Source organism: Talpa europaea (genome assembly GCF_964194135.1).
Source record: "Talpa europaea genome assembly, chromosome: 6".
NCBI classification, from domain to species: domain Eukaryota; kingdom Metazoa; phylum Chordata; class Mammalia; order Eulipotyphla; family Talpidae; genus Talpa; species Talpa europaea.
This window is the reverse complement of record NC_140072.1, coordinates 14,049,486-14,120,332: the sequence shown is the minus strand read 5'-3', so window position 1 is coordinate 14,120,332 and position 70,847 is coordinate 14,049,486. Positions and strand designations below refer to the sequence as shown.

Here is a 70,847-nt window from a genome sequence, read left to right as displayed (position 1 = left end):
GTGAAAAATAAAGGGGGTGGGGGACAGGAGTGTCATAGAAAGCTTTCAAATGTGTTATGGGTCTAATACCTACGAAAGGAAAGGGAGGACAGAATGTTGGGCAGAAAAATCCTCATATTGGTGCAGCTTTGAGAAAGTCTTGTTTGTCACAAGGATTGCCCATGGAGGAACCCTTCTGGGTGGGGAATAAGTGGCCATGCACAAGTTCCCTCTCTGAGCTTTGTCACTGGAGCAGATTCTGAAGGTTCTATCTGGGGGAATCCCCATTACATCTGGTACCCTAGCTGCAGGAGAGTCTCTGGAAGATGGAAGACACACCAAAAAAGCATTGATAAGAATTTTGATCTGTCCGACCTATTGTATCTATCTACTACAAACTCCTACCTCACACCATGTGCAAAACAAATTTCAGATGGATTGAAGAGGTGCAGTTAAAAAAAAAAACAACAAACCAAACTATACAATTATTGGGAGAAATCAAAGAACATGTAAGGATCTATTTCTATAACCTCGGAATAGGGAAGACCTTTTTAGCAAAATGTAAAATCTAGAAAATATAAGAACATTTTAAATTATTGTTTTTAAGAATAATTAACGCTAGCATTTTTTAAAATAAATTTTATTTTTATATTCCCCATACAATTGCAACCCCCTTATTTTGACCCCAATCCCTCCCCTCCCCACACCCTACCCCCCATAGAGTGTCTCTGGTTCATAGTTTTTTATTGATTTTGATTTTCACTTTCTTACAGTTATTCATTTTCCTGGTCCCTTATTTAGGTTTTCTAGATTCCTGCTATGAGTGAGACCATCCGGTATTTTTCTTTTTCTTTCTGGCTTATTTCGCTGAGCATGATCCCTTCCAGCGCCATCCATGTTGCTGCAAATGGCATGTGTTTATCTTTTTTGAATGCTGAGCAATATTCCATGGTGTATATGTACCACATCTTCTTGATCCAGTCATCTATTTTTGGGCATTTGGGTTGTTTCCAAAGCTTAACACTAGCATTCTTAATTGTGAGAAACCAGATGCTTTTCCTTTAACATTGGGAACAAGGTAAGAATATCTCCCCTCACCATTCCTATTCAACATTGTGCTGAAAGACCTACTTAATGCAGTAGAACAAGAAAAGGAAGTAAAAGATATACAGAATGGGAAGAAATAACACTGTCTTTGTTTGCGATCACGCAATTGTCTATGTAGATCACAAAGAATCAACAAAAAACTCCTGGAATGAATGTTTATAGCAAGATTTCAGGATGTGAGGTTAATATACAAAAAGCCAATTGCTTTCCTATATATCAACAATGAATACTTAGAATTTGACATTAATAATATGATACATATAAATCTAACAATTATATGTGCAGGATATATATGAAGAAAATTAGAAAACACTGATGAAAATAAAGATCTATATAAATGGAGAAATAAATGCTTGTGAATAGGAAGAGTCAATATCATTAAGATGTCAGTTCTTCCCAACTTGATCTATAAATTCAATACAATCGCAAGCAAAAATCCTATAGAGCTGTTTTTTAGATATTGATAAGCTGATTCTGAAATTTATGTGGAAAGGCAAAAGACCCAGAATAGCCAACATACTATTAAAGAACAAAGTTGGAGGACTGAAACTACTTGAAGATTTATTACTGTAAAATTACAGTAATAAAGACATTGTGGTATTGATGAAAGAATAAATAAACAGAATAAAGAGGCTACAAATGGACCTACAGTCTTAGCAAACATCTTTGAGCAGCTGTCTCTGATAAAGGAATTGATCCAAAATATACAAAGAACTCTTAAAACTAAACAATAGGAAAACAACCAACCAATACCAACAGTGGGCAAAAAATCTGAACAGACAAGTCAACAAAGAGGACAAACATATGGCAAATAAGCATATAAAAAATGTTTGAGATCATGTCATGGAAATGCAAATTAAAACAATAAGATACTAATATATATCTCTTAAAATGATGAAAATCTCAAACACTGACAACACCAAAGATTTAGTTAAAATATGGGGCAACAGAAACTGTCATTCATTCCTGGTGGGACTGCAAATAGTACAACCACTTTGGAAGGCAGTTTGGCAGTTTCTTGCAAAACTAAAATAGGCTTATCATAAAATCCAGCAACCATGGTCCTGGGTATTTACTCAAATGAATTGAAAACTTTATTTACATAAAATCTTGCACACTCGCATTTATAGCAGCCAATAATTGAATGCAACCGTGATATTCTTCAATAGGTGAGTGGATAAACAGAATATGGTACATGCATACAATGGAATATTATTCAGCAGTAAAAATAAAGGAGCAATCACAACCCAAAAAGACAGGAACCATAAGCACATACTTCGAAGTGAAAGAAGCCAGTCTGGAAAGGTGTGATCCCAGCTACATGATATTCTAGAAAAAGCAAAACTAGAGAGACAGTAAAAATATCAGTGGTTGCTAAGGATTCTGAGGAAGAAAAGAAGGGATGAAAAGATGGAACAGAAGGCATTTTTAGGGCAGGGAAACTTCTCTGAATGGTTTGGTAATGGTGGACACATGACATTATACATTTGTTAAATCTTATGAAACTATATCAAAGCCCATCCTAATATAAACTATGGACTTTAGTTAATAATAATTTATCAACATTGGTTCATCAGTTGTAACAAATGCATGACAATTATGCATGATGTATAAGAAAAACACTGTGTGTACATGGCTATTAAAATTTTCATAAGTAATTAATATACCTGGAGAAAAATTTGGCAGCAAACATGACAGCAATGGTTGGATGGCTAATGGTCTAGTTTTCTTGGGATATTTATGGCTTATACCTGTTCTATGCTCTGCCTGGTTTTGTGTTGTCATCAAAAGCATCTTGGTTTAAATGGTAAATTAGATGGCCACCATCGACTGAGCTTGGTTTTTTTTTTATTGATAGTAGGCAAAGAACTTTTTTTTTTTGTGGGACCCTCACCGACAGCCAGGGAACGAACCGGCGCTGCAAAGGCTGCCGGCAGACTCGCAGCCCAGCACTCAACTGCGGCGCCACCAGGGGAGGCCCAACAGTAGGCAAAGAACTCTTATAAAGCCAGAAGGAAAAGATAATCTAGGTGAATAATGGATGGTATATGTGAATGGGCATATTTGTTTGCCAGGGCTTCCATAGCAAAATATCACACGAGTGGCTTAAACAACAGTTTTTTTTTCCTCACAGTTGTCAGGTTTGGTTTCTTCTGAGACTTCTCCCCTGGGCTTACAGATGGCTGCCTTCTCACGGTGTCCTGACATGGTCTTTCTTCTGTGTACACGCAAGTCTGTGTACTAATCTCCTCTTCTTATAAGGACACGAGTCACGCTGGATTAGGGCCCACCACATGATCTCATTTTACCTTAATGATTTCTTTAAAAGCCCTGTCTCCAAATATAGTCACATCTGAGCAGCTTAGGACTTTAACATATGAATTTTGGGGGGACACAGTCCAGCCCATAACCATGGGCAAAGTCACAGAAGTAGTACAAGTGGTCAATAAATACATGTCAATATGTTTAATATCACCGACACCCACAGACATAATGATCTTCCTGACCATCTTCCCCAACAGAATAACAAAAACAATAATAAAAGAAGGTTGATTCTTTCTAGGGTTGGCAAGGTGCAGAGAACTGCTATTTGTTAGTGGAATAAATTGATACAGCTTTTTTGGAGTGCAACTTGACAGCCCCATGAAAAGTGCATAAACTTTGATGTAAAAGTTTCCCTCTGAGCCCTCATCTTACAGAAATACAGAGGTACAAAAACACATACATAAAGATGTTAACTGTATCGTCTTCAAAATAATATTTAAAAACTGAAAAATTATTTAAATTTCTATTGATAGATAAACTATGGTATATCCATACTATGGAATACTATACTGGGGATAATAAGGATGAGGTAGACCTATAGTGAATATTGTATGATATTCTATGAATAAAGTAGACCATTGATAAAATTGAATCATAAAACCTTTTGGGAACTTTTTAAAAAAGGAAAGAGAACAGAAAGAACAGATGGGATATATAAAACACAAATGGAAAGTGATAAATTTGAACTCAGTGATATCAACAACTTTATTAAATGCAAACATTTTGAACATCCCATTTAGAGGCATAGAGACTGGATTTTTTTTTTTTTTTGAGCATGATCCAGCTGATGGGATTCAGGGCAGGCTGCCCCCTAAACATGCCACGTTGATATATTCATCATTTTGAATTATAGTTACTTGAGGAACTGTCTGCAAAAAGGACACTCTAACCCTTTGAAAGGAAGAAATAAACTTCTCATGGGAAAAGTCTCTTCCCTCTACCAGGAGTTAGAGACTCATCCTTATCATTAGAGACAGGGATTCAGGGCTGAGAAAGCTATGTAAACAGACCCTGCTTACTTCTTTACTAATTAGAACCCAACCTAAGTCTCTCTTTGTTGTCAGTCTCACAAAATTATGGTTTCCTAGTCAGAAAGCTACAAAAACTTCCTGCTTTTGTCACTTGTCAGAGCTCCATATTTCTGGAATCCTTGTATTATAAAATTAAAATAGTTTTTTCTCTAATTAATCTATTTTGTGTCTATTTAATGATTAAACCAGCCAACGAACCTAGAAGGGACTGAAGGGAAAAGATTTGTCCCTTATATAACTATATTGCTTACAAGAAACCCACTTTCAATACAGCCAGAAATGGGCTAACACTATTCAAAAGAAAATGACTGTCTTACTAAAATGCAAATCAGATTTCAGAGCAAAGAATATTTCCAAGGGTAAAGAAGGTCATTTCATAGTGGTAAAGGGATCAAATGAACAATGTTTTCCAAAATATATAAAGAACTAATAAGAATGCTTTAAATACACAAAGCAAAACAGAACTGAAAAGAGACAAATCCCAAATTATAGCCACAGTTATAAGTACTCTTGTTCTTATTTCACAACGTTCCGTGGGCCTTTATCTCTTGAAACTCTTAATTAAATTTAAGGTCATTATGCAGTCTCTAGTTCCCCTGGTGTGAATACCCTCATTTGTTGGGTCAGTGAAATAGTTTCCCTTGCCACTGGACAGGGAATTCTAGAATTTTTTTATTGCTTTATTTTTTTTTTTTTATTGTGAGCTCATCAGCAGCAGGTGCTATTTTTCATAAGAGTGTTATGATTCCTTTGAGTTATTTTTTTTAATTTCTTTTTTTTTTTATAGAGGCATGTTTTATTTATTTATTTATTTGTTTGTTTGTTTATACATGCACTGGGTACAGTCAGAAGCGCGGGAGGGTGAGAGAATTCACCAGAGCCAGAGCGGGGAGCAGAGCAGGCAGAAGGACCGAAGTACACTGCTGAGGGGAGCAGCGGTTGGCAGGAGAGGTCTGTGCGCCATGTAGGACCTTCCTCCGGTGGCCAGGGAGCAGCCGGGGATTGAACCGGCGCTGCAGAGGCCGCGGGCAGCTTCTCAACCCAGTGCTCAACCACTGCGCCACCAGGGAGGCCCTCCTTTGAGTTATTAAGGTCTCCTGCAGGTGATTTCACCACGGCCTCCTTTTTGGGGATTTGCCCCTTCTTACTTTCTAGTGGATTGTAGGTTTCTGTTTCATTTCTGGTGCCTAGAAATTTTATTTTTCTTGATTTTTGAGCTTAGTTGTGTTTTAAAATAAAATTTTAAAGAATTATGCAGTATATCACTCTCTGGAGCAGGTCTGGAAAATTCCCATGACTGATTAGTTTTTGGTTTTGATCAGATGTCTCAATGGGTCTCCCATGACAAAACTTTGTAATTTGACTTTACCCAATCTCTCTCCTTGTTGTCCTTTGTCCTGGAACTATAAATTACTTTATAACGAATTTATAAAAAGTTGGCTTTTTTAAACTGGAAAAAAATCATTTTAGGATTAGAAGTTGTTTGCCTTTTAGGATGTAAAGTAAAATTTGCTTTATGGAAGGTGTTCCTTTGTTTTGGAATATACTACTTGAGTTAGCCCTTTCAGCTATGCTAATATAAAGCAAGGAGCTATCTATCATTCTTGGTGAGTGTGGGAGAGCACTGAAAGGGACCTAAAGGAGATTTCTTACTCTGAGAAGTTAATATCTTTTAGTAATATACATTGAATGAATTTGTAGAATTTTACCTCTGAGCATTGTTTTATTTAGAGCACCCTAATTTGGAATCAAACTACCCTATGTCTGAAACTGGCATGTTTTTACACGTGGTGAACCAGTAGCTGTGGCCAAAAGATTAGGTGCCTTCTTTGGGGTCAGTTTTTTGCACAAGATGAGGAGCTAGGATGGAGAAGTAGGTGGGAGAGAAAGAGCTTCCCCACCCTCATTCACAGCCCAACCCAGAGCTGGTCTTTCCCACGTGGAGCTACCTGGTTATAGTTTGAGGCACAGGACCCAGCCAGGTAGAAACAGGCAGTTGGAAGAAAGACAAAGATCCCTGAAGACATTGTTGAGCTACTGGATTCAGCCATTCCTGAAACCTTCAAAGTCCTTACTTTTACATGAGCCAATCATTTTTTTCTTGCTTAATCAAAGTTGTTGCATCGCTCTCACTTATGAGTTTTCACTAACAATTGTGTGTTATCTCTAATTTGTTCTTCCCTAGACTTGATATTCCCAACTCATTTGGCATTTGAGGTGGTTTCTGGATCCTTCCCTGTTCCCACCATGGTCATCTTCCTCTGTGCATGCCAGTGTCCCCAGGGAGCCTTCTCCCCAAGGGTTGTATTACAATAAAATACATGAGGGCTTTCTCTGGGGAAATGATAGTTTTACACCCATGGATCAGGTGCTGGGGGGGGGGGCTTGGGGGGTAATCCTGGTCATGGTAACATGTGATTTGAGTATTCACCCTTCTATAAAGAATAGCAACTTGGGGAGTTCTCAATCAGCACCGAGTTACTTCGTTTCTAAGTGGGAGGGAAAGTAGGAAGGAGTTTGTCCTCGTTTATGGCCAAAAGGACCCCGGGGCTGCCCTGAAATATAGATGAAACTACTTAGTCATCTTAACTGGCCATTAATGAGCTGATCCATAATTTAGAAGAAATGGCACGAGGAGGGGGGCGGGGAGACACTTGGGTCAGACAGGCCCTTATCGGCAATTGTGATGAGGGTGCGTGTGTGGGCGTGTAGACGGGAAGAGTGAGCTCACTTCTGCCCGATTTCACCTTGGTCAAGGTGAGCCAAGGACCTGCCTCAACAGGCCAGGCCTGGATTTAGATTCCCAGGTGACATCTCAGTTGCTCCTAGCGCCCTTTCTGAACCCCAGCAAGCCTTGCTCTGTCTTTCTTCTCCCGATTCCTTAGTAAGTTACATACAAGTTTAAAACACTTACATCTGCAAGTTTGGATGCCCCCAATCTTGTGGTCTCATGGAGTCACCTGGTCTTTAGTACCCCAGAGAAAATGGATCAAAGCTTCAATCCATAATAGAGGGAACCCCAGGGGTTCCTGCAAAACTTCTCGGGATTTGTTCCCAATCCCCTCTTAATCTGTTTTAATGAATTTCCTCCTTCCATTCTCCCCTCCTCTTCCCCTTCTTCGTTTTATTCTCCCTCCCCCTGGCTGTTTTCTTCTCTGTCTTGTGTCAAGACAAATGTAAAACTCAGATCCTTTCCCTTGATTTCCCCAAAGTAGCCCCTCCAGCTGTCCACAAATTTATGAGATATTCTGGGTTATTCTTCTTTCTAGATTAGAAAGTCTACATAAGTCTGATCACAAAGCCATCCTGGTTAATATCCTTCAATGGCTCCCCATGGCCTACAAGATAAATTCTGGTTGCTTTCAATGCCTTGCTGAGCCCCCTTGGCCCCAGCTCCCTGCTCAGGTCCCCCTCCTGTTCTTCTCTGCCCAGCACCCTCCCCTCAGCACCACTGCACCCAGAGCCAGGCCGTCCTCAGTGCCTCTGCCCAAAACCTGGGCCAGGCTCTCTCCTAATAGGGCACAAGGCACATGAGACACATTTTCCTACATATACTTGGGAAAGGTGCATTCATCTTAGCACAGAAAATGCCTTGAAGATGAATATGAGATATTTCCTTGGCCACAGCCTGCCCCCACCCCCCAACCATCACGTCTCCTTGGGCACACACAGGGCATCACTCGCTCCAGCAGCAGCCTGTCGCTCTTCTCCCCGCTGCCTCTGGGCCCATCTCTACCCAGAAAACATTAAACCAGCTTTGAAATGACTTTTTCCTTTGACACAGATTATTTGACTGAACAACTCCCCCTACCCATCTCTTCAGGCATGTAAAGATTCCTCATCCCTTGGAAGGCTGAGTGGCTAGGATCATTTTGTTAGTTGTTTAGCTCACAGATTTTCCTCCCCTGCTGCTCAAAGTTTAGCTCTTACCCAGAGCCCTTTTCATCAGCTCCACCTGCCTGATTTGATATATCCTGCCACTGGCTCCACCTCTCCCTTGCTAGCAGCCGCAGTCCCTCCCTACCTCCCCAACAGTCCAGGCCCTTATTTCCCACATCTTGCTCTGCCCAAGCTAGCATGGCACTCAGGCAGTCTCGGAGGAAGGATGCATTGGGGGTGGGGGGATGCTCACCAAGCTGTGGCCAGTTTAGGTGATTGCGGTAGGAGCCCCATCCTCCCTCCCTGAGACGTCAGGTAAGACCTGGCGTGGGAACAAAAGCGGGAGAGCCACAGCTGGGCAGTGGCACTTGGCTTCCCCCTGGATCATCTCAGGGGCAGGACACCCCAACTGTCAGTGGTCTGACCCCCCGAACCGACTTCATTGGCTGCCCCTTCTCTGCAGCAGTGAACAACAGCTCCCAGCTGGCCCATCAAAGCTCAGGAACCCTTTCTTCTGAGAGGCAGTTCACACTTGGCTTGCTCTGCTCCAGCTCCCAGAGGCCTTTGGGTTGATTTCCTGCCTTGGGGCCCTACTGGCCAGATCTGTCAGGTGAGACTTAATCAGCTGGGTTTAGGACTCGAGTAGCAGCAGGGTCCCGTGGAATGGGGGAGAGAACTGCAAAGAGGGCCTTGGTGTGAGAAGGTGGGCAACTTGCTATATAAAATTTAAATCCTTGCCCTAGTTGCTGCCAAGAAGAGAGAAGTGGCTGATGAAAACCATATGTCTCTGAGTAAGTGGAACGAGAAGCCCTGCTTTGTGTGCGCGTGTGTTAGAGATGTGACTGTCGGTCTCCCATGCAATGGAAAAATCTCTATTTTAAAGAATACAATGTTAAGAGGCACTCTGAGACAAACCACATTTCGCAATTAAGTAGTTTACAAGGTCAGCAAAGGAAGGACAGAATAAGCCAGCTGAAAAAAGGTCTTGCTCAATACCAAAATTTGTTTAAAAGTTCAATGTTACAGTCCAAAACTGTTACATAGGCTGGTCTTGTAGATTTTTTTTTTAAATTAGCCAAAAAGATGAAACTCTTCCAAGATACAGAAACAATGAAACATTCAATACTGGTACGGATGTTGCATTTTCTGTTTGGGGGAAAAGAAAAAAAGGATAATTTAATGCAAACGACACCACTTTTTACTTTTTCTGAATTGACCCCAGCAAAGTGAACAACAGAGACTCAAACATAACTACCGTCCACTTTGCTGAGTAAACCTCTCCATTTCTCCATCGGACACCTCAAATTCTAAGCAAATGTGCTTCCTTCCCCCAGTGCCTTCCCCTGCTGTCAACACACACACACACACACACACACACACACACACACACACACACCACCCCTCCCCCACCCCCAACTCTCCATCCTGATGCCCTTACTGCCCCTGGGGTACCCTTCCTCCTGGCTGTCTGCAAAAACAGTCATTCTTCAAGGGTATGAATTTCTGTATTTTCTCCATTCCACTCTAATTTTCAGTGACCTCTTTTGCATAGATTCTGGTTCTCAGGTGAAAGTCTTCACCTTGTTCTCTATTTCCTTGACCATGGTAATCAGTTATTTGAAAGTCTGCATCAGATGCACCAATATCTGGATCACCTGTGGGTCTGTTTCTATTATGGAGATGCTTTTTTTGGCTCTGGCGGGGTTATTTTTCATCGAGAGGATTTATTGTGGCTTTCCGGAAAGCAGTTCGAGTGTCGGAAGGCCATCCCCTTCCAGCCGGGGCTCGAGCTGGCTTGAAGCTGGTTGCCAGGCTCTGCAAAGGCCACACTGTTCTGTCCCTTCCCCAGCACCTCACCCTGGGGGCCCGGGGTTTTCCAGGAAGCGTCTTCTTTGGTGGGGCTGTGGTTCCAGGTTTGTTCCCCAGCGCCCTCCGACTGCCCAGCTCCGGCCCCTCAGCTGCACTTCCTGCTCCACCCTTCATGGCTTACCTGGATGTTGCCCATGAACTGAGTGATGCCTTCTGGGATAAGGGCTTCGGAATTTTGAACTAACTTAATGTGCTTTCTCTTCACCCAGACTTCTTAGCTCCAGGTCCGGTTCGCCTGGGCATTTTGGTCTCCAAGTTTGTCTCTGCACCACCAACTCCCCCAAACCTCCAAGTTAAGTTCTTTGTTTCTTCTCCACTCTCAACTTGGCCTTTGGTCTCTTGACCCCAGGGATGTCTTAAGAGGAAGAATATCACAGAATTTCACCCCCATCTGCTCCCCTTCTCTCTGGGATCCTGATCTTTCAAGTCCTGGTTGCCTGCAGATAGCTTTTGACTTTGTCCACCTCGTCCTTGGTGAGAGACCTGGTCTCTAATAAGTTACTCTGATAGGAAGCGGCTCCTCTATCAACTCTATAGAATATAAACCCCCTGAGGGCAGGGGCTGGTCTCCATCACTGCTGGGATCCCTGGCTGATCTCGTCCTGTGCTTTAAATTTTACCTACCTCACACTCCAAGACATTGGTCACTGACACTCAGATCCTAAAACTTGGGGTGAAATTCAAGGGGTGTGCAATGCAGTTCTGTTGCCTCCCTGGTGGCTGGAGAGCAGAATTCAGGCACATGAAATTGACCTCAGCCCCTTTCCCCTGAGTACTGGCTAGCATAATTTTAGTCTTAAGAGAAGTACATAACCTTGCCTACCCCCTGACAAAACCACCCAACCCTCGAGACAGCAGCACTGTGTTATTGTTAACCCAGGAGCCAGGCTTCGTGTTGCGTGTTTGCAATGCCCTGCATGTGATGTCTGGGGAGCCACGTCAGTCCTCTGGGGGTGACTTCAGCCATAATGTGTCATAACTGCAGTCTTCCTCAGGAAGAAAGGAACCAGCGAGTCCAAGAGCCCTTCTACTCTCTAAGTGTCTTTGCAGGCGAAGGTGTTTCCGGCTGAAGGCAGGCCTATCTCAGCCAGTACTTGGAAAAATTAATACATAAATTCCACCTCTACCTGGCCATTCCTGATGTCTACCTCAGCCAGAGCTCTGTGCTGAGCTTTTAGTCCCACGTGTAAAATGCCACTGGTTATCTCCATGTGTCTGTGGCACAGAAACACCACACACCCAAACCTTCTCCCCCCTCCTCAAATCTGTCCCTCTCTCAGGCTCCCAGCTCAGGAAAAGGCATCTCCCTTTTCTACCAGCAACAATTTCTGCCAGAAACCCCAGTCACAAGGACAATACCTACCACCTGCCTCCCACACCCAACCTCCCTGAGACATTCCACTTAAAATGTCACATGACCTCATGCAGCTCCATGCTCACCACCCCAGCCCCACCCAGGACTGTTCTCTCCGTGGCTGCTCAGTAGTCTCCTTACATCCCTCCCCAGAGCCGGCTGGCCTCCTTCCCACAGGTGCACCAAGCACCCTAGGACCAGTGAGCCTTTGAAAACAAAAGGCCAATGAAGTCATTTCTCCATAAACACCTTTCAGTGCTATCCCTTTGCTTTGGAGAGAAAGTTTCGAAGGTAAGACCTCAAGGACCCAGGCCCAGGCTGGGCCACCCAGCCTCAACTTGCCTTACTCTTGTCCTTGACACACATCCATCCTCAGGGTCTTCTAAGTCTTGCCGGCACCATGAGCTCCTCTCGCCCCTGGGGTCTTCACACAGGCCTTTCCCAGGCAGCAAACACCTTCTCTCGTGTCTGCCTCTTTTCTGCCTCATTCTTCAGGTCCCAGTTAAAAGTCCCCTCCTTGGGGGAGCTTCCCTGCCCCCCAGGATTTTTCAGTTGCCCCTGAGAATTCTCTGTGGGTGTGTCCTGCCCTCTGTCCCTAGCCCTTGGCCAGCAGGATGGTGTAGTGGGCCAAGTGGTCATTGAATGTCTCTCTCCACTACACTCCAGGCTCCTGAGGGGGACTCTGTGCTTGTCTACACCACTACTGTATGTCTACCACTAGCAAAGTGCCTGGACATCTCAGAAGATTCATAGATTTTTTTTTTTTTGAATAAGTGAATAAAAGAAGGAGGAGGAAAGCAGGCCACACCCACCCAGCCCCAGGCACCCAGCAGAAAACAAGATAGGGAGTGCTTGGTGGAGAGCGGGCAGCTGGGGTGGGATTGCTGGTTAGCAAGTCTCCAAGTGCTTGACTATGAAAATAAGGAATCCCACGTTGCTGCCTAACACGGCCTTCTGCTCGCCGGGTTTAACGCTCTGGGCCGGGAGCCGGGCCGGGTTCCAGCCCCACACCTAGTACCAGTCATGACACACAGCACTTTTATGATGCCCCACAGTTTGCAAGTCATTTCCACAGAAAGGATCTCCTTAAACAGGCTCCGTGGCCTCAGGCAAGCAGCTTTTAGAGGCTCGTTGGAGGAGGAGACCAGGAACCCAGCGGGCATCGCTACCCACGGGCTCTGGGGCCAGTTTCCTCTCTGGCTGAGTCTCCTCATCTGTAAGATGAAGGGGTTCAACAACCAGGGTGCACCTTGTGGGGTGCTGCTGGGTGAATAAGTCAAATTGAGAAATACGATGCCGTGTGATTTCAATCCTACATGGAATATAAAGAAACAAAGCAAGCGAACAAACAAAACAAAACAAAACGAAACCCTTGGATACAGAGGAGAGATTGATGGTTCCCAGAGGGGACGGGGCTGGTGAAAGGGGTCATTTACATGGCGATGGATGGAAAGGAGACTTTTGGGGGCGGGTCATGATGTCCTGTATACAGATGTTGAATTATAATGTGGCACACAGGAAACTTAGATAAGGTTATAAACCAAGATAAGGTTATAAACCAATAAAAATTTATTTTGAAAAAATAAAGGGCCTAATGAGGTGATCTTTAAGGTTCATCTTAGAATTTAGAATTAAAAATTCAGGACTGTTCCAATCAGCAAATAAAGTCTTTGAGGTGCCCTTTCATCTCAAACATCTCCTCCCCACTGTGAGCCCCAGTAGTGGGCAGTGCCCCCAGAAGCCCTGAAAATCCCATGGGTACCGCAGAGAGGTGAACTAAAATCAGGGCTTTGGAATAGGTGGTTCATTCGAGAGCCAGGCCCAGGACAAAGTGAGACAGGGAGAGAGGCCAAGGCCAGGAGGGAGTGTGCCCAGGTCACCTGTCTCCAAGGGCCATGACCTTGCCAGGCCTGCTGAGAAGCCACAGAGCCCCTCCCAGAGCTGGTGCCCAGAGCAGAGCTCCCTTCCCCACAGGGGACAGCCACCCAGCCGTGTCACCCTGAACTTCTGGGTGTGTTTACTGGCAGGCTGAGGAGGCTTCTTGGCAGAGAATGCAAAGAGAATCCTGGAGGTCACACCTGGAGATGGACCAAGCTCACTTAGGCCTCCCCCAGGAGCAGCGACTGAAGTCAGGCTGGATGGGGTGTCTGAGTCAAGTCATAAAGGGCCTGAGGCACCCCTGTTCAACCCCAAGCAAGAAGGGGTGCTGGGACTTTCCTCCCACCCCCTCCAGTCCTCCACTCTGATTCCTCCCTCCTCTCACTGCAGAGCTTTTTGGTGGCCTGGACAATTGAAAATGGGGAGAGGGGCATAGTCTCTCAGCTTGGGGGATTCAGATGGGGCTCAGCAGAATCTGGGGAACAGTAGTTGTGGCTCTGCTGGGCCACCCTTGAGTGATGTCGGGCTAGACTGGGGCCCCACAATGAGGAAGCGGGTGGTTCGTGAGACTCAGTCCCTGGGAAGTGAGAGGTGCTCCCGCAAAGGCACTGGTGTGCTCCCCACCCAGCCCCCGGTGGCATAGCGCTTCCTCTCTGTTGTTTCATAAAACTTAGACCTGCTTCACTTTTGAGTCCAAAGTGTGTTAATTAAAAAAGGAACACTGGCCGCTTCTAGTTTTCCTCCTCAAATCTACTTCTCTCCAGGCGATAAGGAATGGAAATTAAAGAGAAGAAAGCCTCTCTTGAGAAGGTGGAGAAGCACAGAGATTTTAATTTCAAGATATTGTCTGTCCACACTCATCCTCTGGGGGAAATTTTTAATGCCCAAATAAAGTTCACTCTCGTCGGGAGAGAACGGGGGACTCTTAATTTTCAAAGGGTTGGGTGGAGATCTCAATTTCTCTAGCTGCACCTCCCTCACCCCAGATTTCTTAGTGTTTATAATGAAGAATTTTGGGTGGCTTCTGTCCCTGGTTCCTGGGAGGTAACCTCTAAATCCTTGGGATTTCCCAAATCATAGAAGTCTTTGTTATTCATGGTGGTCTGCTAGGACCTCCGCTGAGTCCCCACTGATGAGGTGACTCAGAATGGGGGCTGCCTCGCCAGGAAGACCAGCCTGTGATCAGAGGGGCTGAGTCAGATGGTGATGTCAGCCTGGCCTCTGGGGAGGGGAGGGAGGCCAGGGATGAAGCTCTATCACATGACTGATGATTCCATCATCATTTTTTTCATCATAAAACCCTAATAAAAGCTCTGGACATGGGGGCCCGGGTGAGTTCTTCCTAGTTTGATGTGCCAGGACCCTAGGACACCTCTGAGACCCTCTGAGGTCGCCTGCTCCGTGCCTCTTCCTTCGGGGGCCCTGATTTGTGACCGTTATAATAAAACTGCAGTCACAAGCACAGCGCTGCCCTGACTTCAGTGAGTCACTCTAGCAAACGAGCCCAAACCTGTGGGGATAGCGGCCACTTGGTCAGAGTTATGGGTGACCTGGGAACCCCAGGCCTTGCAACTGGAGTCTCAGGTGAGGGGAGTCTTATGGAGGACAGTGATGCTATCCCCTGTGAGGTCCCCGCCAACGCAGGAAGTTGGTGACAGCTTGCATTACACCTCACTATATCTCCCTGCTTCTTGATGCTGCCTGGGGAGCCCTCATCTGCCTGGAAGCTCTTTCTCCTCCAAACACAGGCACATTCCTCAGCCTCCCCCAGGAAGCCAGACCCAGACAAGAACACTGTCCTTGACGCGGACCTGGTGGGGCTGCCTCAACTGGGGAAATCCAGCGAAAACCTCACAGCCCTTTGGAGCAGGGCAGTGATCGGCCCCAGCACCTACTAACGCAGCAGATGGAGCTTCCAGCTACGAGATTCACAGCTGACAAAGCCCTGAAAGCACTTCAGTACACAATGCTTCATTTCCCTGTTCTTCTAATAATATTTTTGGGGGGATCGACTAAGTCTCAGGCACTAAGTTAGGACATAAACATTCATTGGAATTATTTTTAATAACAGTTTTATTAAGATACACTTGATACACCACACCATTCACTCAAACTGTACGAGTTAATAGTCACAGAGCTGCACGATCGTCGCCATCATCTAATTCTGGAGTATTTTCATCACCCCAAGAATTATCCATTAGTAGTAACCTTTAGCCTCCCCTCCCCCAGGCTCCTGACAACCATTAATCTATTTTTGTCTCTATGGGTTTGTCTATTCTGGACATTTCATATAAATGGAATCTTAAAATATGTTGCCTTTTGTGACTGGCTTCTTTTATTTAGTGTCGTGTTTCCAAGCTTCATCCGTGTTGTGTTACGTATCAACACTGCATTCATGTTTATTGCCAAATAATTCTTCACTGTCCCCCTCCACTCCCTAGAGGGCTCTTGCAGGGGCAGATCCTGCAGTGGAAGGAAACCTGGGCCTGTTCACGGCTCAGTTACACGCCTTTCAAACCCCTGGGAAGAGGAGCCTGGGGGGATTTACTGGGCTGCAGCAGGGTAGAGATGCTGGTGGGTGGCAGGATTACAAGGGGGTTTGTCTTTCTTTTTAAAGGAGCTTTGGCTTTTGTTTCTTGAGCAAATAGGAAGGTACAGAGAAAAGCATTTGTAATTACAAAAGGATATGCAAATATAAGGTGATATTATTACCATTGTTATTTGTAGGAACCAATGAAAACCCTTTCCAGAATGAAATCATAGAGTTCATGCATTGTGATTGTGTGTGTGTGTGTGTGTTGGGGTTGCTGGGGGGTAGAATGTGAAAGGATGAAAACTAGAGGAGAAAGGAGGAGAGCAGATTTTGCAAACCTTGCTTATGAGAGAGTTGTGGGCAGAGTGATTTCTAGCATATTCCTTTACCACCTGGATAATTATTATTTTCCTTTATGTGAGTTCCTATTGCTTTTCATTAAACAGATACATTTATAAAGGAAGGTTTATGTCACATATGTTAAACGGCAAACCTGTATCATTTACCAACTGTAAGATACCCTATGAACAAATATAATGAAAACCAAACAGTTATTAAGTTCCAGCTGATACTGTTGCTTTGTGGGCCTGGAAGATTCTCCCAACTTCTCAGCCCAGCTCACCTGTCCTTGTCATTCATGCGTCTGCTTACATGGCACCTCCTCAGGAAGGCTCTCTGCCCACCCCTTTCAGGATCCTCTTCCTTGATTAATGTCTTTGAGGGTACCATGGCCAACTAAGGTATTTTCTCTGCATATGTCCAGTTCCAGTTCTAGGGCAGGGCCTGGTCTATCTTATTTACTCTCCACAGCCTACTTCAACAAATAGCAGCTAAAGAAGCGGCAGAAGCACTGGGCTTCAGGCATTAGCTCTGGTGTGTTTTGGTTATCCTTTGAGTGAGCATCTGTTCGTGGTTCAAGAATACTGTGGGCAGTGCCAAGCTGCCACTTCACTTCCGTATGGCAGGAGGACTGAGCAAGACTTAAGGAAGCAGCCTTGGGGGTGTGATCCATGGTTCCGCCTGCACTATGGGGACCCCCAGGCGGCAAGTGCCATCCAGGCTTCTGGTTCTCCCTTGCCCACTTCCCAACCAACGGTGAACCTCACCAGCTTCTAAGCCTTCCCCAGAATAAAGGGGCAAGTCCTGCTGACCTCACAGAGGTCACACTGTGAGTCTGGCAGGTGACAGTTGTGTGGGCACACCTGGCAGAGACTGTCTACTCAATAAGCAAGAGGAAAAGCTCAAAGGCCTTAGCAGAAGATGGGATTGAATTACTGACTTGCCTTCAAAGTTCCACCCTTTCTTTCAGACCCAACTTTAAAAGTAATATTATTCACCCACTATTGAGAACTCATTGTGTACCGGGTAACTTGCTAAAGAATAGCTTTATATTTTATCTTTGCAGTAATCCTATAAAGATTGATTGTCCCCATTTTACAGATGAGAAAACTGAGGCTTAGAAGTTTTATGACTCATGCAAGATGAAGCAGCCAGACTGCAACAGGAAAAACCGGGGGGACCAGGTGTGACCTAGTAGGTGGGTTCTCACTTATGGGCTTACAACTGTAGGACGGGACCCAAAAGCAGACACATAGAGAGAAACAACAATAACTGATTTACATAGGGGTAAGAAGAGAGAGAGAGAAATTGACTGCCATGTGGCCATATGACTGTCACTTGGCCAGGTATCATTTGCTGAGCAGAAACCAAAGTCCAAGCCAAAACCTCATGCCACAGGCTGGCTTCTCCATGGCCACCCCGCCTCACCAGTGGTTTAACTGCCCAGGTGCCAATCATTTACTGCCCAACCCCTATGGGCCTTACCTGACAAAGTGCCAGCCCCACCACTATTTCCCATCAGTCTCACTCAGGGGTGCAAGTCTAGAAAGCTCCACCTTCTACACTGGAGTCAGCAGTGAGCACTACCCATTGGCGTGGAGGTTACTCCTCACTGTTCCTCTTAGAAGACAAATTCTTCCATTATATGTGTTTATATATATCTCAGCCACTTCAATGACACCACCTACAAGAAGACTTCCTGCTGGGCAATCTAAAATTTTCTATATACTCATAACTGCATTGTTACTCCCTGATGACATCTGCTCCCATCTCCCGGTATGTGTGCAAGTGCTCGTGCATGTGTGTGACATTTGTGCACAGGCTCACTGCAGACACTCCACCTGTCTCAGTGTCTGAGGGCTCCTGGGTTTCTTCTCCATCTTCCGTGCAGGACTGACGAAGGAAAACTAGCAGTTGCACCTCCAGAGATACAAACGAGCTCCTTCAGGAAGGCCTGGATGTTTACTGGGAGAGTAAGTGGAAGGAGCAGTTCAGAGGGTGACTCGCAGGCCTCCAGGGAGGCAGGGGCTGGAGAGGGTTTCCAGAGGCCTCGCCTGGCCTGCAGCACTAATAGCTGGGAAGGGCCACTTCTCTGTCTTTCTAGATTGACTTCCTCCCTGCTCTTTGTTACAGCAGGAGATCTGCAGGGGTGAGAGGAGAGAGACACTGGGCATTTACTTCCAGGGTTAGTGGGGACCCTCCCCTTTGCTCTGTGATTCTGTCAGACTCTGCACTCTCCTCTACACCCAAACTTCACTCTGGGGCGTTCCCCCAGGTCAAGTTTGTAGCCCCTCTTCTAATGCTCCTAATTTGGTTGTGCCTCTGCCCCTGCTCTATACTGTTGGGGTGCAACATCCTTGTCTGTGCTCTTTGGGTCACCTTGAGGTCAGGGTCTGTGCTTGTCTGCATCCCCACTCCTGGCACAGCGCTTGGAATGTGGTGCTACCAGCCAACACTGACTGAGCATTTGATGTACCAAGCATTGCGCCCGTGTTGACTCAAATCACCCTCAAAATTTTACAATCATCATTTCCATTTTACAGTTGAGGAAACTAAGATGCAGAGGTTCAGTGACTCGCCCACAGTCACGCGTCTGGTCAGCATCTGGTAGATGGGGTGGGAACGCAGCATGACTCCTAAGCCAAGAGTCTGCTCTCAACCCCCTGCTGGGCTGCCTTTCTGCTGGTTGTTTGGGGGATGAGGGGTGATGTCTTCTGTGTTGGGAACCAAAAGGCCCTGTTTCTTTGCCTACTCTGGAGCTCAGGTAGAATGTGCAGAAGGTGGAATGTAGGTCACCATGGCAACCAGATCACCTGGTCGCACATACCAGGCACCAGTTGGTGAGCCCTTGGGCTGAGATTCTGCTGCTGGCAAGAGGAGTGGGGTCGGCATGGGGCAGTGTCTACGGCACCAGATGCACTGGGAGGACCTGGAGGAATACCAGGTGGGCAGGCCAGGGGGTGGCTCTGGGCAGAGATGGGAGTTTCCTGAGGTGGTGGGATTGTTATAGGGCAGGGAGAGGGGCAGCCCAAACCCCGCAAACCTGCCTATTCTAAATGGGTTCTGCCATCCACCGCATCACCATGCGCCTCCTCCAGGTCTCCTGGCTCCATCCTGCTTCCTTCCTCAGTCTCTTCTGTAGCTTCTCTCTCCCTGCTCAGCTCCACCCTCCCTTGGGTGGGGCAGGGAAACTCCCCCTTTCCTGGGGACCACCCTGTTACAGGATGAGTGGAACAACTCTTGCTTGAAGGTAGTGTAGGCCCCTGTCTCTGCTAAACCTGCAGCCCTGGGGAGCAGGCCAGTTCTGAGACTCCCTTCCCTCTGCTTCCTTCTCCTGAGTCCAGGATTTTGGTCTCGTCTTTGATCCCCTCTCCAGGTCTGCGCCAGCATGTTCCTTCCCCAGGCCATCAGGCACCAAATAGGTGCCTCCATTTCCCTGGCTGTGGGATGACAACATGGGCTTTTCCTGCCCAGTCCCAAGCTCTCCACTCTCCGGGGGTCGGGAGAGGGCTGCATGGAGTGGGCAGGTCACTCTGTGTGGTTTCTTGTAGGCTCTGACCTTCTTGACCAGAAACGAGATCCTGTGGTGAGTAGAGGGGCCCTTCCCCTTCCCCTGAGCTGGGGTCCTGCCCTGGTGCAGTCCCTGCTCAGAGTCACAGAGCCCTGGGCATGAGCTGGCATAGGTCAGGAAGAGATGGACCCAGCCCCAGGGTTCAAGGTCATGATTCCCAGCCTGACTGGAGTTGGGTGAAACCTCAGGCTTTGGGCTGCTGTGGGATCCAAGTCAGGGCCTCCTTGTAGAACAACAGGGGTGAACAGGGGGGCCTCGCTAGGATGAGAGCAAGATCAGGAGTGAACTTGAAAACAGGTCTGAAGCCCATCCTGGCTGTTTCGTGGCTGACTCAGCACCTCCCCTCCTCAAACCTCTCTTTGGGGCCTGGCATATGGCAGACACTGTGAAGCCGCCGGGAGGACCACAGTAGACAGGCACAGGCCCTGTCCTCAAGAGGGCTCTGTCTAGTGGGGAAGCTCCAGACCCAAGTACTGTCCCAGCAACCCCTCCCAAGGGCGGAGAAAGTGAATGGTGGGAGGTGTGTGAGGGCCCAGCCTGGCCCAAGAATTTGGCACGAATCTAGGAGCTCACCAGGACATGTTGGGTGGGGCTGGGGTGAGAACATTCTAGACCCTCAGGACTGGGACCGCTCCCCTCATCATCTCTGCTGGGGCTCACCCTCCCTAGCCTGGAAGTCCCACTTTCCACCCTATTCTTGGGCAGGGTAATGCCTTTGCTACAAGCTCCACCTGCCGAGGGATGGCGGGGGCCCAGGGGGCTCTGTTGACCAGAGCCACATTGTTTTAAAAATACTATTCACTCATTTTTTTTTAAATATAGAAAATGATGACAACACTCAAAATGACTCATATCCTAATATCCATATAACCCTCATTGATATTTTCTAAAAAGTAGCACTTGAATAAAGATGAAAATTTGAAAGTAATAGGTAAGATGGCTAGAACATAGTCTAGAATGTCCCCCTGGAGCACTGGAAGATCAACCGGGGAGAGGTTATAGTTTGGCTTCCTGGAAGTCAAAGGTCTGTGTTCGAGGCCCAGGTTTGCCACCTATTAGCTCCGTGACCAGTTCTGCACCCCCATGAGTCCCCATGTCCACACCTATGAAACAGTGTGATGTGAGGGTGATGGCACTCACCCCCCCCCCCCGAGTTGTTCTGAGATCAGATGATCACATGCATGGCGGGAGCACGTGGGTCATTTTCATGCTATTATTTCCTTCTTGCCAATGAGACCAGCTCAGAGAAGTGAAGTGGTTCTCCCAAGGTCACACAGCTTGGAAATAACAGATCATGGGACTGAAAGCCACATTTTCAGACTAAAGATAGAGCCATTCATAAAACACCTGCAGGTTATGCTACCCGGCAAAAGACTATAGACCCCGGGAGTGGGGGTGAAGCAAGGTCCCTGCGCCCTGGCTGCGATGAGAGGCGTGGAACTCCAGGCTTGTACGGGAGCTGTGTTCTCAATCCTGCCCGCTCCATACAAACCCGGACTTACAGAGCCGATGGTGGCCTGGACCCCACCCAGCCCAGAATCTGCAGGGTGGGGGTGGCATAGATCCTTTTCAATACGCTGCCCCCCCCACCCCCATTCTCAGATGGGACCCAGGAGACAGCCATTGAATTAGGGAAGAAAAAGGCCCAGGAGGGGCTTGGCAGGTCCAAGGTCCCCCAGGGTTTGAGCCTCAGACCTGGTCTCCTCCCTGCCCCAGGGCCTGCAAGGCCTCAGGCAGCCCCACCCCTCGGCTGGGCTAGGTGTGGAAGGCAGCCGCAGCTCGCACTGCTGGATTTCTGGCAGGCAGAATGTGTGAGTTTTTCAAATGGCTTTGACTTTTGAGTCCATTAGTGATTAATTCAGAGTTCCATTTAGAGCCTGCTGATCCATATTTAGAGGAGAACATTTCGTGGCAGCCGGAGATGCAGCCACGATTCATCTGTGTGCAGCCCACCCACTCGGCAGCCTGGAAGGCCTGCAGCCTGGGCAGCCCCCCTCCCCGAGGGCCCTCTGGCGTGGGGCCAAGACTCTCATCCGGGTGGTGGTCCTTGGGATCACCGCATACCAGCAATTGACAGTATTCCCCAGACCCCTCCCCTGAAGGCAGCTGGACAGCCCCTCTGATAACATGATGGCTCTGGGCCTCCCTGCTGTCCTTCAGTGTCAATTCCCCCGTGCCCCAGCCAATACTCTTGTGGAGAATGTTACTCCTGTTCTACACCCCGCTCTTCAACTCCTTCCCAAGCTTGTCACAGTAGCTCTGGTCGGGACCCCTCAAACTTCCGCCACTACAGGTCCCATTTGTCAGGCCCTTCTCACAAGGCAGCGTGGCGCCCCGGATGGGGGTTACTTCCCTTGGACCAAGTCAGATCTTAAACCCAGATCTGTCTACTTAGAGCAGCCAGACAACTCGCCTTGGGTCTCACAGCCAGCAGGACAGGGGTCTGGCCCACTGATGTGGCAGCGTCCAGGCAGGAAGTAGGCAGCATTCAGCAGAGGCAAGGCAAGCGTCCAGGCACTAGCCAGTACCATCTCTAAGATCCGAGGCACGCTGTGGAGAAAGAGGTGGTGCTGTGGAAGACGGCCACGCTGTCTGCAACAGGAGGGATACGATGGGAAGGACACCCCAGCACCTGCTGAGATGGGGAGGGGGAGGGAAGAGGGGGAACCCTGACCTCTCTCACCGCCTGCAGCCTCCGCTGTGCCTCACTTGGGCCAGTTATCTGGAAGCCAGAGGCGGCGGGTGCCGGGATGCGGCCAGGAGACATGAGTGGAGAGGCTCAGCGCGGGGGTCTGGGAGGCTGGGGAGTTAGTCTGGTGAGCACACATGCCGACTTCCTGTCCATTCTCCCCGGGCTGGGCCCTGAGGGGCATCTTTCCATTCAGCCATGAAAAGATGAGTGGCCAGATGGGGAGCAGGTGGGGGCTCTGGGTTCTCCTGGAGCCGGGTCCTGGAAGGGTCCCCTCCTCACCTGCACATCTCTACTTGTAAAATCACCCTCCAAATTCTGTACTTAGTCTCATGTCCCTGAACCCCACCAGAGATTCATCTGAGGCAACTAACCTGGCAGCGACAACGAGGGGCCTTTGGTCTCTCCCTCCTGAGTCTCGTTTGATCCGACAATTTGTCTGGTTGGACGGAGGAAGGGGAGAGGGGACAGAGGAAAGGAGAGAGAGCTCGTTGCGGGGCATAAGGGCCATCGGGGAGAGAGGAGCAGGCCCAGGCCAGGTGGGACAGCTCCTGCCATCATGGTTCAGGTGTGGACAGAGGGTGCAGACACCTGGCGCGGGACAGGAACCCAGGCAGGGGGCAGACAGGCTCGCCTGAGGGCCTGTGAGCTACAAGCACTCATGTGCCAGGCAGGTGCTGGCGTTTGGTTCCCCTCCTCTTATTTATGCCTCATATCTTCTGTGTGTGTGTGTGTGTGGGGGGGGGTTATTAGTCCCCTTGTAGGGAAGAGGAGACTGAGGCTCGGGGGGAGTCAGACCTGCACAGGGTGTCAGCTCTCCCAAGGGGCAGGGTTGGGCTTTGAACTTTGGCTCTAGATGCCGTTTTTTACCTCTCTCCTCCCACCACACACGCGCGCGCCCTCAAGTCTCGTTCCCATTGAGCTCCCGCCACAACCCAGCTCCATGGGAGCTGTCACTGGTGCCCGTTTCTGAGATGGTGAAACGGAGGCTCAGGAGTGAAGTGAGGTCACCCAGCCCTGCAGGATCTGGAGTCCTGGCCTCCCGGGTCTCACGTCACCACGTCTCCTCTCCGGCTGTCACTGGTCCCTCAGACCCCAGAGGCTGAGAGTGATTCGGGAGCTGGGTCCAGGATGGGGCCGGAGGGACAGAGGTGAGGGCTCGTGCGCGCTGATCCGAGGCAGGCTGGAGACGGCCCTTTCCCTCTCAGCGGTCACACGGCCTTCCTGCTCTCCGCCTGTCACGCAGACAAAATGCCCCAGACCGTGTGAGACCCCTTCCTCCGCAGAGGGCCAGCGGGAGAGGGCTTCCTGCCCACTCCGCCTCACCTCTCTCCTCAGCATCCACGACACCTTCCTGAAGCTCTGTCCCCCTGGGAAATACTACAAGGAGGCCACACTGACCATGGACCAGGTCAGCTCCCTGCCGGCCCTGAGGGTGAGTCCCAGACGCCGTGTGTGTGTGTGTGTGTGTGTGTGTGTGTGTGTGTGTGTGTGTGTGGAGGGGGTTGGGGGGGAGGTGCCCAGTCGCTGGAGTCTGCTGAGCTGCTGAAGATGGGGAGGGGCGCCTGGTGCTGACCAAGGGGCTCCTAAGCCTCCAGGTGCAAGGGCGCTGGCTTCCAGACACTCCTCACACGCCAGAGGCAGGACAGGTGTGATAGTGTCACCACTTTTCAGGTGAGGTGCTGAGCTGCACAGAGGTGATGGTACTTGCTCAGTTCTCGCAGTTGAAGGTAGTGGCCTCAGCTGGAGCTTCTCACCAGCTCTGCCTTCATCCCCATTTGCCTGCAACCCCCTTTGAGCTCAGCATGCAGCGCCCGCCCCCCAAGTCTCCTTGCTACCCATTTAATAGATCCATCTCCCAGCAACCCTACATGGGCCAGTTCCCTTTGCTGTCTTTTGCACCCCAAACTAGGCTAGTAGGAAGGTAGGGGCTCCCTATAAACCATTCAGGCCTTGGGGAAGCCTAGCTGCCAGGCCAGGCCATCTGCCTGGCCCCTCCTCAGTCTTTTCTTCTGCTCAGGGTATCTCTGCGGGATAGGGCTTTTCTAGAGGGGTGGAGAATTTTCTCAGGTTCTGCCCTGAGAAACCGGGAGTAAGACTTGGAGCGCGGGGACAGTCCTGCTAACCTGTCGCCACATGTGAGGACAAGAAAGGACACCCAGAAGAGGAAGCTCTTTTCTCTCCCCCTTCAATCCTCCCTGACTTAGCCTGTTAGATAAGAGGACTGAGTTGAATGCTCATATTCCCCTTCTGAATTTCCCCACTTGTTTGCTGAATCCTATAACCACATACCCAGGACACACACGCCCTGCCCTTGCTGTGAGGCTACCCTTGTGCAAATCACCCTGGGCCTCCATTTCCTGACCTGTGCAATGAGCGAGGTTGTGGGGATGACAAGGAGTTTGCACTCGCTCCTGAGGCCTTCTTGCACCCTAAGGGGGCTGTGCTTGGGGGGAACACCTGCACCCCATGCTTTTGGGACATTCTCTGAGCTTGTGTCCTTATTGTCAACAGGCCTTGCCCTTCCCCCAACAAGCTTGGAAGTGCCCAGAGGCGCACAATAAAAGAGCTCCCAAATCACTCCTGAGATTTTTAATTAAAATGTGGGCTGCGCATAGAAAGGCGATGTCAGGTAGCAAATCACAGCCGTGTCAGGCTTCCTGGTTTATCAGGATCTCAGTGAAATAATGGTTTGAATTTGTCGTTGTGCAGTGAAAGCCATCCTCACCCCTGTCTGGAACAAGATGGGCTCAGAGAACTGTGGGCACCTCTTGGAGGGGGGCCAGGACCAGGGTGGGGTGTCCTGCGGGAGGTGGGAAGGTTCAGGGGTCTAAGATAGAGGCAGGGCAGAGATAACAGAGGGCTGAGAAGGGGTGTGGAGGGAGGAGGGGCAGTGGGACTGTGTGGGATTATCTCAGGACATCATTTCCTAACAGGATGGGAAGGAGTAAATTCCTCAGAAAGGTGAAATAACTGGAGAATGTGCCCAAGTATAATGTGGGGCGTGGATCTCTGCTACCTGCCCGCCCAGCACACACACATGCCCCCACCTCATGCACACGTGCATACATACATGTGCTGAAGCATGCCTCTGCCAGTGGGGGGACTTCTCTCCAGGCCAGCCTATGGTCTCAGAGACCCTGGGCTGGAGGCAGCCCAGAGGCGACACGGTGTGTCAGGTGTGGAGGCCCACACCGAATGGGGGTCTGTGCCACTGGTCAGACTTAGAATATCTGCATGTCCAGCCTGGGAGGAGACTCAGGGCATGCAGCCTAGTCACTGCAAATGCTCCTCGCTGGGGTTTTACCCACCAAAGACTGAGGCCCTGGAAGGGATCAACTTCATCTCCCCGGGGTCCAGGTGGTGGCAGGAGGACCCTGACCCCCCAGGTCCTGCCTTCCACTTCTCATGGGCTTCTCTGGGCTTGGCTGGATGCTGCTGCCTGGAACTTCAGGGTCCCTGAGGCCACCAGGAGAGGGCACTACCCTGGAGCGTGGCAGGTGGCCCCAGCACTTGGCATGCCCTACCTGGGAGGGTGTGAGGGTGGGTGGGCTGGCACTGGACTAGGATCAGGAAAACCGGGTCTGGGCCCAGCTCCCTCACACTCCATGATGACACATCGCCCCTCTCAGCGTCGTTTCCTCTCTATGAAACAGTCTGTACCGCTGTGCTGTGCAACAGACGGCGCAGGGGTGAGGCATCGTCCTCCTGACCGCCCACTCCTCTCTTCATCTGGGGGAGGGAGTCGTGTGGGGTGGGGGCTGGGGGCAGACCTACCGGAGAGGCCTGGGGTCTGCAGCGGGCGATCAGCAGGGGGTCAGGCTGCTCTAGAGAGAGGGTGAAGAACCATTCTGGGGGCTAGAGCAGGCCATGACCACAGGGCGGGGCTGGGATCTGGAGGGCTGGAGCCCCAGACCCACAAATGCTTGTTCTCTGAGGTGAGGCTGGAAATTGAAAAGGGGTCTGGGGTGAGATTAACTGTCTTGTCTTACTGCATATCTGATGGTCACGGTTTTCACCTAGCAAGCCAGCAGCTGCCATTGTAGAAAAACTGGAAAACACAGAAAAGCAGCAATACAATAAAGATGATAAAAATCCTCCGGTGGTCAGGACCATTCTGCCTTATTTCTTTCTAGATCCTTTTTTTCCTATGCAGAAACATGTTTGCTGGGATCACATTGACTTTTTGTTTGTGGCTCTCTTTAAAAAATGTGGTTTCTTTTTACGTTTCTAACTGGTTCTGAGCAGCAGGACCCCGCTCATGAAATTGAGGGTGTGAAGGTTGCCCACTAGGGAACACAGCAGGACAGCATCTCTGGGGTGGCGCTGACTTGCTGAGAAGAGATCCCAGGTGGGTCACTTCACAGAGAAGTGATTGGGGTGGAGAGAGGGAAGGGGAGGCAGCAACTAAATCCAGCCAAAGAAATTGGGGGGAGATGTTGGGGGTGGAGCCTGTTTTTCTGTGCAGGGAAGAACAGAGCTACCTTCAGGTGCTCCAGGCAGACGCCCTGTCCCTGTCCTGGAACGCAGCTTTCTTGAGCTTCCGGTCATTGAAAGGCATCGAGGGAGGGGAGTAGACGTCTGGCCCCGCGTGCAGCACACGCTCACACCTCAGGGGACGACTTGCTGCGCTTCTGGGCCCAGACTTGATCTTGTTCTGTGTCAACTTATATCCCAGACTTTGGACTTTCCATAGTCCAATAAAATTGCCCCCACCCCCACCCCAGCCACCACCACCCAATTTCTTTTGGAGGAAGGACTAGAGATGCCAACTTTCCAATTTTGCCAATTAAGGGCACTTAAAAAAAAAAAATGTCATCCACAATCACCATCATTTTACTTTTTTCCAAAGGTTCATTTTAGAACAAAAACGTAAGGCAGCTCTACTCCCAGAAGGAAGAGAGTTCTTTCCACACATGTCCCTTTTTGTCGCTATTTTTCTCCCCTTGTTCCTGGTTATCAGGAACTTTGTCACTGGTGGTCCCTGATCCTCAGACTGGCTCTTGGGAATTTATTTTTTATTTATTTATTTATTTTTTTAAAGATTATTTATTTTTTTTATAGAAGAATTGGGGTACAGGCCAGAGATGCATGGGGGGGGTGAGAGGATTCACCAGAGACAGAGTGAGGAATAGAACAGGCAGACGGACTGAAGTACACTGCTGAGGGGAGCAGCGGGCGAGACAGAGACATCTGTCCCACCATGTGGGTTTCTCCATGGCCGGCCGGGAATCGAACTTGTGCTGCGGAGGCTGCAGATTTCTTCATAAGTTGCGTCTTAACCCCTGCGCCACCAGGGAGGCCCTGGCTCTTGGGAATTTATAAGCAGCTCTGACGCTCCTTCTGGTGTGTTTCTAGGCCTGCGCGAAGCACAGAGCTTGCGTCCCAAGAAGAGCACGGACAGGCTGGGAGGCGGGAGCCCGAATGTCCCTGTGTCCTCTGCAGCTCCGCGCCTGTCGCTGCATGAGTCACACTGCCCAGAACACATCTCTGGAAAAGACTTTGCGAACTGGGCCCCAGGGAGCAGTGGGTGCTGCTGTAACTTGGCTCAGGGGCTTGAGTGGTCTGGGAAGAAAGTTCTGTTTTCTTTACTTGGGTTCACTCATGTGAAAAGTGGGTTGGTTGATGTTGGGAAGGGTCTGCCTATCGGGGGCGGGGGGCTGACCCCCAGAGCGTTCCAGGGAAAGTCTGATGACAAGAATGCCTTGCTGGGCCTGTCTATGGTCCCCTTTTCTGATCAGAAATTTGTTTTCTTTTTACTGCTCTATTCGGTGTTTTTAAAAGTGAACTAGCTTAGTGTTTCTGTTCTTGTAAATAACGATCTTGCTTTCTGTAAACATGGTTGAGTAGTGGCGTGTGTGATCTGTTTCTAGTTTCCAGTCCAGGATGGTGGACGGCAGGACCTGAGGGAAGGCCTCAGGGGCTCAGGACCAGCCTGGTGGAGGCTTACATAGTGGGCCTTTCCCAGACCCTCTCGCCCCCTTTGGGGCTCCCGCAGACAGACGGTCAGTGCGCATGGTCAGTGCGAGGTCCACCTTCTACCACGTTTACCTGAGCATCAATGCTGTAGATGTCCTGAGAAGTTTGCAAGCCTGAGCTCCCAAGTTCATCCTGCTCGCTGTCTGTCCCCAGTTTTTCTGAGCCATTCTGAGGCCTACTTATTGGCTGGGTCCCTCTGCTTAGAATAGCTTACAAAGGACTCACTCCCAAAGCTTTCACAACAAAAAGTCCTGACAGTTATTCAGCCTCTTGGGAAATCACCAGGGTGGAACAGAGTAGAAGGGGTAAGGGTAGAAGTGTACTTTTAAAAAATTTTTAATTTTGGGGGGTAGTTTTTAGATCAAAATGGTTCATACATGCCAAGAATCAGGTTATCCTAGCAGGGCTCCTCCTACCCCTGCGCCCCCTTTCTGGGGGCAGCCACTTCAGCTCTTACCTGAGGCTTGGTATTTGCCTCCCATACATCTGAAGAGCTCACTCGGATCCCCCTTCTGGATGTCTCAGCTTTTTTGATTCAGCTCTTTCCCCTTCCCCACGTCCATCACCTCCAGCCCCTCGCCATCCTCCTGTCCTCTGAAGCTCGTTGTATAACCACCTCGGATAGATCACTCTTCGGTGCTTACATCCTGATGACTGCAGATGCTTGCAGAACTGAACCATGAAATAAACTGTGGTTACTTTTCTCTTTCAGTACATTTTGGGGGTGGTGTTTTCTTTCCTGGATGTAATCATTGTTTTTGCTTAGTGTTCTATGAGCTTATCACTAAGTCAACACCAAACCTCTGCCAATCATCTAAGTCTTCTCTAGCGCACTCGGTAGTGAGGTGGTTTGTACACACGACATTTTCTTGGCAGGATTTTTCTTGGAGCCTTCTAGCAGCTGGGCTGCCTCTGGGCCTGGCCCTGGCACACATTGTCACCCTGAAACCTTCCACTGCCATCCAGACTCTCTGTCCTTGGATCTTCCATTTCCTGTGTTCTTTTCTTTTTTTTTTTTTTGTGGAAACCTCGCCGGTGGCGGGGGAACGAACTGGCGCTGCAGAGACTGCAGGCAGCCTCGCAGCCCAGCACTCAACTGCTGTGCCACCAGGGGAGGCCCTCCTGTGTTTTTTTCTTTTCATTTACACCCTTGTTTTGATGGAGCAGATCCTCTAGTAGCTTCCTGATAAAGGATGTATGTTTTGATATCTTAGATATCTGAAAGTGTCTTTAAGATTCTCTGCTCACACTTGCGCGTTTAGATGGAGTTGAGTGATAGGTTGGATATCATTTTTCTTCTGAATTTGGAAAGCACTAGTATTGTATGTTAGCTTTCACCGTGGGAATGGAGAAGTCCAAAGCTACTCTATTCCCTGGGTTTTTGCTTGTGTGTGTGTGTTTTTTTTTCTTTTTCCTTTCTTTCTGGAAATTTGCAGACTCTTCTCTCTGATTCCAGCATTCTGAAATTTCCATCGATGTGAGTTGATGCGGGTCCTTTTCCTTGTATGCCAGGCACACAGAGGACCCCTTTGGTAGAGAAATTGGGGAATATATCAAACTATTTTCTTGGATAATCTCCCTTCTGTTTTCTTTGTTCTCTTTCTGGAATCTAGGATGCTGATGTTGCACATCTTGGTTGCTTCACTTTTCTAGTTTGGGCTTCACTTTTTGCTCTTCTGTGAGTTTTCTTCAACTTCATTTTCAACTCTAATTCAGTTTTTCACTACCGCCGTCATAATGTTTAACTTCAAAGAGTTCATTTTTGTTTACTCTTTATTCCCTTTTTAAAAACAGCATCCTCTCCTTCTTCTTGGACACAGTGTGTTCCCTGATCTCCTCTCAAAAATCCTTTTTTTCAAACTTGCTTGTTTGGGTCTCTGTCGTGTGGTGCATTCCCTGGATGGTTCGTAACCACCTGCTCATAGTCAATAGGCAGGGCTGGTTGCTAAAAACCCTCTGTTTTAGCTGGAGTCTCTGGGGGGGGTTTATTGACGGGGAGCTTCCCTGGAGAGTGAGCCAAGGAGCCAATTCTTGGAGGAATCCCTAGAGAAGCAGGGAGCAAGCTCTGGCTGCCAGTGCCCTAGAGCTAGGCAGGAATGAGGGCAGGAGGGGCTCTCAGGGTTCAGGCACATGTATTGATTGACTCTACTTCTCCGTGTGACTGACAGCCCCAGCGCAAAAAGCCTGTCTCCTCAGACAACAACCCTCCAACCTTCTGCAGGAGCTGGGGAGAGGCTGGGGCTCAATGAGATATTTCTTAAAACTACAACTGCTTTTCTACACTTTGAATCAAGCCTTTTTCAGTTGACCTACATTTCTAGTGGGACCAGGTAGCTCCAGTTTAGAATCGTCTGGAGGACTCTGGGCTGTAGAACAGTTGCCACCAGAGTTCCTCGGCTTCCCCTGTGTGTGTCAGGGCTGCTGGCTTTGTCGTTCATGCTTCCAAAATCCCTCTAACTTTAGGGTCAGTGTCAGAGGAAGCGAAAAAGATGCAATGTTCAACCTGTGCCCTGACCCAGGAGAACTTAGCCGATGTCAGCGGGACATTTCAAAAACACCCTGTCCGCCAGGGCTGTCTCACAACCCCCACCAGACAGCAGCTGCCCGACACCACCTCCCTCCCAAGTACTGCTGGGACCTGGCTCTCCTTGTCCCATTGATTTCACTGCCTGAGAAAAAGTTCCAGAGATAAGAGACTGGCAAGCTGACCCCAGATCTGAGGCACACAGCAGGGGAGGGGGCGGGAAAGGGGCAGAACAGAAGGAAGGAGCACCAGGGACTGTGGTGATGGACCACGGGTGTGTGGTGGTGGGACAACCACAGGGACTACACCTGAGGGAGAAACCCAATACTGTCCCCGGATGACCAGTGATGTAAGGAAATAAACAATTTTTTTTTAAAAGGGGATATTTGTGGAAGCAACCTGGTAAATAGGGGTTCTTGTCCACTCCCCCTCTACATGGCCCTTTACTGTGCTTTGTGCACAGTAAAGGCACAGGTCTTGGGAGCCTTTACTCAGAAGACTCTGGGCAAAGGACAAACAGGAGAATCACAAATGCCAGGCCTTTGCAAAGCTCAGGGGTTTGTTTTGGATTTTGTTCTCCTTACATTTATTTTTATTGAGGTAGCAGCTCTGCACATGTTCTAGGAGTCAGGGCCACGCCTCCTCAGATGGAGGTCGCCACACCACACCCGCACCAATACCAGCCCCCTCCACCACAGCCCACCAGGCCGCTCCTCTGCTCCCCCTACCCCTTCCTGTGGCCTCAGTTCTGCAGCCAGATTCCAACGGCTTGTTTTGGTTTGGCTTTCTCTGTTCCCACGCCTCACTTTTGTATTCCACATATGAGTGAAAGCTCATATTCTTGACCCCAGCGCCAAACACCCAGGCTACCCGGCGAACCCCATCCTTGTAGAGAGACCCAGCCTGAGACACCGTGGCCATGCCCGTCAGCATCTGCTCCCCGCTTCTTAGGACACAGAGTGGCAAGTCTGGGGTAGCATATGTCCCTGAGGCCCCAGAAGGAAACCCCAGTATTGTCTGTGGCTGGGCCGGGGCTGGGCAGGCCACAGCACACCTGCTCCCAGCCCTCCACGGCCTCGGCCGGCTGAGTTACCCGCACCTCCAGCTGGGGAAGCAGAGGGTGAGGGGGGTTAAGCGCTTCACCCAGAGGAAACTCTGCTGTTCTGAATGACCATCCTGCTGCTTGCAGAGGCCAGGCTGGAAGGGGCCCAGGAGCTTTTGGGTTTCTGAGCCCCTTTGGCATGGAGATGGCACCGCTGGGGAGACAGTGCTGGGAGGGGAGGCAGTACCTGGCTCTAGGGGTCTTCTTGGGGCATTTTTGGATCAACTCTGTCCGAGCCTTTTCATGGCCACCACTTCACTGCACCTCACAAAGGTTGGGAGGCGTTTATAGACGAGAGGCCTGCAGACAGGCAGGAACCACTAGGTCTCAGAAACTTCAGAGGCTGAGCCGAGGCTTCTTCCATGCACCATGTTCTGGGCTCCACCATGTTCTGAGGGTGCTTTGAGGCAAGGCTCTGGCTGCCTGCTGCTAAATCTGCCTCCTGGCTCCTAGCCTCTGAGCCACGTTCCACCAGAGGGCAGAGCGGATCACCAGGGCAGGGCAGCAGCCCAGGAAATTTGGGAGGGTGGGGAGGTCCTTTAATCACCGCAGCGCAGGCCCTGACAGCTGGACCCGGGATAATCCTCATTGTATTTAGGCCACTGCCTCACACTCAGATATTCTCCTGGGCTTGCTGGAAAAAGTAGCAGACTGGATGGGCAGAACGATTCTCCAAACTTGTAAGATGACCTCAAGGTCACCCAGCAGGCAACATGTGCATACACGTACGTATATGTGTCTGCATGTATATGCACACGTGTGGCAGGGGAGGCAGGAGGGGAGCAGGAGAGGTGGCCTGCACGGCTGGTGACCAAGGGGGACTGGCTCTCCCAGCTCTGGCTGGGACGCCCGGCAGAGCCTGTGCTTGAGCAGCAGATCGCACACGTAGGTCTGTATACTGGGGCATGGGGAGCTGTACCTCACTCCATTTCACTTGGCAGAGACGCCCCATCTCCCCGCAAGCCTAGCCTCTCAGGCTCCTGTGGCAGGCCTGGGAATTGTCTGATTCCCAAGTCCCCAAACCCGGCCCCAACCTTAGTGCCCAGACTCCCGAGTGAACAAACATTCTACTGAGAGAGGAGAGGAGAGAGGACGGGCCTGCCAGCCTCCCAGGCTCCCACCTCGAGGGCCTTCCTCCCAGGGCGGAGATGACCCCAGCCTTTCATCCCCTGGACAGATGCACACTGGCGCTCCCAGCACCCCTCTCCCAGGAGAGATACTGGGGCGAATCAGACACCCAGCACCTCCCTGAGTGGACATGGTGAGCTCAGCTCCCGCTCACACAGGGCTGTGGGCGGGGCCACTGCGGTCCAGCCGGACACCTCGTCCATCCCACCCTCCCAGGCTGCCCTGAGATCTGCTCTGTGCCGGCCACTGCTCTCACTTAACCCTCCAAGTGACCATGGGAGGAGAGGGCTACGAGCCTCATTTGCAGCTGGGAAGCAGAGGATCAAAGGGGTTAAGTAACTCTCCACTGTCACATGGTTGATGAAAGGCAAGAGTCTCAACCTCAGCACCTCCCAACCCCCTGGGGGGGGGGGTCCGGTTCCCTGATGCAGAGTCAGAGCTGGGAGGGCAATCTGGCAGCTGGCTCACTCCCTGCATTTTCAAGCATCATTAGATCTTTTTCTGACAACTTCATCAGTTAGCAGGGCTCGGAATTGGCAAAAATCCTTATTTAGACATTCAGCCAAAGAATTAAGAAGTGGTTAGTTTCAGAAAAAGCTCGGTGATGTAGGACGCAGTCGCTGCTCTAGGCTAAGCAGTCAGCAGCAGAGACAGGCCCTGGCCTCCCACAGCAGACATGCCACGGACACTGGAAGCCGGGCCCGGCCCTGCTCTTGTCAGGCCTCAGTTTCCTCATTTTCCAAGTGATGCCTCCCAAGCGGGTAGCTAGGAAAGCCTGGCCAGCCGAGAAGAGCTCCAGGTCCTTGCTTAAGTGTTTCTTCTGCCTTGGCTAATTCCTTCCTTCTCGTTGGCCTCAGTGTCCTATCTGGACCCTGGGGCAAGGCACAGAAGACCTGTGGCCCTAAGCTGGGGTTGATGAGGGTCCGGGGGCCTGCAGGGATGGTCAAGGGCAGCTGTCTCCCCGAGCATCCTGGAAGGAGAGTTCTGTACCTGCTGCCACCTAGGGGTCGTGCTCCTAGAGGGGGGCTGGGTGTAGGATTCCCACTATTTGCTGGGTTGTAATTTGCTCAGTGGTGTTTAAACGCCTCTGTCAGCAGAACTGGAGAGGGGCTTGTTTGCACTGGCATAAAGCTTGACTGTTCCCTGCCACCTCCCAAGTCCCACGGGACCCTCTCATCGACCCTGGGAAGTAGCTACTTATTGTCTGCTTTTCAAAGAAGGGGAATTTTGGGTGTCTCAGTGACCTGCCACAGTCACCCGGCAAGTAAGCGTGAGGACCAGAATCAAACCAGCACTGCGGTCCTCGTATCCCGCGCTCTGAGCATCTTGCCACACTTTTCGCTTCTTGGGAGGTATTTTTCACTCAGCCAAACCCACTCAGGCCGCTAATTGGTTCTGTCAATGATTCATGATTTCTCTCCAAGCTCCCAAGAGCAGGATGTCTAATTCTTGCTTGGAGCACTTGAGAGGCAGTTTGGCAAGTGGAAGGCGGGTGGGCTCCTCAACCAGATGGGCCTGAGTCTGATGCTTTGCGTGCGGGCAGGCGAGTCCCTCAACTCCTCAGAGCCTTGGCTCCCCCTCACCTTTAAGACAGGGATGACAAGCCCCCTTTTCAGGACCCCGAAAGGATTCAGTACCCACCCACCACCACCACAAAGCTCACATCATTTCGTTGCTTCTCCTTGTGGAGGTTCCTGGGAGGCAAGGCAAGAATGACCGGTCCCCTACAGATGAGGAGCTGGAGGCTCTGGCAGGTGGTAGAACCAGCAGTGCCAGGGCTGGGATGGGGCCCTGGGGAGCTCTGGTTCCGCCAGGAAAACCATACATGTGCTGGAGGTGAGAAGTGAATCTGGGCTTCTTTCCAAAGGTGGAGCCTTCTCCCTACAGACAACACTGAAGGGATCATTTTAAAACTATTGCCCACGCCTGAATTCCCCAGTGGCACTGAGGGAACAGGCTGCAGAGGGCTCAGGGACAGGCATGCCCAGCACCCTGGCCCCAGTCCTGCGTGCTCAGAGTACAAGATAAACAAACCCCATCTCAGATTTTCAAAAGTCCTGGTCCCAAGGGCCCTTCTCAGCCTGCTGGCTTGAGGCTTTATTCCACTCATGTCTTCTCTGATAACTTCATTTGTGCCCCCAGAGACCTCAGACTTGTTAAAAATAGAAAAATAAACAATATTGTTCCTGACATGCCCCTTCCCTGCTTTGGGCCTCCTAACGAGGTGCTGGCTTGGCTGCCTGGGGCTCTGTTCCCAGGATTCGCAAGCCTCTGTAGGCCTTGAGCCTGCTGCTGTCTCCATCCACAGGGACAAGACAGCCGCAGCCCAGGGGCTTGAGCCCTGAGGTGGGGCAGCTCCGGGCCACCTGTCTGGAGGGTAGGCAATGTCAGCTCTGCACGGCTGGGATGTGCTAGAACATTCACCAGGAGCAGGACGGGCCCAGCCCAGCACAGGCCCAACCACGGAGGGACCTGCCAGAGGCCTCCTCCTCTTAGCTCTGGCCTCAGCCCCAATGAGCCAGGTTTCTGTGGCCGGCACTGGATGAGGCCCCCAGGACACAGCCCCTCCAGCCTCCCAGGCTCTTGAGATTTGTTGCTGAAAGTCCTGGACTGTAGTCTGCAGCATGTGCGTGACCTCAGTTTCTCCCAACTGAAAATTGGGCCTGATAATAGCAGCCCTGCCTGCTCCTGGGCTTATGATGAGAATGGATGTGAAGGTGCTAAAGCCTCCTGGGAGGAGAACAAGATTGAAGTGTTGGGGAGCAGCGACTGGAGGCGGGGGCGGGGGGCAACACCCCCAGGAGTGATGGCCGGTCCTTAGATGTATCAACTTTATACTGGGAGGTCAGAGGGAAGGGGCCAGGGTCCCTAAATTGCCACCTGGCTGGTTGGTGGAACCCAAAACCGCACCACTGGGAAAATGACTAAGAGGCAAGGGGTGAAGGCAGGCAGGGGCGTTGAGTCTGAAGACAGACTGAGGAGGACATGGCCCTCTCTATGTCCATGCTGGTGGGTAGAGGAGGAATTAGATTTGACCGAACAGTGGTGCTAATGCGAGTGGGAGAAGGGACACTGGGGTCAGTTTCAGTTGGCCTGCAGGCAAAAAATTCCTGAACAGAAAGCACGCTGGAAGCAAGACTGGGCTGGTTCAGAGAGAGCAAGCTTCTGTCCCCGGAGGCCCCCTGGCAGGAGCTGATGGCACAGTGCAGGGGGTGCAGGCTGCAGGTGGGGGCGGCCCACTAGCCCTGGATGTTGCCTCAGAGCCTAGAAGCAGAAATGAGAGGTGTCCATCCATCTGTTGAAAGTCCCTGCATGCAGAGCCCCCGTCAGGTTCTGGGAGAGGATTCACCCTCCTCCCCCTTTCCAAATGCCAGAGGGAGGTGCTCCCAGTGGCCTTGCGAGCATCAGGGGGAACTGACGCATATGCCGTGACAGCACATCACCGCTCAGGCAGCAGCGAAGGCCAAGATCAGAAGTGACTCCCCTTTGAGGACTAGAGAGACCCATTTCATCCTGCCCAAGCCCTTGCTCACCTAGAGCCCCCCTCTCGCCCCGCTCCCTATCGAGCCCCCAGGACTCACGCAGCAGCCGTTCAGCCCCGCCATCAGGGAGAACAGCCGGCGGGGCAGCTCTGGGCCATGAGCACTGTCCGGCCAGCTGCCCCTGCCCTTTCTGTCCTGGGCAGATGGTCTCCAGGAACAGGGGGGCTCACTGGGGAGAGGGGAGGCTGTCCCACCGGGCCAGGTGGTTGAGGTGGCCCCGCCTCCACCCTCCAGTGCCATCCTCTGAGCCAGCCAGCACCCTCCCCAGGGAGAAAGGGAAGCTGGAACCATGTGTCTCCAAGCCAGGAGGGCAGGATGGAGGCTCCAGAAGTTGGTGGAATTATCAGGAATAGAGAAAGGTGCTCACTGTTTGCTGGTTACCAACCTGTGGCTCTGCCCCATGGAACGTATCTGGGGAGGTACAGAGACCGTCTGGTCTTCCCTTCTCCTGGAGCAGCTTCTGCCCGGCCAGCAGAAGAGCCTCCCCATATCTACACACGGTCTGGAGCCCCCGACCAGGTTTGTTGGGCGCAGACCTCCTCGCCCCACAGAGAGCAGAGCAGAAAAGAACAGCAAGAGCGCCTGCCTCCACCCTGCTAAGAAGGAAAGTCTGATGGCCTAACAATTGTCTTTGGAATGTACTTTCTTTTTGAACTTGTTTTTAATTTATTGTTAAGCCAGTTATGTCAGCATAAAGATACATTTTCTTAAAAGTAATTCCTCAGCAACCAACCAACCTCACATACGTTTTTATTTTTCCTATTTCCTTCTGCCAACTTTCCCAGGTCACACTTTACATCAAGGTAAACACATACATATAATTTTACTTTGCTTTTTTCCCCATTAGGCATCAATTTTTTTGGTATTGTTTCATAGTCTGTGTAATTATCATTTTAATGGCTGTGTAATTGCATTGAGTTCTGATTTACTCAACCATCTCCTCCTCCCAAGACATTAACATTGTTTCCAGTTTTGGGTTGATTTTTTTCTTTTTGCTACTATAAATAATTTTGCAATAAACATCCTCATGTATTTTTTCTTCATTTTAAAAACTTATTTCCTTAGTTTAGATTTCTAGGTTCTCCTTGGAGGCATGAGATAGATAGGGTCGTCCATTCTAGGAATTTGAACTATGCAGCCATTAACATGGCAATTATACTGATTATGTAGCAACATGGAAAAACTTTTATGCCTCATGAGAGAAAGAAGCAGAAAATAAAAAAAAAGCTGGGCTCGCAGATAGAGCTAAACCAGGAGTGGGAAACCATGGAGACCTGTGACATTCCACTGGAGATCCGCTCCAGGCGGACACAGATGCCTCAGCAGGACTCTGCATGTCCTTCTCCAGGAGGCACTTGCACGTGCGCACCTGTGTGTGTGGCCCATTCCATTTCCCCACCCTCCACGTGCAAGGGCTCCCCCCAACTTGCAGAGCTGCAACTGCACAGCACCCCGCCCTGCGGCCCCCGGCTGTGGCAGCTCCTGGATCTACACTGGGTCCCCTCCTGGCTCTGCTGTCCAGCTGGCGCTGTTCTAGAGAAGCTGCTGGGGACCCGGGTGCAGAGTGGCACGTGACTCCTGCCACCCAGCCTCTGGGCAGCCTGCCCCTCCCAAATGTGGGCTGCTCAGGGCACCTCTCACCCCTCCCGCAGTCCTCCTGGCGCCGGTCAGTACTCGTGGCAGCTACCCCTGGGCGCGCAGCCTGGGCCCCTCGCTCACCCTGGAGCTCGACACCCCCATGTGCATTTTTCCTATTTCAATGAAGCATCTTCCTGGAAGCTTGGGGTTGAGGGTCAGGCAGACGGGGATGAAATTCCTGCTCTCATTTGCTTAAGTTATTTCACCTCTCTCTTCTTCGGTTTCCTTCATCTACACAGTGACTTTCCCAACATCTGCCGCCTGGGTTGCTGTAAGGAATAAATTGGGTAATGTGTGTGATTGTCGAACATTGACTGTGTCGGCCACGAACACTGGTTTCCCGCCTGCCTACCTGTGGCCAGGAGCAGGGCCTAGAGGTCTGGCCTAGAATGCCTGGGGCTGTTGGCCGGCTGGCAGGCCCGACAGGCTGCTGCGCCTGGGGCAAGGCTCCCAGGAGGCAGGACAAAGAGAACGCGGAGTTGGGGGTTTCAAAAGCCCAACTGCGCAAAGTGTCTGGGACGGAAGCCATGAAGGAGCTTTGGTTTTGGATTTCATGGTGTTTGAGGAGTCACTGCGGTATGGCTGTGGGTCGACTCCAGATGCACGGTTGTCACTTAGATAGACAAAAGAGACATGTTTGTCCCCACACAGAGAGGCAAATGACGCGCTCACAGGGGAACATGTTCCCAGGGTGTCCTGGGGTGGGGGGGTCTCCCCAGCCAGCTGCAAAGCAGCCCTGACACCAACCAAATGGCCGCTGCTTCCAGACAGGAAGGCTGCTTATAAACAGCGGCCGAGCCGGGAGCGGCGAGGGGCGAAGCAGAGCCCTCTGCCCTGCGCAGTTCCCTGAACTGTGGGTGCCTGGTCTGCTCTGGTGACCTCACTATGTTAGTCACCACTTCCTGCTTTCACAAAGTGCCTTTAAAGTACAGGTACAGATTGTGTTTTAACGGGTTTTTATTTGGCTGCTGGGAACTTGTTTGCATTTTCCACAGAGAAGTGTGTAAACTGTTGTCAGGTTCCCAGCCTGAGCCACAAGTTGATGCTACTTGTGGGGCAACAGTAAGAAAACAGTCCTGCTGCAATACTCAAGCAGCCCCGGTGCACCCAAAACCAGGTCCAGGTGGCTGGGAATCGCCTCCTTTCCACTCTACCCTGTGAGAGGACAGAGCTCTCCTCCATTTTTTTTGGGGGGGGCCTTGCATAGGACAGGAAAGGGGCTCCTGTGACTCCATGGCCCGTCTTCCTCCATATCCTCCACATTTGCTTCACTTCCCATGTCCCCCCACGGCTTCTTGACTGATGCCCACAAACACTCCACCTGTGCCTGGCACTGTATGAATTTGGGGGAGCACCAAAGAGGGAGGCCCATAGAGGAGGCCCCCCTCTGCAGCCCCAGGAGGGGGGCAGAGTCTGATGTCCTGTGACTCTGACCTGGCCACTTAGTCCTGTCTCAGGATTGGCTACATCAAACCCACCGGGGCAGCTTGCTAAGGTAGATTCTTGGGCCCTCCCCAGAGGTGCTGACGCAAAGCCCAAGGTGGGATTCAGGGACGTGAGAGCCTGGGTGGGTGCTCAGCCCATCTGCCCAATCCTACTGCACAGCCGCTCATCACCGGAGTTGCTCTCCTTTGAGTCCTCTGGAGAGCCGCAGGCACTTGAATGTTGGATGTGTTGCAAGGCATCATAGAGTTGATTGCAAGCTGTAGAAAGTGGTAACGTGCAACTGTAAATATTGATAAACAAGGGGGGGCCAATTCATCTTTTTGGTTCCTTTTTTCTTTTGCCTGCGCAAGTTGTACTATTGAAATGATGACATGGGATAAGCCCCAAAAGTTGCAAGTTATCAATATATTGTAGAGGTCAAATCAAGAGTTTATATACTAAGCTTTTAGAGTCAGTCTGGCTCCAGGGCTTCTGCTCCTTCCACTCCCTACCCCAAGTCTCCCCCAGTACATCACTGAGCCCCAGTCCCCAAAACTCAGGCCCTCAGTCCTCTGAGTACCTCTGTCCTGGCAGGTTGCCCTTCTGGAAGGTTCCTCAGAGCATTGGCAGGTACCCGTAGGCCTGGAATCTGGGGAGAGACTGGTCTGGTGGGTGTGAGCCAGGTTCAGGCCACGTGGTCCCATAGATGTTTAATAATATTTAACATTTTTACTGCCTTTCTCCCCTATTTGTTCCATTAGCGATCTGTCTCCAGCTGCCGGCAGGACACATCCTCAGCCTGTCCCTGCCAACCCATCTGTCACCAGGAGACAGCTCCCATACGGGCCTCTCTGTTTTTAGACTTCAGGAAGGTTGATCATCTAAAACGGAGACTGTCCCTTTCTTATAAACAACTGGCAGGAAGGGTGCCTCCGGGCCAGCCAGTGGAGGGTTGCATTCACCTAAATGAACTCTCATTCCCTAGATTCCTGCCTCCAACTCCCCTGAGAGGAGAAGTCAAGGCTTCTCTCCACCTGCTGAAGATCATACCAACCAATCTGGTTCTTGGAGGGGCTCCAGAATCCAAATTAAGCACCGCCATGACCTCTCTCCCCCTCAGTTGACATTTTATCCAAGTAGGAGGCTCTGTGAAGAGGGATAGGAGAGCCCAGGAAAGGGGAGTCCACCTGCCCTGCCTGTGTCCTACTGCCTGGCCCATGGCACCCCCCATCTGGCCTTGGTTCTTGCCTCTGCCTGTCTTCTGGCTGGTTTCTCCTTCCCAGACCTTGTGGGTCTGGCTCCCAGTAATGCTACCTTATCTAGTTATTGTCATGTCAGTTTGCTTGTACTTGACACAAGCACGTCCCCCACTCTGCCTGTTTCTAGAGATTTCTATAAGCAACTAAGCTGAGTCCCATGGACAGAGACAGTGTCTCCACCTTCGCCCCGCACCCAGTTCAGTGCCTGGCTCACAGTAACTCAGCCTCATGCATTTGCTACAAGAACTTAAAGGTCAGGTATGAGCTATGTGTCTGTCGCCCCAGCTGAGGCAGTCAGTCCTGCTGGCTTGTTATCTGAGTAGCTGCCACTGGCAAGGGCATGGCCCTTGGGGTAATGTCTCGACCTTGATATTCTACATGTGTAGTCATGTGATTTTGAGACACTTTCTTGGGAAAAATATCATACACCTTTTGTGCAAGTATGCACAGGGCAAATTCACTATGGATTGGGGCAGACAGATAAAGGAGGGGCCTAGTGGATTTTTCAGGCTACTGCTCTCTTGGGGAACCAGGTACACAGGCACACCAGGCAGGGAGGCTGGCATGCAAGGAGGCAGGCACAAGTCGGGTAGGGGGGCTGGGAGACAGAGGCAGGCCACTGGGCCTCCCAGCCCCCCACAAATCTCCACACTTGTTTTCTGCCATTCTCTTGTGGTCTTTACCCTCTGTAGTCAAACAGCTGCCCTCTCTTAGCCACCCACCTCTGAGTGACGCCGTCCTTATAGCCCTGACCTTTAAGCCGAGGTGTGCACACTTATGCATGCCCACACCCATGCTCCAGGTATCCACATTCACGGACGCGTGCCCCGTGCCCACGCTCCCAAGCGCCTCCTGCAGCAACACGATCAAGGCTGCAGGTAATAGCCACGGAGGGGTGAAAAGCCTGATGAATTCCATTTACCCTACAATACCCCATGGAGTCCAGAGTAGCTCTGTAGACAAAGCACTGAGTTAGGAGTTTGAGTCCCCCTTCCCAGGCTTTAGCTTCCTCTCTAATGGTAATGGTTATCCACCTGCCTGGGAGACAGTCACCTGCCTGGGAGACAGTCACAGCCTAGCCCAATGCTTTTGCACACAGTAGGCGCTCACTCAATGTTGGTAAACGGACTGTCCCACCCCAACTCAACATTGCCACCTTCTGGTAGAGTTACTATAGTGCAGAAGGTGATGGCTCAGGCCCAGGCCTTGGGATTCTTCCTGGCAACAGGATTGCAGGGAGAGCAGCCTCCGTGCAGGGGTAGCCTGTTCATCTGCTCTCAGTTATGCCGGAAGCGCCAGTCATCTGACTTCCAAGCAACTGCCCCTTTATCAAGCTCCTGCATGTCCTCAGGGGTAGTTACTTGCCAGATGCAGGCTGTTGAGGGGCAATTAGAATGGGCTCTTCCTGAGTTGACATGCAATTCCTGACTTCTCATTCCTTCCGGGGACCAACTCACACAAATGAATGAGGACCTTTTATTCACTGGCATAAATACTTAACTCCTTTCTTTTCTAATATAAACACTTAATGCTGTTCGTTCCCCGTATACGCTGCTTTCACCGAACACGACCAGTTTTAATATGTTGTGTGTTCACTTTCACATACTTCAAATTATGTTCTAATTTCCCTTGTGCTTTCTTGGAGGATTTAAGATATCTTTCCGTCATTGACTTAATTTTTTTGTGATCAGATAACATTTTTGTATTAATTTTACGTTTGTTGAAACCCGCTTTATAATCCAGAAAACAGCCTTTGTAGGGAAATGTTCCAAGTGCACTTGAAAAGGATGTGTCTACTACTGTGCTGAGTGTTCTATAAAACGTTCAGTAGGTTGAGTTGGTGGGCAGCTTTTTCAAGCTTTTGATATCCTTGATATTTTGTCTACTTGTTCTATCAATTATTGACAGAGGGGGCCCTCCCCAGTGGCGCAGCGGTTGAGCGCTGGGTTGCGAAGATGACGGCGACCTCTGCAGCGCCGGTTCGATCCCCGGCTGCTCCCCGGCCACCAGAAGAGGGTCCCACATGGTGCGCAGACCTCTCCTGCCGCCTGCTGCTCCCCTCAGCAGTGTACTTGGGTCCTTCTGCCTGCTCTGCTCCCCGCTCTGGCTCTGTGAATTCTCTCACCCTCCCGCGCTTCTGACTGTACCCAGTGCTTGTATAAATAAATAAATCTTAAAAAAAAAGTAAAAAAAAATTGACAGAGGGATGTTGAAATCTCCAGCTACACATGTGTACTTGTCTTGTCGAAAGGATTTAAAATGAGAGAAAAAGGTCTTTTTAATTTACATGCTTAGTTATCATTTCTGGTGTTCTTCATTCTTTTGTACAGATTCAAGTTTCCTTTTGGTATTTTCCTTTTAATTTATATATAATTAAAATATAAAAATTTCCTGTGAGCTTCCTTCTAGTCAGTTTCTCCTCCACCAACAGCTGGCAAGTACCAGTCTGTTTCCACCCTAAAGTTTTGCATTTTCCAGAATGTCATACAAGTGGGCTCACACAGATGTAGCCCTTTGGATCTAACTTCTTTTACTTGGCAAAGTGTGTTTAAGAATCACCCACATCATTGCATGAATCAATAGTTTGTTTTTTATTGTTGACAAGTATTTCACTTTCTGCCTGCACTGGTGTTTATCCATCCTCATATTGAAGTACACATTGATATAACTAGCCTTTTCATTCTTTTAGTGATATTTTCTGAACAACAAATTCTCAATCTTAATATCCTCCAATTTATGAATATTTTCCCTCATGATTAGTGTTTTTTGCATGTTGTTAAAGAACCTTTGTCCCAAATCATGACGATGTTCTCCTATGCTTTCTTCTAAAAGTCTTCTTATTAGTTCTCCACATTAACAATGATCAATCCAAAACTGATTTTTTTATATGAGGTTGGAATAAATATTTGTTATTTTTCCTCCTATGGATAGTACTAAATCCATCACTGCCTATTGAAAATACCCTCCTCTCCTCAAATCCATTGCAATGTCATCTTTGTGACAAGTCCAGTAGTCATAAGTGTGGGTCTGTTTCTGGAACCTATTATAGACATTGTCTGTCCTTGCACCAACACCACAGTGTTAATTACTGCAGCCTTAGCACGGATCTTGGTATCTAGCTGGCTAAAAACTTCAGCTGTTCTTCTCCTTTAGGATTGCCTTGGCTGTTCTTGATCCTTTATATTTCTAAAGATTTTTTAAAATTTTATTTATGCAAGAACTGGGGTACAGGCAAGAGGCACGGGAGGGTGAGAGGATTCACCAGAGACAGAGCTGGGAGCAGAACAGGCAGATGACTGAAAACACTGCTGAGGGGAGCAGCGGGAGAGACAGGAGAGGTCTGTCGCACCATGTGGGTATCTCCCTGGCAGGCTGGGAATCGAACCCATGCTGCAGAGGCTGCGGACAGCTTCACAGCACTGCACTCAACCCATTGCACCACCAGGGAGGCCCTTGATCCTTTACATTTCTATACAAAATTTGGATCAACTTGTCAATATCCACAAAAACAATTGGAAGACCTGAACTAGAATCATTAACTCTAGGAATCAATTTGGAAAGAATCAACATCTTAATATGAGTCTTCCTATCCATAAATATGGTATATCTGAGGGGAGGTAGTTTTGTTACACCTCTCCCGGGACAAGGGGCCTGCTCACCCAGTCTTGCATCACTCTCAAGCAGCACCTTCCTCAATAAGATCCCACCAGTAAGCTGAAGCCTCTACTCAAGACCTAAGAGGGACTGACCTCTTAAGTACCTCCACCAAAAAACACCTCCATCCACTCCTTGACAGGTGTTTAGAATGCTTAAAAATATGAACATTAATCATATTTTAATAAGAGTAGCAGACAAAATGAACAAAAGCATTATTCACAAATAAGCACTATTAGGAAAGTAATTAGCAACGAAAAATGTTAAATAATATTGTTTAACTTTTAAAAAAAAAATCTTAAAAATCAAAGTACATCAGTGATGTCATTATTGAGTCACTGCGTATCTTTGTGTGAATTTTTTCCAGCAACTGTAAAAAGCTCTTTTTACTATGTGCTAGTTGGAGAAATGGTGAGGAGATATTTTTAAGCTAAGTCCAAATATTTTCCTTCTGACTTTCATCTTCAAATCAAATCTCTTGTTCAATAACTTTGAGAAGATCTTTTTTAAAAAGCTTTCGGATTTTGGCAGAGACTGCAATCTTTATTGTCAACAAACTGTAGTTTCTGTTTCCAAAAAAGTCCCCAGCATTTGGAGGTTATTTTCATCGTTAAGTTTCATCATGCAGAGATGGAGACTGAGCTGCTGAGTTACCTGGATACATTTCTACGCCCCGACATTTAATATCCCCCTTGATCTGAACACCGTCACACTAGGATACACCTTATTCTTGAATCGGAAGTGTTGCTTTGTCAACTGTCATCTTCCTCCTCCTCTGGAGGATTGAAGGCTTCTAAATGAGTGTGAAATTGAAGCCAGACTATAACTCTCTGGCTGGGGCCCCAAATGTATTGGTTCAGATTTCAGATTGTTAAAGTAACAGCGACAAAAATCTGGAACACAGTAAACTGTGGTCACTAATGAGCCTTGCTCCCTGCCTCTTCCTGCTGTTGCTGTCTCACTGGCTGCTGAGCGGGACTTGAGGACATGGCGGAGCTGGCGCTCAGCTCAGGGTGGAGAGCAGGAGGAGCAGCGAGGCAGCCTCTCCCACGCCCTCAGACACTCTCCCTGCAGCACCTTCTGGTGTCCCTTCGCTTGTGCTGCATATGTGCTAAAGATACGTCGTCACAGAGAGGTCTGTGCCAGGGCCCCTGGTGACCCAGCCGAGCCCTGTGGCCCAACCTCTGCCCCACAGCCCTCTCAGGAGCAGCCTGCCCTGCTCCTCACCCTGGTTCCCCCACCACCCCAAGCCTGATGGTTCCGGGGAGCAGTCATCTTCTTTTGGCTTCTCCCTCCCCCAGCATTTCTCCTGTCCTCCTCCAGTGAGCCCCACACTCTCAGTGGCCGCCATGAAGGGACAGACACAGCTCTCCCAGGGCACAAGCCACTTCCTCTACCTCAGCCGAGAATCCATTTTTGCACTTTGTGTCAAAAACGCTTTTAAAATTAAAGAATTTTAAGAGGGTTCCACTTCCAAGGTTTTCTGCATTTTAATGGTCACAGGTTTGGTCTCCATCACCAGCTTCCTCTGGGAGGTTTATTAGACACACCACTGGAGCTGGGGTGGGGGTGGGGGGTCCTTAGCTGGCCCTCCCACTTGCTTGCTGAGTGACCTGGGGCGCATCACCCTGCTTCCCCCAGGGCCTCAATTCTACCTCTGTGACATGAGGGGTTAATTTTGATCCAAGATCTCCTAACATCTTGGATCATGCATCCCCCAGCAGTGAAAAAATGTGCATAGGGCCTCCCTGGTGGCGCAAGGGGTTAAGCACAGCACTACGAAGCACTACGAAGCAATCCGAGCCTCTGCAGTGCAAGTTCGATCCCTGCCCGCTGGCCAGAGAGAAACCCACATGGCGAAGCAGACCTCTGTCTTGCCCACTGCTCCCCTCAGCAGTGTCTATCAGAAAAGCTGCCTGTTCTGTCCCCCACTCTGTCTTTGGTGAATCCTCTCATCCCCACATCTCTGGCCTGTATGCCAGCTCTTATATGCATAAATAAATCTTTAAAAAAATGAAAAAATATGCATATATTTATACTCATATCCTTACCACAAGGCTAATATAAACATACTGAAACAAATTAAAAGTTAAGATTACATAAAGTATTTTTCAAACACATTATTTTGTATAACAAAATTTCTACCTCTCATTATTTCATCGTTTACTAACAATTGACAATTGTGTCAGGGAAAGCAATGTCACCGAATGCCACTTGACACTTTGCTATCAAGCTATTCATAAGTCTGGTTCTAGTGGAGTTTATTTTTAATGGCTGTCAGAGCTGATCCAAAGAGAAGAACTGTACCATGGCTGCATGGATTAAATTATGGTCTTTATTTGCAGCCCCATTCACCAATTAGAGACTTTTTATTGAAACTAAGCTAGTAGATGTTCATCTTCCTTTATGTCAATCAGTGGCTCTTACAGACTTATCAGAAGACATTATATTTTTATATTTTTAACCAATGAACTCGAAATCCATCAACACTCTTCCTTTAGATGATTTTCAAACAGATTAGAAAAACCTTTCTGCCATATTTTCAGATACGTGGATATCAGCATTTTTATAGATAAGATTTTTGTTGTTGAAAATGTGTTATTTTCAAAATACTCTCGTGAAAGCATGAGTTTCTTTAGAAAAGTGAGGATGTGCTCACTCATTGTTAAAATAAATCACTTCCACTTTGAAGAGTCAGAAGAATTTGAGTTCATTTTTTGGTGGATTCTGCTGGGTCGAAAACTGCCAACAGCCACTTGTCATCATTAAAAAAAACCTACAAATTTGAAGTGCTTGTCTTTTTTGTGCAAGAAATGCAGATGATTCCTCTTGGAGCCTGATTATTCCTCTTTGAGCCTCTTTAAATGCTCTGTCAAGAGATCACCAAAAGATAACCTCTTTGATCACCTACCATCCCCAGCAGTGAAAAAAATGTCATTCATGCTTCTGTGATATGCATATATTCATTCATCAATATATTTCATTTTGATGAAACTTCTGAGTGATTCAAAATTTTCATGGTCACTTCCTTTCTGATTAGAAATCTGTGTGTGAGCTAAACAATACTTCCAACTCTTTTTCAAAGAAACTAACCACATCGGTGTAGCACTTCAGACACTTCTGGATGTAGCTTTGTGACTGCAGTAGTCTGCAGGAAATTCTGCAGGAAATTAGATTCCCTCCTGTTGCCATCCCTGCTCCTTTCCCGTCTCTGCTCATCAAGGGGCCCCCCTCAGTGATCACACTGAGGCAGTTTTCCCATAAATGGTGTTTTTATAAAAGCAGTAACGCACCGCTTAGTCCATAGCGCCTCTTTCCTTCCGTGCCTCACAGAAATGTGGTTCTCGGTGTCGTTCATTACTGAAACAGAACCAAGGAAAACCCTATTAGAGACGCTTGTACATTTCAACTATTTGACCAACTTTCCACGGTGTGAAATTTGTTCTAATGCTTTATTTCTCTAGAGCAGTACTTTCTCTGCCTCTTCCCACAGAATCAGAGTTCACCATGGCGAGCACCGTGCACTCTTTTCACCACCAGCAGTTAAGGCACCAGCTGCCCCTTCCCCACCTCTAGGACTAGGTGGGCTGGCGCAAGCGTACATAAGGGTCACATGACATGGGTGATAGGGGTGTGGCTTCCCAGCAATCACTCTCTCCTCCCCCACCCCCCACGATGACCTCATACCAGCAAAGCCCAGAAATGAGGAGGCCCTCAGGGAAGGGAAGGTTGGCGGCTGTCCCCTTGCTGGCCGTGTGGTTTGGCGGTGAGCTGGCTGATCCGCCTCGCACCTCAAGTCCAGGAGGAGGTCTCGTTACACCTGACTGGATTCTCATTATCTGTCTCATAGAAGAGAACCCATGTTAGGAGAGGTCGCTGCCCTGACATTTTCTTGTTTACTTGCATTTGCATTGCAAGCATTATCCCCAGCAGTGGTTTCCTTGCAGGACTCTTGTTAAGCCACCTATCCATTTGTGAGAACGAATTTGATTAAATTTGCCAGGTCAATCTGTAAAGCCACTTAGGTACATGTGACCTGGGACCAGCAGAGCAGATATCTGAGGCCCTCCAGGCAAGTATCTGGGAGGGGAGAACCAGAAGGAGTGGGGACCTTATCAGGTTCTGGCAGTGCAGGTGGCAAACCTGCAGGCCTCCAGGCAGGAGGGCAGGGAAGCAGCCAGGCAACCCAGCCTCCCAGAACCCCACGAATCTTAACTCTTTTTCTGGGTCTCTCTGGTGTTCTCTCACCGTCTCACCTCTCTGTCGTCACATAGCTGGGCTTCTCACGGCCTTCCTTTATACTCTGTCTGCTAGGTAGCTGTGCACACTTGCACATGCGCACACACCCATGCTTGGGAGTCCATCATCAGGCACTTGTTCCCCACACCCATGTGCCTCCTACACTAGCACAATCAAGGCCACAGGGGATAACCAGAGGCCGGTGGCGTGAAAAGCCTGATCAACTTCAGTTACCCCACACAGGGCAGCCCGGATTCTCCCGCCCCCTGGCCACACCTGGGACATGTGTGTGTCTCCCTGTAGGAACTATCCCTGTCACCCGGGGGTCTTCTCTACAATGCAGAGTCCTAGATGTCTGGGTTGCTAAGGCTGCTGTGACAAGTACAACTTGTGGCTTCAACACAGGAACATGTTGTCTCACAGTTCTGGAGCCTGAAGCAGGAGATAAAGGTTCCCTCTGAGGGCTGTGGAGAAGAAGCTGTTCCCTGCCTCTCTCCTAGCTTCTCTGGGGTTTGGTGGCCCTCTTTGGGCTTCCTTGGCTCAGACATAGCACTCTGATCTCTGCCTTCATCTTCACACCTTGTCCTCCCCGAGTGCTTGTATAATGTCCAAATTCCCTCTTTTATGAGGACACCAGTATTAGGACGCCCTTCCTTCTTCACTCTTGTCTGAGCTCACATCTGCCCACCCTCCCACCCCGCCTGCCCATCTCTGGAGACTGGAGGCAGAGTAGCAAGGCAGCCTCAGTGAGCTGCTTCTGGGCTGGTGGAGAAGTGCCAGAGTCTGCTTTGCACATGGGGCCTTCGTGTGCGGACCCCAGACAAAGCCAGTTTAGGGGAAGCAGGGGTTCTAAAATCATGTGATCCTTACTCGTTGGGGTATTGAGAAATAGTTTGGTTCAAATGTGCAAACTGCTGCTACCTACAGTAGTTAAGTAACAGTGACTAGCCACCCTGTGTTGAGTGGTATTTATTTATCCAACACTGTGTGACTTGAAACCAATCCTGTTTAATCCTCCCAACAGACCTATTAGAGAAATGGAGTATTATCTCACCCTGGCTTACCGATGAGAAACCTTAGGCTTGGAGATTATGTAATTTGTCCTCAATAAGGTCACTCGCTAGCAAATAGCGAAGCCCCAGGTCCATCTGGCTTCTACATCAATAAGCTGACAGTGGCTAACTCTGGGAGGTGAAGGACATACAATTTTTATCCCAGTCTTTATGCATTTTTGGTATTTTTCCACATTTTATACACAAAGTGGAGAAAATTTAGTGACCATTAGAAAGAATAATAAAAAATGGATCCTTGGGGAAGTGTGAGAGGAGATGTGAGTGGGGACAGTGATGCCAAGCCCGGCCCCTCGTTCTGGTGCCCAGCATCCTGGCCCTTGGACCCAGGCCCTACTCCAGTATTTTTTTTTCTTTTCTACACATTTTTTCTATATTTTTACATCATTTTTGCACAATGTATGCATTTTCATCTTGGTTATGTTCCCCATACAATTCCCACCCCCTTATTTTGACCCTAATCCCTCTCCCGCCCCTGTAGTGTCTCTGGTTTATAGTTGCTTGTTGATTTTGATTTTTACTTAGTCTTTTTCATGGTCCCTTATTTAGGTTTTTTAAATTCCTGCTATGCGTGAGACCATCCAGTATTTTTCTTTTTCTTTCTGGTTTATTTCGCTGAGCATGATCCTTTCTAGCTCCATCCATGTTGCTGCAAATTGCATGAGTTTATCTTTTTTGATTGCTGAGTAATATTCCACTGTGTATATGTACCACATCTTCTTGATCCAGTCATCTATTTTTGGGCATTTGGGTTGTTTCCATAGCTTAGCTATTGTGAATAGTGCTGCTATAAACATAGGGGTGCAGGTGCCCTTTGGAATTAATGTTTGTGTCCTTTGGGTAAATACCTAGGAGTGGAATTGCTGGGTCATAGGGAAGCTCTTTTGCAGGTTGAGGAATCTCCACACAGCTCTCCATAGTGGTTGGACGTTTGCACTCCCACCAGCAGGGCAGGAGAGTTCCTTTTTCTCCACATCCTCGCCATCATTTGTGGTTGCTAGTTTTTTTAATATGTGCCATTCTCTCTGGTGTAAGGTGGTATCTCATTGTAGTTTACTCCAGTACTTAGTGTGTGGCTCTTTTCTTTCAAACCCACAGCACTGTGCATCAGAAAGGTGAGCAAGCCTGGGGAGGCACAGCCTGACCTCTCTAGAACGTCTTCCTCCTGCCCCTACACCCACAGGTCAACCCTTTCAGAGACCGAATCTGCAGAGTGTTCTCACACAACAATGTGTTCTCCTTCGAGGACGTGCTGGGCATGGCCTCCGTGTTCAGCGAGCAGGCCTGCCCCAGCCTGAAGATTGAGTACGCCTTCCGCATCTACGGTAGGTCGGTGTGGCTGGGGGCACAGAGCAAACACCACATCTGGAATCCACCAACACTGAGTCCCTGTGGGATGGCGTTTCCTGTGGCTTTCCTCATTGTTTGTGGTCATGTAATGTTTCTTGGGTGCTACAGATCACAAAAAAGGACTGAGAACTACTATTCCAAATGAGTACCGCTCCTCCCCTCCACGCCATCGGAGGCAAGTGGAGTCACTGGTGTTGATATTTGATGGTTGTGGGGTGTGCAGGCCAGTGAGAGAACATGCTATATTAAGGAGTATGAAGAAAGTATGCTTGTTTAATAGAGGAAAGGTTGGAGCACTAGAATTGACTCAGTATATAATGGAGACATTTAACTTTTCTGGGTCTTCGTACAAATGAAAATCACACACCCAAGTTTGGTTGGCTTAGTCATCCCCACCGCTCTACTGGTGTTCCTCCTTCACCCCAAGTATTTCCAGGAGTCCCCAGGTGTTTCTTAGGGAGCCAAGGAGTTCCAGCCCGCTGGCCATTGCTAGTCTCTGCTGGAGTGTGTCACCGTCTCAAGCCTCTACCTTCGCCCGTGCCCACTCTTCTGGAGGGGCAGCTCTTCCGCATGGAGAGCACTGGTGTTCAGGTCTTAACCAGGAGTCTGCAGGCTGCACGGAACAGAAACTCACCGAGTGAGGGGAACAGCAGCGCGCCAGCTTCCCATCGCTGTCATGAGGCTAGCGGCGCTCAGTGCTTTTACATGACACCAATTTACACTCTTAGTTTCCCCAGGTTAGGAATCCAGCTGCAGCCTCACTGGTGCTCTTAGGGTTCCCATGGGACAGGCAAGGTTCTGGCCAGGGGAAAAGAATCCACAGACAAGCCACCTAGCCTGCTGGCGAAACTCACTTCCCAGCGGCTGCAGACTCGGAGCCCCTGGCTTCTGGCTGGCTGGAGGCTGCCCTCTACCCCCACACGGGTCCTCAACATGGCCACTTGCTCATTTACAGCCTGGGGGGAGAGTCCTTTGAACCAGTGCGCTGGCAAGATGGAACCTTACATGACATAATGTAATCACGGAAGTGACGTCCCATCCCTGATGGCAAGTACTTTTGGTTAAAAGTCAGTCACCGTCCCTGCCCACACTAGAGGAGGGTATGGATCAGACAAATGTGTGAATACCAAGAGGTGCATCGAGGGGAAGGGACACTGGGGCTTGCCCACCACAGCAGTGTGGAGCCCGTGGTAGGACTGGAGCAGGCCTCCTGCAGCCTCGGATGCAGCTGGTCGGGAAGTGAGGCAGCTGTGTCCTCCTTTTCTCTCCACAGCTGCCCAGTCTCAACTCTCCTCCTCCCCGTGCACCTTCTTTTACTGCAGGTCTGATTTCACGACCCTGAGCCTACAGGCCCAAGATGGCTCCCCTGGCCCCACGTGGCCTAGCGAGCTTCACTCTGACTGACTGGCCACAAGCATCTGTCACTTCTGTCTTCTCAGGAGATGCTGGTGGCTCAGCTGGACCAACGCTCTAGTGGCCCCTGGGTCAGGTGACCGGCCTTGTTCAACAAACAACTGCCAGGGAGAAGCAGTCACCTAGCACATGTGGCTCCTGGTGCCTCCCGTTGGGGGTGGGGGGGGGGCACTTCTCAGAGACGGCGAAGTTTAGACTGGGCAGATTTCCCAAAAGATGTCTGCCTCAGCTGTCTTCCCATGGTTTCCCGAGCTAAACAAAAACACCCAAACTCTTCAGGGAGCAGGAATAACAGCAGGTTTTCTTCAGGCTTCAAGGCACAGGAGCTCAATTGCGTTCAGCTCAGAACTGGGTGAACGCCCTCCCTCCCAAGAAGTCAGACTGTGCCTCCGGTCAGGTCAAGGCCTAGACGCCACCTGTCTCCACGCTGGCCTTGTAGCTTCCTCCCGCCTCTCCCGGCCCCCTCCAGAGGGTTCCTTCCACCTTGAGCTCAAACACAAAAACAAAAGGAGCAAAACTTGCATGCAAATCAGCCGTGCAGATGTGTGCCTGGGGAGTCGTAAACGCCAGGGCTTCCTCTGATGCGCCCAGACAATTGGCATCATCTCTGGGCTGAGAAGATTTGTTTCCTGACGGAGCTGTGAGCAGAATCAAGGCAGGACATGCGTCTCTCCCCTGAGCCTGGTGCCGGCACATGGTGGCTGTTCAACAAATTGAGGCGGTGGTGGTGGCCGTGAAGTAAGAGGACGACACAGGGAACAAACAGGATGCAGCGGGAACGGAGACAAGGGTGGTGGCGATAGAGGTCGTGGTGGTCATTTTTAGCCAAAGTCCAGAGACCTGAGTCAGTGCCCCAACCCCTAAGACTCCAAGTGTGGCCGCAGTCCCAGCAGCATCAAGGTGACCAGGAGGCTCCTTAGAAATGCAGAGTCCAAGGCCTCACCCCCACCTACTGAATCAGAATCTGCATTTTTAACAAGAGCCCCAGCCAGTCCCTCTGCACTGTGAATTTTAAGAAGCCGGGCTGGATCCACACTTCCTCCCCCATGGAGGCCACAGGCTGGAATCAATTGCCTGGGGCGGAGGGGGTGTTAAGAACTGGCAGCTCAGCCTCAGCTGCCAAGGTTTGAGGTGACTGGATAATGGCGCTGGGGAAGCCCTGGTTGGTAGGTGGTTCAAAACTGCGTAGAGTCTGAGAACGGCTGCCCTCACCTACCGCCTCAGTGAGGATCACATTCAGTTCCGTGTAAGAGCAAAATCCTGGATTCAAGGGCTGCTAAGGCCGGGAGAGAGAGGGGGCAACCGCAGCCCTCCAGGGAAGAACAGCAAAGCGAGCCCTGCCGGCTCGCCCGGTCCATTGTGAGGAGTGAAATATGGCAGCGATGTTGGGATGATAAGAGTTTGTGGGGATCTGAAGATTGCTAGCTCTCTAATCTCCCCCGTTGCGGGGCAACAGCAAGCAGAAGCCACCACCTCCACCTCCTGGACTGGCCCAGGCCTGCAGGTCCTGACACCGCCAAGGCTGCAGACAGGCCGTGGCCCAGAGCTCCCAGCCCCCAGCCCTTTCCCAGGCTTCTCTGCCCTTGCACCCCCAAAGGAGAGGAACTGTCCAGGACTACATTTTACTCCAACAAATTATTCTGTTTCCAGACGGCTTGGGCCCAAAGCCATGTCACTTTTTTATGCTGCAGTCTCTGCATGTGGGAGCTGAGCCAGCCGGGCGCCCGGGGACACTGCGGGGTCTCTGGGAAAGGCTGTGGAGCTTCTCAGCAGTGCAGTGTCATTGCGGCTGCCCGCTGCCTTCAGGTCTGGTGCTACCCCCCAGACCCCTCCACCTGTGCTGAGCCATTACGCACGGCTGATGAGAGCAGCGCCCAGAGAGAGCTGGGGTGAGGCCTCTGGCCCTGGGGCTGGTGTCGGCCGGGGAGAGGCACCTGGCTCCAGCTGTGGTCCGTGGTGCCTCCTACATCTCCTCCTCCATCTGCATCCTGCCAAGTACATGCTGTTGAATCCTGAATTTGCTTCTCCAGTCTGGGCTTCTCCCTGAGCTTCAGGAGCGCCTGCCTTTCGGCCTTCTCCTCTTGGAGGCTTAGAGGCCCCTCAAACTCAACACCCCCAAGCCCCCTCTGCCTGTCCCCCAGCCTGCTGCACTAGAAATCGTGTCCTTTTGGCAAATAGGCAACTCCACCCCTCTAGTGATTCGGCCAATAAGCTTGGAGTCATCCTCAACTGTCTCCTTCCCTCCTCTGTTGGCGCAGGGAGGATTTGCTGGGCGCGTGCCTTAGAGGGGGTGAGGGAAGGAGACACAGAAAACTGTTCAAATAGTTGGTGTGGGACCAAGCTGGCCAGTCTATGTTCCCTCCCTTCCATTGGCTGGCAGTGTAGACAAGTCACATGGCACCTCTGTGCCTCAGTTTACTTTTTGTAAAGTGAGACTAATAAAAGATTCAGTGACTTAAAACAGATGAAGCTCTCTGGGTGAGCCTGGACAGGGGACGCAGGCTCCAACCTTATTTTAAGTTTTGTTTTGTTTTTTTCCGGATCATGTTTTCAGCGGCCCCTTTGTCAGCAGCCTGCCCTGAGGCTGCAGCTCCCCCACCCCTTAGGTCTCACTGAGTCCCAGTTCCAGGCTCAGTAGCTCCCCCAGGCGCTGATGGGAGTCTGTGGGCCCAACCTCCTCTTCACAGACTTCAACGAGAATGGCTTCATCGACAAGGAGGACCTGCAGAGGATCATCCTCCGACTGCTCAACAGCGACGACGTGTCAGAGGACCTGCTGACAGACCTCACCAACCACGTGCGTGCCAGGGCGCCCCCAAAGCCCCTGGGTGGCAGGCAGGGTGAAGGGCCCTGATGGGTGGGCACATGGCTGGAGGCAACACCTCCCACCTTCTGCCCACCTTCAGCATCATGACTCCCTTCCAGAGCCCCCCAAACAGCATCCCTGCACCACCACTCCAAGGTCCCCCCACCAAAAGGCCCCACTAATAATGTGCCACTGCAGGCAGGTGGCCCGACAGCAGCTCAGCACAGACACATGCCAATGTGCCCTCCCCACACTGCCCCGAGTGATAATCCAAGGAGTGGCAGGACACAAAGCCAGATGCACAAACCCAAGGGAGGCCCGAATCCCCAGGACCAGAACCTTCCAGTGATGTTGGTCTGGATGGGAACTGGGAACAAAAATAAAACCATGAGGGGTCATCACTGCTACCTGACCTGACCACACCCCTTGCAGGGCAGAATCCCCCCACCTCACCCCTACCCCCACCTGTAAATGACTAGCAGCAGATGGTGGGGTATCACCCTGTTTACCTGCATCCAGTCTCACTGCCAAGTCTGGGCTGGAGTCACCAAGAGGACTTCCCCTGAGACCACCCCTCACAGGGACTCAGACCTCAGCGCTGAGCCTCTCTGCTCTCCTGTGTCCTTGTTTGCGGGGGGCTGGCGCCGCCGGGGAGGAGAGGGGTATGGGGACGGGAGGGGGTAGACGACCACACCCCCAGGGAGCCTACCCCAGGCCTACAGCGCACCCAGCTTTTGTAGTTTCTCCCCCACCCCCCGCCCGGTCCTGACACGCCCCCTCTCTGCTCCCCCCACCCTGTTCCCCACCAGGTGTTGGGCGAGTCGGACCTGGACAACGACAACATGCTGTCTTTCTCAGAGTTTGAGCACGCCATGGCCAAGTCTCCAGACTTCATGAGGTAAGACGTGTTCTGGGTGGGGGACGCTTGGTCCCAGGCCCCGCAGCCACCGCGGGGGCCCCGCAGACACAGCAGCATGCTGCTCCCGCGGCCCTGGGGCGACCCTGGCTGCTGCGAATCCTGCTCCCCACCCCCACCACCTCCCTGGTCGGGGGATCTGCAGGAGGGTGAAGATGCTGGTGGGGAGTTCGAGAAGAATGCGGGCATGTCAACCCATTTCGGACAGGAAAGGGCCTTAAGGGCCTTCCCTGGCCCAAATGCCCTCGAGCTGACTGGCCGTGTGTATGAGTCCTGTGGACTGCACCCCAGCCCACCGTGGGGTTTTCTCTGGTCTCTCCCCCTTCCCTGGGGCCCAGCACCACAGGTGCTGACCCCTCTGGATTGTAAAGATGCTAAAGACACCTGATGAAGGCCCTGGTGGGTGTGGGAGAGCCGCCCACCGGCCAGCACCCAGGGGAGGTGGCTGGGGAGGCCGGAGGAGAACTGTGCAACAGGGTGAGCTGCGCCGTCACAATCAAGGGCTCCAGGTGGCTCGTGGGGTTCTTTCAGCTCCTTTAGAATTCACTTTTGGGGATACTGATGTGGCCACAGATGCCTGATATGGCGACCTTGAGGGGACCACTGGGGCTTGGAACTCAGCCCTCTCCAGCGCGGGGGCTCTCATCACAGTGTGGCTGGTACGCCCAACACCCCCTTCTCCCCCCGCACCCCCACTTCTATGGTGTATTGTTTATTTAATAAAGCAAAAGAAAAGCCTTTTCCTTGTCCCAGTGATCCATGATTTTTGGAATTCAGGGTCACACCGAAGTACTTTTTATTAAGAACTGCTCACTCCACGGGCCTCCCCAGTGGCGCAGCGGTTGAGCGCTGGGTTGCGAAGCTGCCCGCAGCCTCTGCGGTGCCGGTTCGATCCCTGGCTGCTCCCCGGCCACCGAAGGAGGGTCCCACATGGCGCGCAGACCTCTCCTGCCGCCCGCTGCTCCCCTCAGCAGTGTACTTAGGTCCTTCTGCCTGCTCTGCTCCCCGCTCTGGCTCTGGTGAATTCTCCCACCCTCCCGCGCTTCTGACTGTACCCAGTGCTTGTATAAATAAATAAATAAAAACCTTAAAGAAAAAACTGCTCACTCCGGGGCTTAGGTTTACCCACAATGCCAAGCAAGCTGGACGGCCAGTCCTTCTGAGGGCAGGGGTCAGATCCCAACCCGCTGCACAGCCAGGACCAGGCCAAATGGGATGAAATTTTCACCAGGAAATTATGTCCTCTGTCCCTCACTGGAGCCCCCCACCCGCCGAGGGCCCCTCTCCTCCCGTCTCTGGTGAGGGCTGTGCAGACATGGGTGCATCTCGGTCATTCCAGCTGCTGTCTGGCGTCTGGTCCTCCTGGAGGAGAAGATCCCAAGGCCTTGGGATGTGACAGTGTGTGACCAGCCGTCAGGGTTTATTTGCTTTGCTCTTCAGCCAAGCCCTGCAATGAATTTGGCCACCACGGGGACCCTCTGGGGCCCAGCTGGTCAGGGACTCCAGGACCCTGGAGAAGCCCCTTGGGGGGGGGGTCTCTGAGAACTGTCAGATGCCTACGTGAGAGGCCCATGGTTGTTCCCAGCTATGCTGTCCTCAGAGGAGGCATCTAACACTGGCTCACAGGAGGTCTCCTTGGCTTTAAGCCCCAGCTCACCCATTCAGGGACAATAGGGCCACTTGATTGAAGGAGTCCCTTGACCAAAGCCAGGAGGTGCTGGAATGTTGGAGAATCCTGTGGTGTGGGTGCACACCTGGGATGGGGCATCTCAGATCCTGTCTACTGAGGGCCTGTCCCGGCCCCCACAGGCGGGAGGCCTCTTGGGAGTGATCATGAGCCAACACTGGACCCTGCACCTCAGTTACATGACCCAGAACCCATTCCCAGGGCCCACTTGTGGCCAAAGGCTCCTGAAACAGATTCCGGATGGGCAGCTTAGTCCGGGGTCACTCCCTCCTGGGCCCTTCTAGAAACAGTCCCGGGGGTAGACAAGTCAGCATCCATGCTCACGCCAGCAGAATGCAGAGCTTCTCTCAGGCACTGCAGGGCCCCCGGGACCCCAAGCGCTATGTCGCCTCTGCCCCTCAGTCTCCACGCATGGGGGTGGGCGGGGGAAACCCAGGGGCTGGGGGTCAGACCTGGGTCCAGAACCCGCCTGTGTGAACCTGGGGAGCTCTCCCGCTCAGCCTCAGGCACTAGCAGTGCAGTGGGGGTGACAGCACCTCCCTAATGGCTCGGCTCTTGTATGGACTGAGCGACGAGCAGCCAGGGTTCCCACGGAATTCCTACCATCTGTGTGGAGCCCCCACCTTTGTACCAGTGGAAACGGGGGGTAGGGGGTGTCTCTGCCCGTGAGGGACCTGTCACCCAGACGGGGAAGTCCTACAGTCCTCAGGGCTACCTGCCACCTCCCCTGGGGTGTGGGGCCGGCAGGACTCTGGGCACTGCTTTCTTGCCTCGGACCTTCTGAGGCACAGCGTGTGGCCCGCGGGTTCTCTGCACGGCCATGTCCTAGGGCTCAGGAGGGGAGGTGGGACAGTCAGGGCTGAAGATTTTATTGCAAAAAGCCAACCTGGTCAGTGCCGTGGCCCTCAGGTGTCATGCTCTGAACTCAAAGTAGCAGTCCCTCCTCTGCCGCTCCTGTGGGGACACCCTCTTCCCAGATGGAAACGTCTGGTAGGTCTTCAGGTTCTCAGGGGATACCCTTAAAAGGTGCCACTTGTCCTTTGGGCTCAGAGGCGGCCTGGAGAGGAGGGTGAAGTCAGTGTGGTGCAGTGTGCCCGAGAGGAGGGCGGAAAATGCCCAATATAGACCCCCAGGCCCCTTCTCGCTCCGTGTGGACGGGGCCCTGCTGACTACTCACCAGCTTAGCATCTGAGACAACACTTGAGCCAAGAGTAACTGTGTTTGCCCAACAGTCCCATGGTCAAGAACAAGCATGCGATGCCAGACAGACCTGGAGGACTCTGGACCAACGCCTGACAGAAGTGTGCCCTGCGCCTCCCACCCTTAGCTTTGTTCTGAGGAGTAGATGAGCGAGTGAATGTAAAGCACTTTATGGAATGCTCGACACAGCAAATATGATGAAAATGCGGGTGATGCTAATGGGGGTGGTGAGTGATGATGGTGATGATCATTGCGGTGATGGGATGATTGTCGGTGGAACTCAGGAAAGTGCAGGGACTTTCCCAGGGCCACAGAGGCAACAGGGAAGGCCTGAATGCAGCTCTGACCCTCTTGCTCCCAACCACCTGTCGGTCCTCCCTGGGGGACGTGAAGCGTCCGCAGCAGCACAGGCTGCCAGGTAACTTGGAGAGGGACTGCAGGTGTGTGAGCCTGAACTGGGGTGTCTGTGGCTCCCCCAGCCGCATGAGGTACAGATCTGCCCAGAGCAGTCGCCAGAGGTTTTTCCCAGGAGAGGCCCACACCGTCTTCAGGGACAGACTGGCTCAGCCTCGCCAGCGGTGGAGATGGCCAGCTCACATCCCAGAGCCCGCTTTGGGAGACCTGAATTCCTCTAAGTTCTACCTCCAACCAGATTTGCCCCCTGGCGTGCCAGAGGCCACCCCTGCGTAGCCAAGGGGCCCACCTGTCATGCAGTGAGACCTACAGCAGCAGTAACAGTGAGTTGTGGGGCCCTTGAGGAAAACAAGGGGTCAGTGTAGACCGGAAGCCTGAGATCTGGCCACCTTCTTATGCCCATTCCCCAAACACCACCTCAGCACCAAGGACTGTGATCTCCCTGCCTGGGTGGGTGGAGGAAGAGGAGGAAACTGCCAAGATTGTCTAAATGGGCAGAACTGACCTTCCCTGGGAAAAGGCGTTCTCCCATATGAAAGCAGAGAGGGAGCATCGGGGGTGTTTTGTTAGAAGGACATTTTCTGAATCTGGACAGGACTGGCGGGTACCAGGTCCTGCTCTGTGTAGTGCCAGAAATTTCCACCAGAGGGCAGCAGTTCCCTGCTGCTGGGAGTAGCAGCTCCTGTTTGGGTGGCATGGAGGTTGCTGCTGCAGGGGAGCCGGTGCCGGTGCCGATTCAGGCCAGCACAGATGTGATGCCCTGCTCCCCCAAACTCCCGGTGCATCTGGCTGAGAAAGTGCTCTTCCTGATCCCTCCAGAGACTGCCAAAGCCCTGACGCCTGACCTTGTTGTGGGTGAAGACGGGGCAGGCACTCACAGGTCGGTGGGGATGGGGTACCGGTCCCACTCCCTCACAGGCAGCATGAAGTAGGGGACCCGGGGCACCATGCCGGTCCTGTCTTGGTAGTTCATCCGATGCTGCTGTGCCAGCTATATCTCCACCAAGGAAAGGATGGCAGGTTATTTGTATCGGGGAGTGGCCTCCGCACCCACAGTCCCTGCCTGGCTGTATGGGGGAGGGGCATCTCCCCTAATACCTAGGGGGGAGGCCTCAGCTGGGTGTGCTCCCTGAGCCTCAGCTCTGCCTCTCTCTCATGGGGCAAAGATGCCCCACACCCGCCCTGCTGCGGGGACTAAATGGACCAGGCGCTGCAGAGGTAACACATGTGGAGCTCAGCAGGTCACACAAGTCTTTTCCAGCCTGCCTGCTCCCCCTCCCCGCCTTCTGGAGGGGGAGTCCCCAATGAGAGCCAAGATGGAGGGCGAAGCCTTCCAGGGCCACTGAGACGGCCCCCAGCATCTCCCCGGGCCGCTGCCTTCCATCCAGTTCTCGTCCTGGGGACCTAGGCAGGCGGGATGCTGGCAGGGAAAGTGAGGGGGCAGTGGGTCTTCCAGGGGTGTAGCAGGGGGGCCCTGGTCCCCACGAAGGTGGGTGTGTGCCCACCCGAGTGCCAGCAGCCCCTGTGAGAGGTCCAAACCCGAGCCAGGGGCCAGAACAGGGACAGTGGCTAGGGGCCCCCCACCTTTCCTCCAAGGGCAGGGAGGGTCCAGTCAGGCTGAGGGTGATACGGACATCCTCAGAGGGGGAGGGAGGGGTCAGAGGGCAGTTGACAGTAGACTTGGAGCCGGACCTGAGGAGGGGCTCAGGAGGCCCAGGCCCAGATTGTCCTGCCAGTGACTCTTAGGTCTTTTACTCAGGCCGGAGGTACGTGCGGGTCCCGAGAGCTCTGGGCCTCACCGGCAGGAGACAAGCACCACTGCAGCCCCTGGGGGTCTAGGGGAGACTTAGGGAATCAGACTGAGTCCTCGGTCCCCTGCTCTTAGCTGAACTCACTGGGGGGTCCCTGCTGGCTCAGGGGCTCTGAGAAAGCAAATAAAGACACTCTGAAGGGTGAGAAACCCCCAAGCCGCCCCCCCAATGCAGGGGGGTGGGGGCAACCCACCTGGTAGAAGTGGGTAAGCTGGGTGGAGCGGCCGCTGTCCAGGTTGAAGCGGGTGAAGCTAGGGGTGCGCAGCTGGCGTTCCCAGGAGCGGGAGGCCAGCACGAGGCTGGGGTTTGGGGAGTAGATGGTCGGGAAGTGGCCGCCTTGGTAGAAGGGACTATGGCTCTTCTCCAGGGCTGCGTTGCGGTGGTCCTGGAAGTACTTGAAGGTGGTGGTGCCATAGGGGGCGCCGAAGGAGAAGGCCACCCCCGGAACATGGCCTTGGTACCTGCCGTGGTGGGGGAGGGCAGGATGGGATCAGTGAAGGGCTCCAGAGCCACATCCAAGAGTGGGGTGAGAGGCCCGGCCCCCCTTGTCACTTCCGGGCCTTCGCAGGCTTCCTAAGGTGCACTGCCCAGCTGGGGGATTTGGGGAAGGGCAAGTGAGAGACTCTGGGCTCCTTCCTCCCCACGGACCCCTAGGAGGGTCACCTTTCCAGACCAGGAGCTCACACAGGGGCGGAACCATTCCAGGCTGCAGGTAAAACACTGTCCACTGGAGGGCAGTGGGCCCATGAGAAGCAGTGCAGGAAAGGCATCACCTGGGTCTGCACCCCCAGCCTCACTCTGCACAGCTGCCCCCCCAGGCGCCCTGCAGCTGCTGGAGGCCCAGAAGGAGCGCCATCTCCTCTGACCACCCAGGCCCAGGGAGGGCAGAGCATGGCAAGCAGAGCCTCAAGATCCCTGGGGGAGCAAGACTCACTGCCACACACTTGTGTAGAAGCAGAGGGAGCCATGTCCAAGGAGCCCGGGGCTTGAGCAGCAGTTGAGGGGTGGACGCTCTTCTAGCTGGGGGGGCCTTCCCGCACGCCTCACCCTCAGAAACCCGGCCCTGCCTCTCCAAGCCACTCCGGCAAGGACGCCACACACCTGGGCAGCACTGGACAGGCGACCTCTTCTGAGACTTCTCTCTGGGAACTTGTCACCCCGTCCTGTTTTCTGTTGGTCTATCCTACTTCTCTGCCCTCCCTTCTCCTCTGCCCCATCCTCCGGCGCTGTCCCGGCCTACTACACCATGACCTTAACCCTCCCCTGTGGGGGACTCCCCAGCTTACTTTCTCTTCACCAAGTTCCCTGAGCACAAATCAGTATTCGGGGGAGCCCCCAGAAGTGCGGGGAGCACAGAGCGTGGAGGTCTGCCTCTGAGGGCGGCTTGGGGCCCCATCCCCGCGCTGGTACAGCAGGCTGGCCTTGGACCTCCGGCCTAGGATGCCCGTCCACGAGCGCCTTCTGCTGGTCCTCAGAGGAGAGGCCAGAAAGCCAAGCACAGTGGCAAGACCCCCCTTCCCAATGCGCCCACGTGGGCCAAACAGAAAAAGGCTCTTCTGGCTCCCGACCCCGCCCTGTTCCTGGATCACACAGTGCTGAGGTGACAGGGGCAGAGCAGGGAGCGCTCAGCCTCTCTCTGTCCTGGATGCCAAACCCCAGCTGCCTCGGCCTTTCCACCCTCCTCTGCCCTTCTGTGGGCCCCCCGCCCCGAGTTCATGCCAGTGGTTCTGTCCTGGGCGCTGGTGGGATTGGCAAGTGCCTGGCAACCTGCTGGCTGATCCCCGTGCCCACTTCTAGGACAGAGTCCTCTTGGCCATGGCATCCCCCCGGCCCCCAGGGGCCGGGAGTCCCTGCTCCTGACGCCAGCCTCACTCCCCAGCAGCCCCTTCATCCCTCTCAGCCTCTGCCTTCCTCTCCATCTCCCCGGCGGCCTCCATCCTGCCCCCAAACCTGCGCGAGCTCTTCTTGTATTCAAAAGTCTGTACGAGCCTCGCTGCTTTCTCACCGTCGACTCCCCGAGCTTCCAAACTCCTCTGAGGAATTCTCTGTACCTTCATTTCTCGCACTCCCACGCTTTCCCTGACCCCCCACCTACACGAGAGCTGGATTTTTCAGAGGTCATATAAGCTCACCCCATTCTCAACCCCGGCGGCTCGCACGCTCACGCCGAGCATGACGCTTCTTTAGAAGCAGCGTAACCCAAGGAGCAGGAAGCAGCAGGCGCCCGGCGCTTCATAAAATACACGTTTAATAAATCACGACGGTGAAGACATGCAGCAGGGACGTGCCTCTGCCGCCGCCCAGAAGGGTCCTTGCACGGGGTGGGCCCGTCGCTCTTCCCGGCGGCGGTGGCGCTGGAGGCCGCCCAGCCGCTCTTTGTACCCTGCTCGGGGGACACCCTGCCCTGGTCCGGCCCTGATCCTTCTGGGGTCCGGCATCAGCCCCAGTCTCCACCATCAGCTCTCGGCCCTATTTCAAGGGGTTCAGAACAGAGGCAGCCTAGGGGGCATCGGGCGCTCCGGGAAGCAGAGCGGCAGGATGAAAACTAAGGGGGTGCGGGGCCCAGGCTCTTCCCACTGGCCGGGGGCCGCTGGGGCCTAGGGGCAGCCAGTCCCCTCCTGCCACGACGGCCGTGCGGGGAAGTCGTGCTCGGTGACAAGATCCTGCCATGGAGAGACGATTCAAAAGAAAACCTGCCGGTCGTGCAGAAGCCCGGAGAGCGGCGGCGCTGGATTTCAGCACAGGCCAGGAATAGCAACCAGGTGAGGGGCTGGCTGCAGAGCAGGAATGTTATAAAACCCGTCCAAGTAAAAGATATTTTAAGCAACAAAAATGGTGGGTGGGTGGGTGGAGGGGTGGAGGGGTGCTGGGTGTGCTCTGATGCTGAAGCGAGCACCTTGGCATCTAAAATGGAAAAGTGTCGCTAAACATAGCACAACCCGGGGGCTCCAGCCCCGTGCTGCCTCCGTCTTCTCTTGTTCTTCTCTTACACACACACACACACACACACACACACACACACACGCACACACCCCTTTAGCTGGATCTTTTAAGAACTCACGTCTGTTGTGCTATAAATTAGCATTTATCTAAGGTAGCTCTTCCGCTTGGCTTCAGTACCTAAGTCTAACGGAGGTTAAATCCCACGCTGTTGGAAACCTGGCATGACCGCTTGTTTATAAAATCGCTCTGTCTTTCCACCCACCCATCGATCTGGACATCCAGCTCCATTCACTCGCAGAGAAGCTGGAGCAAAGCTCAAGAGCGCACGCGGAGGGACGCCGGGTGCCGTGACGGGGGCAGGGGTGCGGCTGTCTCTGCCCGTATGTGCACCACAGTGTGACGGGGGGCCTGTGCGGACTCAGCCCTCCTGGCTGGATCCTACCCGCCCAGTGCCCGCTGAGTCACAGGTGTGGGGGGGCCGCTGGTGGTCAAAGTTGTGATGCTATTAAACACAAGGGGGAGGCCTGTCCCTGTGGGGCGAGTATGGGTGGAACCCCCCAAAGGGGCTTGCACTGGGGTGAGGCTTTGAGAACCTCAGTGCAGAGGGCGTAAATGGAGTTTGGCTCTTGCCTTGCCATCTTCGAGGTTCTGGTGTTATCCAAGACTTCTCTTTTCAGGGGTCCACTGCCTCAGGGAAGCTCATCCACGTCAGACTGTGCCCAGCTGCGTCTCAGGCCCCGACCCTTCCTCTCTTCCCTCCCTATCCCCACTCCTGCCGGCCTCAGGGTCAGACACCCAGCGATCTACCTGGGGCTCAGCCTCCTCCTCCACCCCGGTAGCCCTGCCCTGCTCGACGCCACCCTGTCCACAGAATCCCCTGGAACACACCCAGAACCGGAACTGCCCTGCCATCCTCCCTTCTCCACCCGCACACCCGCCCTCTCCCCAGGGCCTGCTCCTGCTCCCTCCTTAGTGACTTTCCCGTTGTCCCCTCTGGCCCATGGCCGAGCTGCCCCTTTGCTCAGCTGGACAGACTCCGTTCTCCTAACTGGCCTCAGAGACCAACGTCCACCCCCTCCAGCCTGTTGTCCATGCTGACGCCAGAAGCATTTCCTCCAAACACACATCAGGCGCCCTCTTGACTTTCTTCTTGACTTTCTTGTCATTCCCCAGCCAGAGCCTGATGGCCTGGAAGTGGGACTCATCCTCTGGGCACACCCCCACTCTGTGCTCCCCAAGCCTCTGAGTTTCCTCTCATACAGCTGGAGCGCCCCTGCCTTCCCTGACCCCACAGCCTGGACCTGGCATCCTTCATCCACACCGGATGCTCATTCGCTCCTCGCCTCTAATTGACTTCTCCCTCCTCCGCACCTGCACAGCCCCTGACACATGACAGGCGTTCAGTGGATGTTCACTGGGGGAGGCAGAAGTCCAGAAACTCTGGGGGCACCCTGTGTTGTAGGGGCTTGGCTGGGGTGTGCTGAGCTCACGGGGCACAAAGCATCCCCCCACAGGGGCGTTTGTGCTCCCAAAGGAGCTGTAGAAATGTGATGAGTTCCTGCGATTCTCCCCTTCAGGCCCTCTGCGGTCCCCCCTCCTCCGCAGCAGCTCCCTGCCTTCCCACCTTCTCTGAATGCCAAGATATTTGCATCCCAATAGAATAGAAGCCCTCTCCTCCGCAATCCTCTCAGTTCTGCAGGATTCCGGCTTCAGGCTTCCCTTCAGAACTTGCTGCTCGGTGGGAGGGCGGGGTGTGCTTCCCTGCACAAGTGCCCATTTAGCACTCAGCGGGCACCCCGGCACCACGGCTGCAAGGTCCACACTGCCTGTGGGGGCCTTGCATATGGCCCCGGGCGGTTCCATGGCAGAGCTTGCTGGAGGTCCTGTGCAGGCCCAGGTCCTGTGCAGGCCCAGGTGGGGGGGGGAACAGGGGGCCTGGCAGGGCTTTCAACAGCCCCTATGGCCTCCTCCTCGGCCCCCTCTTCCATCCCCTGCCCTCACCCTCCTGCGCACAGGCCAGGGATGCTCCGCCTGGCCCCTGGGCAGCAGCCAGGCGTGCATCCTAAAGACAGCTGTGGTTTCTGAGCACACAGGGAGCCCCATAACAGCACCGCTTGGCCCCTGAGCTGACATTAAAATTAATCACCGTGAGCCTTCAGGGAGCCCATGAGCAGCCTTATTAGCTAATTAACTTGTTGCCTTTCTGCGAGTGCTGGCTCCTCACACACCCTCTTCACAATACTTCCTGTGCCTCCCCTGGGCGCACAACTTCCTGGGCTCCCCATTGCCTACAAGAACACCCAGGGCAGGGGCTCAAGGCCCTGCTTGATGCGGCCTCTGGACAGCTTTCAGTTCATCACCCACTTTCCTGTCAGTTTTCCCTCTTCCCCAGTAGACCGTTAGCTGCCTTAAAGCATCTCCTGAAGGTACCCCCACCCCATGCCCTTCCTGTGCCATCCCCTCCATGCAGAGCATGCTTCTGTCTCCAAGTTATGACCATATCCATCCTTCAAGGTAGATTTCAAAGACCTGCATTTCAGGGGGCCTCTTCTGATCATGGGCCTTCCCCCATCATGGGCCTTCCTGATCTCTGCTCTAACTGTCTTGTCTCAGGGGGTGGTCACCATTGGGCCCTTAGTCTAACCTTTCTTTCTAAAGAGCAAGCCATGCCCACTTGTATTTACAGCCTGGCACTCCCGGCACACAGTAGGTGCTTTATAAATCCTTGACTTGAACTGACGGGTGGAGGCACATTAAGTGCTGATGATTCTTCTGGAGAGGAGGGCTCCCCAGTTCCTCAGGGTGGGGTGAGAGGCATCAGTCACCCCTTGGCCTCAACATTCTGCCTCCTCCTGGGCAGAATGCACTGGCCAACCTTGGGGGGGCTGCAGCTCCTGCACCCCCTGGGCTGACATGGAAGAGGTTTCAGAAATGCAGCTGCCAAACCTTTCCTCCCCTCACTGGCCAGCACCCCTTTCACCCTGAGAAGTGAAGTCTCAGTCCTGAAGAAGCAAGTGGGAGCAGGTGGCAGGGCCCGAGAGGTGGCTGGACCAGCTCACACTGGCTCAAGAGCACCAACTGCGAAGTTTGCAGGATTTTTCTGTGTTCGACAAGCCAGGATTTTTTAAGTGCAGCCAGCCTCTTCTGACGCTTGATACATTAAATATGTATTTATATATATTAAATTACATTAAGTTGATATATTAAATTACATAAAGTTGCACTTAAGAGACATTATATTAATAAAAAGATAAGTGCTTAGGTATTCATTCACTGCCAGGATGGCACGCAGGCCAGACAGTGGCAAGGTGCCCAAGGGCTTTGTTCCTGGGGTGTGAAGGAGCTTCCTGACCAAAGAGTTTGGAGACCAGCGCTCCCCATGTGCCTAGAATCAGACCTTGATCACTGCGGGGATCTCGGCAATGAGAAGAGCTAAAGCTGATCCAAGCACCAGGCTTTTTGCTTATTCACTGATTCAACCCTCTTGGAGCCTGAAGATCATTATCCCCAATTCACAGATAAGTGAAGCAGAGAAAGGATGATTTACCCAGGGTAAGCAAGTGATGGAGCCAGGGTACAAACCCAGGGGGACTGGCTCCAGAGTCGGTCTATTCCAGCTGGACGGGGATGCGGGGCAGCTGGAGTGTAGAAGACAAAGACCTGGCTGAGCAGTTTGCTGAATGACCACACCCCTCTGGGTCTTTCTGAGGGTTTTTAAAGTTTGTAAAGAGTCAGCAAAGTGCTAGGCACATAGTAGGTGCTCATGCATGGGGGCTCCCAGTGCTTCACCAGCCCCGACTCTTGCCCAGGTCTCCCATCTTCAGTCTGGGGCTCAGGCAAGTCCCTGAACTGGAGGCCCTGGCCACTGAATACTGTCTCTGTGAATAAAGCTGGTAAGGGGAATGACTGGAGCATCAGAAGAGGCAGGCTGCACTTAAAAAATCCTGTGATTAATGCTGGAAAAGAGACAATAATTATCCAAGTATGTGTGGTGGGAAATCTTGGATTTTCTTATCAACAAAACTGTCACTGAGATAGCTTTTAGGAGCATAAGACCACCCAATTCAATCCCTGTCCATGAGATTTAGAGAGACTATATCCCTCCCAAGACGACCCCACTGAGAAAGCAGGAGGTACAGGCTCAGGGTTCAAACTAGCCTAGCCCAGGCTTGGAGCTTTGATTCACTTGTTAGCACAATTGCTTAGTCACATGACAGCGTGGTCAGCTGCAGACAAGTGGCAGCTAGAGGAGCATCAGGGATTGCATCTGCAACCCTCAGCTCCCCCGTTTCCCCGCCCCCCACACACACCAGACAGTAGCTGAACCTCAAGGGATGTTTAAACTGGAAATGGTGGGTGGCAGAAGAGAAAAAAATCAATGTAAAAAAAAAAAATCAATAAACACCCAGAATTCGGTGGGAAAAAAAAAAATCACTGCCCAAGGCTGCAACCTGGTTTGCAACGACACCTTTTGGGGCCTTCAGACCGGGCATCCCTCAAGGGTAGCCCCAACCTGTTTGTCTCAACACAACACCTGGTACATTCCCAGCACTCAACATGCCTTTTCTAAAGGAATGTTTAAGAGAATGAAGGAACTAATAGGAAAATCCTAAGTCACTGTTTCTAACACATTTGACTTCAGGAAACGAAGTCAGCTCTGTCTGATAGGAACTGAAGCTGCTTTTGAGCTCCCCAGGACCCGGAGCAAGGTCCTGTCCACAAAGGCTGCACTGAAGCTGCAGCCCCAGCCCTGGCTACGGGGCTGCCTCTGTGCACAGAAGCCATTTTTACAGTGCAGCCCCTCGGGGTCTTGCTGCTTCTGCTTCATGACAATCCAAACATCTCACAAAACACACTGAGGTCTTTTCTTCATTTTGCAGCCTCTTGTTTGCAAGAGCACAGGCTTTATTACCCACATAGAAGATCCTGCCTGAGGACCCTCAAGGCATTTCATTCTTTCATTCATGGCTGTGCTGACACTGTACTGGTGGCTTCTCAGCACCCATTTCCTGCCAGGGCCCACATCCACTGGCAGCAAAGACAACCGTACCTCTGGGAGACGAGGCTGAGTGGAGACTCTGGCACTTGGGGAGAAAGGGCCAGAGAACAGAAAGGGAAGTCGGGCCTGCTTCTGTATCCTGCTTGAAAACACCCAGGGAAGGAACACAGCGTCTGAGCCTGCATCTGAAAGTCTGCTGCAGGCTGCACTGGGGGCCGGGAAGCTGTCCCAGGCGGAGGCAGAGTCCGTGAGGCTCAAGTGGAAGAAGCCGCGGGGCAGGGCGCACCAGGCCCCTTAACTGCTACCCCTGCCTCTGCGCCCACATCCTGCCAGTCTTGGGGCCCACTGGCGCCTTCACTTCTTGAACTGGCAGATACTAGCTCTGAGCAAAGTCTGCACGTGCGGCGTGGAGGGCGTGAAAAGCCTCTCCCTTCCGCCTGGGCAGCTGCAATCACCAGCCCCACAGGTGTCTCCTGTTCTCGGGGTTCCCGGACCCCATGCACCGGAGGCCCTGTTTATCCCAGGCTGGGCGTGCTCCCAGCTCCTCAAGGCCCACCTGCCTAGAAAGGGGGCCTGCGCGCCCCTCCTCGGCTCCCTCGCAGCCTGTAAATCCCGGAACCACCACAAGGCCGGGTGGAAAATCGCAGCCCAGCTTCCTCCACACCCCACAGGCCCGGGAGCGGCTTTCCAGCAGGGGCGGCTTTTTCCCGAGGGAAAGGGATGGGGCAGGATTCTGACCGGGAGGCTCAGGCTGGGCCTGCGCGCGCGGCGACCTTACCCGGGCATGAGGCTGGGGGGCACGTAGGAGGCATTGAACTCGGTCAGCAGGGTGCCCGCGCTGCGGGAGCCCATGGTGGGTCGGCGAGCGGCCAGAACCCGCCCTCCAGCGCCGTCTGCCCCGACGGCACCGTAAACAGCCCCGGGTCGCCCAGCAACCAGCAACCTGCCAGGTCTTGGGGCCTCCCCACCCTCAGCGTTCGGGGACCCGCCCCTCGCCCGGCTCTTCCCGGAGCCTCCAGCGGGTCACGCTCAGGGATGCCCAGTGGCCGCCTGCCCCTGTGTGGCCCGACAGGTTGCCTCTTCCCCAGCCCCCCGCTTTTCCCCCCATGAAAGGCTACACTCCCGGCCGGGTCAGATGGCCAGGGGTGGGGGGTAGGAGCGGGAGAATGGGGGAGTCTTTTGCAACCAGCCCAG

General features: G+C 51.9%; 2 protein-coding genes across 2 annotated transcripts; one reads left to right on the top strand and one right to left on the bottom strand.

Moving 5' to 3' along the window:
* Positions 1–19,184: 19,184 nt before the first annotated feature.
* CIB4 (calcium and integrin binding family member 4) lies at positions 19,185–57,161 on the top strand (the record flags this gene model as incomplete). Its single annotated transcript, XM_084236016.1, has 7 exons — positions 19,185–19,238; positions 19,846–19,880; positions 23,893–23,989; positions 51,298–51,439; positions 55,565–55,674; positions 56,493–56,581; positions 57,131–57,161. 7 exons carry the CDS (start codon positions 19,185–19,187, stop codon positions 57,159–57,161), a joined length of 558 nt encoding a protein of 185 aa, XP_084092142.1.
* A 2,037-nt stretch (positions 57,162–59,198) lies between these two features.
* CIMIP2C (ciliary microtubule inner protein 2C) lies at positions 59,199–70,505 on the bottom strand (the record flags this gene model as incomplete). The annotated part of the gene is made up of 4 exons (XM_084236081.1): positions 59,199–59,343; positions 60,779–60,891; positions 61,905–62,172; positions 70,432–70,505. 4 exons carry the CDS (start codon positions 70,503–70,505, stop codon positions 59,199–59,201), a joined length of 600 nt encoding a protein of 199 aa, XP_084092207.1.
* Positions 70,506–70,847: the final 342 nt, after the last annotated feature.